Below are 72089 nucleotides of genomic sequence, written 5' to 3' on the forward strand. Positions count from 1 at the left end.
CTCGTTTACCCCTGTGGTTTGCTACAGGTATATCACACTGCACCTAAGGCAAGACAGTAATGTGACTGGCCTGTGAAGGGTGGAGTAGTTCTGCAGTTGTGGAATGGGATTTCTAGGGTCTCTTGAAGGAATATGAAGCTCTAATGAGATGACAGATATCACAGGATGTTTGATTTAGGTTGTTCAGCATTTTCTAATTATTGCCTTAGACATGAAAAGCTCATGGTGAGGTAGTAGCTGAAGACATTTTCTGCATCAGAGGCAGGTTTCATCTCACTATACTGATCTTAGAAGCTCAGCATCGAGTCAAAATTCATTTCACCAACTCTTCTTGGTAGTCCAGGGTGAGGAAGAAGCAATCACAGAAAACAGTTCCTTCCATTCGTTTTAAATTTTATTCTGGTGTGAGATGAATGATTGTTTAATCTCTTCCCCCTTTTTGTCGACTACAGGGGAAGTAAAAAAGACCACCTTAAAACATGTATCTGTCTTTCAGATGACTAAAACTATGTGAGAGGAAGACTCAAGGGCTAAATGGGTTATTACATCTCTCCTTGAAATTACCAGATTTGTTTCTACGAAGTATATACTACTTGTAGCAGCCAGTATTTACATTGCCTTTGTTGCATATCTACCACACTGGTCACGGATCTACTTCCCAGATCTCTTTCATAGTTCACACCATAAACATTCCTTGTAGCTCTAAGCTTCTGCCTACATGTCAGATTAAATTGGGGTGAAGAGGCAATTAGTGTCAGGAGATCTGAGTTCAGAATTTTATGCCATAGTGAGCTCAACTGTGGATTCAATTGTGGAAAACAGGCTAAGTGTTTTGAATGGTATTAATACCTAATTACACTTACCTAATTACATTTTAATTAGGATGAGTAGCCAAGGGTTCAGTATTCCCAATTAGGGGCTTCTGTCCGAAGGCTTTGACAGTTCTTTGGAAGGTATTGCACAGGGAAATTTCATTCTATTTTGGTTCATATAGCTCATTCCTGTCATTTTGTGTATAGATAGACTAAAAAATTACTCAATTTTAAGTGTACTGTAAATTCTGTAAGTATGGATTGCATTTATATTTCATTCCTTTCTTCACAAAATGATTTTGCTGTGGGAATGTGTCGTTGTTGGGATGGACTACCACATGTAATATTCAGCAAGAAAGTTTATTGGAAAGAATAAGGAAGCAGCAGCAGCCCTGAGCTGCAATTTACAGCCTCTTAAATACAGCTCTTTTGGTACACGTATATTACACAGATAGGTCAATTTAAACACACAAACTACAATTCTTACAGCTAATAGGTGGATTTTAGTTGGACCTTCTCAGTTCTACTTTCTCACAACATTTCTGTGCACCTGTCCCTGTTTTCCTTTGATGTTTATATTTTTCTCAGTCACTCTGTTCAAAACAGGTCCTCATTCTCATGAGACAGTGTTCCCTGTTCCCATGGGACAGCTCTCTCCTGCTGCTCCTCTGCTCTCTCAGGATGCATCAGTACGTTGTCAGGACCAGGGCCTCCATTCTCAGCCACCCTCTCCCTCCACCTCAGGGGCTCGGTCCAGCCAGGAATGTGTTCATAGACTGACATTTTACAGAATTTTTACAATGATTAGCATGAAAATAAAACACAGACTGCATTGCCTCTGCATATATTCCAGAAAGGATTGTAGTAAAGTCTATGACTTTGACCTATTCAATGTTTTCAATTTGGTGTGTTAGCCATTTTCAATCTCCTCCATTTCTAATTTTGGTACTTTGTGAGAAGGATGTAAAATACTTGGTCCATCAATATATGTAATAGTGAGAAGGTCAAAAATGCTGATGTTAGTGAACAGAAAGATAGCCTTGATGGAAATCTGGTCACCTCCAAATGTGCTTGTAGTCTAAAAAATTGTATTGTAAATTTCAATACTTATCGTCTTCCTATTTCTTTCTATTCAGATTTATTAATTTTATTTTCTTAAGAAGTTGTCTCCTTTTCTACTTTTAGTATAAATGTTTCTCATGTTAGACTGTTATTTTAAATACTAACATTAATAAGAATAAAAGTTCTGCATTCCAAAGCTATTACTTTATCTACTTCAACAGAGACCAGTAACCTCTTTTATGATACTCGAATGTTTCCCTAGTCACTGCTTAATGTATACTTATACAATGATTTCCCTGGGACTGCTTACATGCTTAGGATATAATATGTGTATGTACTGAATATTTCAGAATTATTCCTCAGTTAAAAATAATTCTAATCATATGCAAGTCAGGATTAACTTATTTCTAACTTTGTATATATACCCCAGATTGTGATGTTTCATGGGAATAAAATATAATAAATCATATTCTTCAGATAAGCAGATATGATGACTCAAAAGACACAAAGTTTACACATCTGTTGGATAAAGCACTTCCATGTTTATACAGTAACTTTCCAAAGAGGAAATGTGCTTTAATCACTCATGTTTTCATTTCTCTGCCTGATGTTCCCAGAAGCAAGTTCTTCTGGGCATCACATTAAAGCATTAAGAGATCCTAGTCAATGCTGCTGCAACATCGTTCCCAGCCATACTCTGCCTTCTTTTACTCAAATAGTGAACAAATCAAACTGTGATGCCTAAATTCTCATGAGAAAGAGAGTAGCGAGAGCCAAATCTGAGTCCAATTAGAGACCAAAGAGAAGCCACAAATACAAACATAATCTGGTTACCACCCTATAACTGTGACTTTGCAGACTTTCCTGGATACTCTGTTTTGGATTGTTCTGTCAACGTGCAGATGTACTTAATCCACGATCTTGCTATTTAAAATAAAACAAACAAAAAAAGTTCATGGGATTCTGTTAAAGAGGTATTGGTAAAGCATAATGAGAAAATACAGTACAAAGTGTGATTCAGTCAGTTATTTTGGTTGGTTACATAAACCTAAATGCTAAAAGCTTCAGACAGAATTTAAAAGTTTCCATTTGATACAGAGGGACAGAAAGAATAAACACATTGTTCTCCAGAAAACTGCATAAAAGGATCTTTAATTCTTAATATCAAGGGATTACAATGGTAAAAGCCCTTTGCACATTTGCTCCTTCTTGTTTGTTTCATTTTCTTCAGCTGCTCTCTCACATATATTTTGAAAGGATTTCTGCCAGAATATGTTTGTAATGATGTAAAGGCCATAACCTTTTCAGTACCTCTTCATAGGATGTTTGCCTTTAGTTATTTTCACGTTCAGTATCTGAAACTTCATTTTTCAGTTTTAAGAGAAGTAACTTCTGTAAATGCATGTATCCCTGGCCTACCATCATAACAGAATTTTGGCACCTCTGTTTTGACTTTATAGCAGAATCTCAATGTATTACCTAGGACAAGAAAGCTTAAGGTGACTACAGGAAAGGTAAGGTTGGCACTTTTATATTAACCGCCACTCAATAACATTCCAAGGGATCTCATGCAAATTTCTTATGCAGAAATTTGCATACCAGCCAAGCACAACACTTTCTTACATAATTTCTTGGTCTTCATACTTTTTGTATTCAATTTATGCAACATTTTATTTTGTTTTGTTTTGATGGCTATTGTTTGTGCATCTTTACGTTGACTCTTCAAAGGCTGGGTTTCTCACTTTATTTGGCACATACATTCACTCCTGCGATTCAATTAAAGTGTATATAAGAAATCTTTGTTCCGTACATACAGATTTTTCTTCTTCAGACTTCAAGGCTGTCTTGACTAGCTGCCTCATTTCCTGAGAGTCCTCTTAGCCCAGTATTATTGACACTTTCATATTATTCAATACATCTCTTCACAGATGTGTTTAATTATAAGAGCTTTAATTCTTTTTTTGCTGAACTGTTGTTTCTTCCAAATGCAAATCAAACCAGATGTGCTACTTAGAGCCCCATCTCAGATTATAGTAATTTTCTATTCTATAGATAGAATTTTCTATTCTATAGATCAGAGTGCAGAAATTCGAGGTCTTGGTGGTGCCCTCTGCACCGTAGTCTCTGGCATGAGTCAGGAAGCAAGAGGTGCATCAATAGGGGAAGGACTGAAGTAAATAAACTGTTGTGCTCAATGGTCAATCCTTTACTTTCCTAAAAAAAAAAAAATAAAAATTAAGCCTGGATTTTTAATTATTAAAAACAGCTTTCTCCTTCATCTCACAAAGGAATGGGACAGAGGAGAAAGAAAAATCAGTCACAGAACAACCAGCCCAAAAACTTCTCTGAGAAAAGGCCAACTGTTAACTCTTGATGTCAAAATGCTACTCTAGTGTGTTTTCTCCAGTGGTTTGGGACAAGGATCATGAGAGGGAGTTCCATAAAACATTATTAATATTCTACACATTTTGATATTACATTTCATTACCCCAGACCTTGTTATTTTGTGTTTACTATGGACTGAATGCTGGTTAATTACCAGCTAGGACTCATGCCCATAAAAATAAGCTGGATTTAAATTAGAAAACCTGCTATAAAGAAGAGGCATAAAAATTCTAGTCCACTATGTGCCAACCATATTCCTGATGCTTTCTCCAAATTCCTTCTCTAACTTGTGATCCTCATGGAAAGTTTTATGAATTCTGTTACAAGGGATGCTTCTAAATCCCCAGAGAGAGAGAGGACTTGTTAAATAGAGGTGTGGAAAAGAAAAACAGGTTGTGGGGAAACCGCAAAGTATTGGAAATTACAGGACTTATCACAATCTAAGTGATTTCTGGGAAAAAATTCATGGATTCTCATCTTGCTTGTTTTTATTATGAGAACATTTCAGTAGGGAAAAAATAACTGTTCTTCAATTTAAAAGAATTTGATGATAACTAGTGATGCAGTGCTCTGGCATTTAACCTGTTAATTAAAAATTACGTAATAAAAATGAAGAGGGAACTGTTTACAAATGTACTGAGTTCAGCCTGCAACATGGTTGAAAACCTCGGGAGTGGTAGGAGAAGGGTGACCTCTGTACGATTCCTAGTTTAAGAGACCTAGCCTAAGCAGTCTGGCAGGCAACCTCAAATTAAGTCATCAGACAGTCTTTCTACTTTGTACATGAACTGGTGACCTTAGGGTCATTGAATTAAAAGGAATGCAATGCTCACCCACTGTTTCCACAAAGGAAGAAAACTTGGTGGCTTTCTTCACTTCTGAATTCGGATCAGCAATTTTTACTGTGGCAGGGTGGATTTTAGACAGTGATGGTCAAATTACAAACAGCACAGTTGCTAACACCTAAGAGCTTACCAGGTTGTACTCTTGATTGCTTGCACGTTTATGAGAGCTTCCTGGGCTCAGGGACTAATAATGGTGCTTTAACAGTTTTCAAAGCCACACTCTGACTCAGCATATTTTGCCTCATTACTGCTTCCATTTCCGAGGTACTCCTCAAGTGTAACACCCTCCTTGACAAAACTGGGAATTTTAGGCTACACACACTAGTCACTACGTGCCACACTGGTACTCGAAGGAATAAAGAATTTTCCAGATAAAGAGATGACAAGGAGTCATGGTTTCCTGGGAAACATTTTGCATTAACAAGTCTGAATTTTCACCCCAGTATTTCCCAAGCCTTGCTTGAACTATTGAAAGAGTGAAAAAAGATTGATTGTATCTAACCATGGCAACAATTCTGAAACAGGGGGCATGAAAACAGTCAATCACCTCTAGGACACCAAGGTTAAATAGAGCACAGGAGGTACCTCAGTGTCTTAGGAGTACCTTCAATACCCTGGGATGCGCCTGACAGAGAGGTATTACAAAGCCATCAAACATTTTCTTCTCTCTAAGAGACGTAATTCTAACAGAATGTCTCTATTCAATTGATTTTATACTGACTCATGCCATTGAGTGCTACAAACAACACAGCCGAAACTAAGAGTTGGTACCACCTTGTAAAACATGAGATCACTTGCGTCTTCTATGTGAGCTTGTGCTTCTTCTGGTTGCAAGGTTGTCTTCTTTCCAACTATCTTCTGCTCTGGGATATTTCCAACACAGATGTCAACAGTCACATTAAACTGTGGAGTAATAGTGTTATATTTAGTATTGGGAAAACATGAAGACAGTACTGGAATAATCTCCATTTGTGATCTAAGACAAGACTTGCGTGTGTCCAATTTGAACAAAAAGCAGCCTATGCAGAACCCAACAGGAAAATGTGTTCCAGAGGCAATATATTTGCAAAAGGTTCATCTAGGATTTTAAGAAACGAATGGCTGACTGAGATCACTGTTATCTTAGAAAGTCTTAAGAAGCAGACACTGTGTAATTTGATTTTTTAGATGGAAAAATTTTAAGATAGCAAGAGAAAAGAACTAAAGTAAATGAGAACTATAAAATACAATGGAAAAGAAAAAAATGCAAGGTTGACAAAAGCTTTGAGAAACATACTGATGAAGGGAGAAAGTGAAAAGACTGAGATATTGTCTGTTAAACATCTCTTTGTAGAAAGAACAATATTATATGGAAAGAAAAGGTTGTTTGAAATCTTTAACTTCAGGTGATATTCACAAACATTCTATTTCATACCCTTTTGGGCCATGTAAATTAGATACAACAGAACTGTTTGCAGTAGAGCAACTTGTTGAAGATCAGTGGGAAAATCTTTGCTGTATTTACTATCCAGATAGAAAATGGAACTCAAATCTGAGCTTTCTGATCATGACGTTTTTCTTAAAAGCTCACAACCCTCCCCCCCAGTGTTTATTAAATAACAAATATTACAAATGATACAGAGATGTCAATGTGATGTCAAATGATACAGGATGGTGAATAGTTTTTAGCCTGGGACTGCTTTTAAAACCAGGATTTTTGATGAGAAGCTTGTCTTTGATTGTCTGGGTTGTGCCAAATGAGGTATATGTTCTTTATTCAGTGCAGTCCTATGAAATTTAATTACTAGAGGAGATAGCCAAATCTAATCTATTTATATATTTTATCAGTGCAACTGTCATACTCTTAAGTACACATAATGCCATCAGACACATGGAACTTGTAAAATGTATAGCTTTCCCCAGAAACTGCAACACAGTGGGAATTTTATTGTTGATTTGTTAGGATGCACACACCCAAAGGGACTTTTGACCTACTTCAGAACAATATATAGAAACTTCTGCTAAAAACCATCACACAAGACTGTATTAGTAAAAGATAGTTTATCAGATATTGCTGAAAAAATAACTTAAACAGTGCAATGCTCTTTTTGAATGTAAAACTATACATTCTTTTTTTATTATTTTGTTACAACAGGTATGTCTTTGTTGTAAAAGCCCAAGAATTATAACATTGGAAGAGTTAAATACATAAAAATTAGAAGCATTAATCATAGTAAGATAAAAGAGGCAGATTTCTTTTTCAATACAAGAATAATGTATTTTTCTTTTTAATAGAAGAATAATGTATTGCTCTTATGACAGGATATTCTTCCATTCTGATTTTGATTATCATAGGACTGACTTTACTCATAACTGGCAGTAACTCCAATGCTTGCAGTTCATGCTGAAATAAATATTGCATTCATCCTTTCTGAACTGAACCCAACCCAAAGTCAACACACTTATGCTTCTGTATTTACAGAACTGAGGGTCAGTTTATCTTTTCATTATACCTTTTATTTTTAAAGGTCTTAACTTGGATTTTGATTTTTGTTGTGTTTATTTTAGGCTTTCTATACCTAAAATATTAACTGCATGAAAACCACATGTGTATGCAAAATAAAATATGCATGCCAAAGAAAAATAATAATGATCAAGCTTTTAAATATATGGGTTTTCAGTGCCTGGAAGGGAAAGAACCAGACACAAACCTCCCATGAGGAACAGCCCAAAATAGATTTGGTCGAAAGGTAACAGTCTGTGGTCCCAGAGCTGATTCCTGGGAACCAGGTAATTTTGACAGAACTTCAGGAAAGTAATAGTGATTGGAAGTAAGTAAATATTAATGCTTGTTATTGTATGCATGCCCCCCCCCCACATATACAAACTGAGATACACAGATTATATCAGTCTGAGTTACAACTATGCCAAACTAGAGAATCCGAAGTCAATTTTTTTATGCACAGCACTGAAAGCACTGGAATTACCTAAGTAATAGTCTCCACTCATATACCATAATCTCCACTTATTCCCCACATACTAGCTCATTCCTTAACTCATGCCCAGATGTATCAGTACAAAGACAGATACTGCAGCTAAGCTGGCGTATAACTAGCAATCCAAACATTATAAGGCAATATCTTATTGCCAAGTTTTGAAGTACAGTGCACTGAATGCCATTTGAATGTAAAAATTGCCTTGCCACTCTTCCTGTAGAACCAACACAGAATTGCTGAATATCAGGAATGCCTGCGGAGACTTTAACAAATCAAAACGCACCTGGTCCATCCTGGCAAAGTGTGTCTAAATTTGTATTGGATACACTTCTACCCAATGGCCATCAACTTGGACCAATAATTTCTAAGGTACTAGTATAACCTTTATTTTGAATTCAGTTAATCCAACTGATATGGTTAGAGAGTTTCCATGATATGTTAGAAGATGGAGTGTGCAATCAGGCAGAGTTGTAAAAATATTACTTATGAGGTAATAATTGCAAAAGAGGTGTTTATTTTGTTATATCAATGCTCCAGTCTTCTGAATCCATGCCTACAATGTCTTAGGACAAGTTTTTCAAATTATTTTAGAAAGATGGAAATCTCCTTTTAATAGGATTATCTGCCCCTTAATATTTTTTTTTTTTAATTTCCTTGGTAATTTTTTCCTGAAAAGATGCCTACCAATGCTTCTCTATCACTCCTTTCCTCACCTGGAAACGGGAGAGAAAACACAACAAAAGGCTCGTGGGTCAAGATAAGGACAGGGAGAGATCACTCAGCAGTTACTGTAATGGGGAAAACAGACGTGACTTGGGTAAAATTAATTTAATTTATTACCATTTAATTCAGAGTAGAGTAATGGGGAATAAACCCAAATCTTAAAAACACCTTCTCCCACCTTTGTCTTCTTCCCAGGCTCAGCTTCACTCCTGATTGCTCCACCTCCTCCCCCCCCAGCAAAATGGGGAGGGGTACAGGGGATGGGAATGGGAGTTACAGTCAGTTCACCACACTTTGTCTCTGCCATTCCCTCCTCTGAAGGGGGAGGTTTCCTCACACCTTTCCCTGCTCCAGTGTGGGGTCCCTTCCACAGGAGACAGTCCTCTTTCAAGTTCTCCAACGTGAATCCTTCCCACAAAGTGCAATCGTTCAGGAACAGGCTGCTCCATTATGGATCCTCCCTGGGGTCACAAGTCCTGTCAGCAAACTTGCTGACAGGATTGGGCTCCTCTTTCCATGGTTCTGCAGGTCCTGACAGGAGTCTGCTCCAGTGCAGGTTTCTCAGAGAGTCACAGCCTCCTTTGGCCATCCACCTGCTACAGTGTGGGCTCCTTCACGGGCCGCAGGTGGATCTCTGCCCCACCGTGGATCTCCATGGGCTGCAGGGGGAGAACCTGCTCACCACAGTCTTCATCAGGGGTTGCAGGGGAATCTCAGCTCCAGCACCTGGAGCACCTTCTCCCCTTTTTTCTCCACTGACCTTGGTGTCTGCAGAGTTATTTCTCTCACATATTATCATTCTCTTCTCTGACTGTTGTGCAGTAACTCCTCCCTTCTTATCGCTGTTATCCCAGAGATGCTACCACCACTGTTGATGGGCTCAGCCTTGGCCAGTGGCAAGTCCATTTGGAGCCAGCTGGCATTGGTTCTTTTGGACGTGGGTGAAGCTTCTAGCAGCTCCTCACTGAAGCCACCCCTGCAGCCCCCCCACTACCAAACCCATGGCACACAAACCCAATAGAGCAGTGTGAAGATCTGTCTGCTGAAATGCCCGAGGAGCAGATGTCGGCCAATTTTGGTGTTGACAGCACTCGGCTGGAGATCTGTAACTATGATTAAGAGCACCTACTAAATCACTGTCATTTTGATTGTCATGCTGCTGGTGGTTGTATATGCAGGGATACACCACAGATTATTTTTAAGTTTAAAGTCTGAATTATTGTCTTGGTCAGAATAACACAAATATTTTCTAATCCTTTAATTTGCTGCCAAAAGGAATCTGGGGTCCATGTTGCCTCCCACGGGTCTTCTTTTCTTTTCTTTGTATTACACGATGGAAAGGAAGAAAAGTCAAGTGAAGCTCCAAGCTTTTGAATGAAAAGTACTGGAGGTCCAGCAAGCTAAATAGAAATGTATCAGCTGAAAAAGACCCCTCATAAAATAAGAGAATTATGTTTAGAAGGATAGAGACAGGAAATTACTTGTGAGAAATGTATACACTGAGTGATTTTTTTTTTTAAAGTATGACACCAATTTAGTGTTTAAAGCTGCTCAATGGCTGGAATACAAACTTCTTGTGAAATGTATTAAGCGTTCACTTAGCTGTTAGTAAAAAACCCTCCTAATGAAACAATGTATTAATTGCTCAGGGCCACTCAAAGTAAACACACATAAAATATTTAGATGTCTGGAGATGCTCAGCAGCTTGATAACCAACTTTTAATAAAGTCTATTCAGTGTTTTGAGTTGATCAGCAGCTAGGAAAACAACCCATGCTCAGCAGTAGAAATGCAGCAGTAATAAAATACAGAGGTGCTCAGTGGCTGCAGCAGAGTTTTTAGAGCTACACTAAAATTAGGGAGACTAAATTAAGCAATAACAGTAAAGGCACTGGTAGTTCCACAGGATTAATGGCTGGCTGGGATGAGCTGATGGCCTGTGGCTACATTTCAGGTCATTAATCCCAGACGGTCATTAGTCCTCAGGAAATGCCCAGCACTGAAGTCATTATTACTATTATAGCCAGTTTAAAAAAAACCGAAACAAAACAAAGCAAATAAACCCAACAATCCATCAGAAGCCTTATATGCATTATGGTATATGGATGTATATACTGCCTACAGATATCTTAAGAAGAGATGTCCGTGTTCATATTACCATAGATTTTGTCTAGAACAATTTTAATATCTTAGAGTCAGTAAGATCATTGGGAAATCTATCTATATTTCCATTCAGTACATGAATCAAAATCAAAGTTTTGGTGCTCTGCATCTCTTAGTTGATGCTGTCTCACATCCTTACAGACAAAAAGGAGCACCTCAGTTGGAATACTCAGTGTGGCTTCACTTGGTTTAAGCAGAAGCTGCATTTGGGAACATTCCCAGTGTCCTGTGTCCTTCACATACTGACCTACTTTCTTTTTCCTTCTTATGAATAGTAGAGTGGCAGCACTGCATACTATATATATATACTTTATGTACTTGGCATTTTTATAGAGACACGTACCCAGAAGCATAGTAAGAACTTCTGAGAGACTCTACAAAGATTGCTGGGCTTGCTGTGAAATACAGTTTCCCTTGGGATAATAGCAGCTCTTTCTGGGACAGCAATACTTCACAGTATTGTTTTAACAGGAGGAAGTTGAAAATAAAATTTAATTGAAACAGCAGGGGAAATTTAGGCAGGTAGTATATAAATACCTGCTGTAGTTTTGCCCTGATTAACTTCCCCAAGGCATTGCTCAAATCATTCTGTCTGTCCGGTCAGGAACATATCTACCTTGTCATGGGTTTAGCATTCATCTTATTTTTCTCAGTTTAGTAATTTAAGAAGTAGTAGGTAGTAGCTGCCATGCTCCACATTCCAGAACTAAAACCCATACTTGCAGCCTGCTTCTGATACATAGAGAAGAATCCTACATCTCAGGACTCGAATATAGCTTTGCAAATCACGAGGAAACACTGTGATTTTTTAAATGCTTCCACTTATACTATGGATTATCCTCTGGAATTATTTACCCTTTTCTATTAACCTGTTAGGTAGCTAAAGCAGAAATTATAGCAGTACTTGCATAAACAGCTTACAGCAACAGTAAGGCAAGATAGAAAGGGAAAAGCAGATATCCCTTTCACAGGAGGAAGAAATCTGTTTTGTATGAGTTTTGTTGTAACTGGGAACATCTGTTTTGAATTGTCCAAGATGGTCTGCAGACCAAGAAATGGAAGGGCATCTTCCAGCTCTCACAGTCAGATATTCAAAAGGCATCTGATCATGCCTATCATGTCTCCAGCTGATCAGCAGTTAAGACTTTTTTCCCCCTCTTTATCAAGGTGCACACCTTCCAGTCTAGGCTGTTATAATGACCTTTGACTCTTCAGGTTAAAATATCAAAGTAAGAAGGCCGAGGGACTGAGTATGAATTTACATGCTGACCTTTTAGGCTTCTAAGTTTGACTGTTGAGTTCTCTTGCTGTCACTACACAAGGGTCTTTGCAGATAAATTTATTTATCTGCCAGTTGCACACAACAGAGGCCTGAGAGTATTAGCACACTTCACCAGCTGACCACATAATTGTATGGACAGAAAAAAGGACTATCACGTTATTTGCATCAGAAAAAAACTCATCCTATGAGATTAAAAAATCTTTCTCACATCCCTGCAGAATTGTTACTTTCTTTGAAATGCTGTCCTTCAAATTTATCTCATTAAAATAATCTGCATTGGAATTTGAGGGCTTTTTCTTCCTTTACCTGAGGTCTTATTAAGAGGAAATAAAGTAACTAAAACATTAAAAAGAAATGATGAATAACAGGGCAGCTTTGAGCCATTTTTTTCCATTCAATCACATGCTGCTAAGTTCTTTAGTTTTTTACCTTACATAAATCTGGTATCTTTTCCTGTGGCTGTTGGGTCAGTGTGTAGAATCAAAGCTCAGACAGGAGTAGTGTTTTGTACTCCAGATTTTATTATGGTCAAAATGAAATCACATCTCATACGTAAACTCTGAATTTACGATTAGGAAGAATAAAATTTTATCATAGCAATCAAAGAATTATTATTAGTTCAGATCTGATTATTGCAGAAAAACAAAGAAAAATAAAATAAAAAAATACGACTGCACAGGGAAAGCCTCAATAGTAACAGCTAAAATTGCTATACACAGTGTCATCGAGAAAGGAACGTGGCCTTGTTGAGGAATACATTTGGTGCGGGTAGCTCGGTTTGCAAGCTGCAGATTGAGATGCAGATTGAGTTCTGGGTGGGAGCCCGAGAGAAGAGGCTGTGAACTGCCAAGCCTTTGGTTAACAAAGGGCACGAAGGCGGGCGATGCCAGCCAGGTGAGTGGACACTGAGAGACACAGCAGGAGCCCTGAACTGCCAACTTTTTGAATAACAAAAGGCATGGAGACCAGCGGCGCCAGCTGGGCGGATGGACATTGGGAGACACAGCCAGGGCGGCGGAGTTCCGACCTTGTTCGCAGGGGAGGAGAACTTCCGACCAAGGGCGGAAGGCCGAGACTTGCGCGCCCTTGGACTGGGAGCGGATAAAAGCCCAGGGGTTCCTTTGTTGCGGGCCTCTTCGGAATCCTCAGCTCGACCTGTTTTTATGTCCCTGCGCCGTGAATAAATTGGTTTATGGAACTAGACGTATGCGACTCTGCTACGGGAAACCTGCGGTCGAACCGGTAAGGAAACCTGGTCTGGCTGCGTGTGAGTGTGGGGTGTGCGGGGAGTCAAGTGGGACACCCGTGGGTCATGGGAGCTGCCCGCTGCGAGCGGCTTCAGTTCCAGTAGTTCAAGTCTTTGGCCTTGTGGGTGTGAGTGCCAGAGAGTTTCGTGAATGGTCAGACTGCGAAGTTCCCTTAACAGCCTTAAAGCTTCAACCACGCCGCTCGCTGACTTTATAAAATCTAAAATTTATTTACCGAGTGGGATGGGCATAGCGGGTTCTGGATTCTACCCTAAGATCTCTATTTTAACCGTACGCACACTTTGCAGACACACTCGCACACCTAAAGTTCCTGCCGGTCTGGTCTAGTCTCAGCCTGCAGCGTGGTCTGGAGCACGCCTGCCACCCTCTGCATCTGCTGACTGTTTCCCAGCCGTGACTGGTGGCCCGGCTTCCACAGGCTTCCTGGGAGCCACCTTGGGTTCATGTCTCTGCGTAGCATTGGGCATTTGAGGATATGTTCCCTCCATGGCACTACTTCTGAATGTTTATTGCTTTCTAGAGTAGATACCATAAGCTGCGAATAGCTTTGTTGATCATGTAGCTGCAGGCCGAACTCTTTGACTTTCTCTCTAAGACTAAATTAGTGGTCCTTACCTTGTTTGCTATAATTTTTTAGCCTCTGCCCCAACCAAACGTGTTACAAGGATTTAGATTTAGCATTAGATTTAACAGTTCAGCTCTGATAATTACCTGTGATCCTTCATTTTTACACTCCCCGTACCAGAATCATTAGAGTTAAATTCGTTCAAATACAGTCTAGACATTTCGTCAGGTGCTGCCAGGTAGTCCTTGTCGTGTGACAACACATGCTATTTCCTCTTTCCCAGTGCTATTTCCTACCTTCTACAATTCTTCTGCTGACCACCCCGGGGTTTGTACATCAGGGTGCAAGCCAATAGCATCTCGAATCCTGTTCTGGGATGACCACCGTCTTGATATTAAAGGCTTTTGCTCCTTCCTTCCATTCCTTTCCTTCCTTTCTTTTTTTTTTTTTTTTTTTTTTGCTTAGTTAGAGGCTGTTTTATATGTTTTGTAACGTGCTGTTTTATATCTTGCTTTGTCTAGATCTGTAGCTGGATAGTGCATCTGAACTTATGGTGTATTCTGTGGATGTTACAATCCTGTTCTTTGATACTCCTATAACTCATGTTGTTCAGCTCCATATCTGCATTTCTTTAACAGTCTGATGGGAGGTATTTACTTTCTTGGGATCTCCAGTACTAGCCAGTTTCTCATCTCTTACCATCCCCTGCCTACCCCCCTATATCACATCCTGTGTCCCCGCTTCTCAAGACGCCTGCTGTTGTACCAGGCTTCTTCTCTTCAGTACATTGCTTTATTAGAGTCATAAATACCTAATTCACCACAGCATAGCTACTTGATAGTAGTTGTTAGTGCTGGTTATTAGACAAATGCTCTTACAGGTAACACATGCTTTGTTAAAAGAGTTGCGGTTGTTAAAGAAAGGCTCAGACAAGTCACTACTGACAAACCTTGCTCTTAAAACTTTTCAATCTCAGTGAAAACCTGTGACTGCTTACTAGCAAAGGCAATGTCAGTACAGTATTACTGGCCTGCAGGGCTACTGCAGGAGTCCGTCATCTCCTGCAGAGAGGAAGCCCTGTTTCCTTCTCTGTCCCTCTCTTTGCTGTTCTGTAGAAGATGAGAGGGAAAGCAAGGTGAATCCATTTTTTCGCCTCCCTTTTTCATTTACAGAAAGCCATGTGTAACTAGTGCCTTATGCCAAAACCTTTGCAAACCCTTGAGCTATTGGCCTTCTGCATCTTGTAGCTGCAAAGCTGAATAATTCTGTCCTAAACTGCACACAAGATTCCAATGACACAAAACATTAACGTTAACTGCTGATGAACCTATTTCATTACTTTTAATAACATTATATCTGTGTTTGTCTGCTCAATGCAGTGATAACTTAGTGAAGGAGAATTAATTTCACATATTATCCACATAAGCAATAATGAGGGAAATTGGTTTCCTCTAGAGTTGCAGGGAGAAGTTTAATTAAATTTGGGTATGGGCCAATTGATATCGGTTTGGTCACTTGCTTTCTGCCTGACGGTGGGACTTTAGGCCTCAGTGATAGGTGCAAAACCTTGTAGATCCATGAGTGAAAATACCTATGCCTGAAGCAAGTGTTCAGGACTTTAGAATAGGGATGAAAAGGGAGTAATATGAAATGAACTACACAGAAGGCTTTTTTGTAAGGTTGTTTTATTAATTTTACAGTCTGGAAGGGCTTTGAATAGCTACCAACACATCTGTAGCTAGCAAAACACGGGATACTAATATGAGAAAAGTATTGCATAATGCAGTCTGTCATCCTTAGGATATTCTGATGTTATGCGTAATGAGAAAACCAACACACGGGCACATGGTAAAGAAAACCGCCGACTCTTTGAGTAAAGATGTTTTTTGTTGAAGGTATTCATTTAGACTAAAATGATTAGCAGCTCTGAGTACTTACTACAGGTGAAGCTTCTTTCACCACACGCCCTGTGTTCATGGGAACAGATTCAGTGGGCACTGGTTGGTCAACGGGACTAAGGCATACTGGAATAATATGTCATGGGGTTTATATTCATGGAACCAAATCTGTTTGAACACCCAGTAATTTAAATACAGGCATTACTAGTATCTCAATGAATCAACTGGTATAACTGACTTCTTTAATACATATCTGTATTACTTAAAAATTACCTTTGAATCAGTGAGTTCTGAAAAAGAAGATGAAGTGGCTAATCTGTTAATTAGATTAAATTATTAATCTATTAAATAAAATATTAAATAAATAGGGACTGGAGAAAAAACCCTGGATTTTATATTTTCACTTTAAAATGCATGAAAATCAAGCAAATGTGTAATAAAATAATTTACTGAAAGATCCAGGGGTCATCTAAAACCTTCCCAGTATTACTGGCTCTAACAGAGGTGTTTTGGACAAAGATCTTGGGGCTGCTTCTATGTTAAGAAACATAAAAGGCATTCTCACTATACATTCAACTGCATAATAAACCTTCCTGTTTCCTCTTTAAAGGAACAAGGTTTAGGCACTGATTTAAGTGGCTGCAGGATCAACTACAGATCCGTCTGTGTGACCTTTACTTTATCATGACTCACCTCCCAGTTCAGGTTAAACCCGGAATCTGCCTGGGAGTATTTTTGTTCCTCTAAGACCAAGGACAACTCGAAGTCTAAATGCTGAGTATTGCCAAGGGGCTGCTGTAGGCTCCAGGAGCCTGGCAAAGGCAGGAGTGGAGGAGTGAGCCTGTGGAGGAATGAGCAGATTTGTTAAAACTGTGTTAAGCTGTTACTGTTTATTAGTTCAATTTGCCAAAAGCGTAGTATGAATTGCTGTATCAGTTGCTTCTAAATGGCATCGTTCTGTATAGGAATGGATAAAGACAGGGTAAAGCAATGTATTTAACTTCCAATAAGCATCTAAAATGTGTCATCCCAGAGAGCTGGGACTAACACGTTCACCAATGCAGAAATGCAAGTGCTGTGCCTTCTGTGACCTTTTCCCTCTCCTTTCCCTTCCCAATATTTTTGGGGCAAGTATGAAGTCTAGAGAGACGTTCATATGAATCCTTGGCAACATATATTGGCAAGAAGGAGCTGAAATTGCTATATCGAGTCATCATATCCAACTACTGGCTGTATCATTGTCGACAGTAAATTGCTACCTTGCAAGACAGCAGGTAGCAGGGGAAGCTCCTAGCAGGGAGAGATGGATCAGTGATACAGTAGATTACACCCCACCAAAGAGGATTATGACTGAAGCCCCAAAGGAACATGGACGATTTTATAAAATTAGAACAGAGATATTAGTAGCATGGAAAGGGTTTTTTTCAGCGAAATCCTCCACTCCAATGCTAAGCACGTCAGGTGAGAGTCTGTGTTGTGCCTTTAGGAGATGCAGCACAGACCTCAAAGCCAAAAGTCAGAAGGGAAAATAATGACTTTACAGTACCTCTGTATCCTCATAATTCTAGGCTGCTCCTGCAGAGTTGTCCTGAATTTCTGCAGCTATGTGCTGCGGCCATACACCTAGCACATCCATCGTATTCCGGTCTGGATGTGTCCCTTTGTAGCCCCAGCCTGAGCAAGAGCTTGGAAGACAAATTATATAAATGTGTTACCTACAAGCAAATTCATCTTGACACAGATATATGCTGTGAAAAATATTAGTCTAAATGCTTGGAGCTGAGCAAAGCAATAAACAAATGTCTGAAAAAAAACGCAAAAGCCTTAATGATGTTTTAGAGTTGGGGTTTTTTCCTTGTTTGTTTAGTGGTTTTTTTTTCTTGTTTTCTTTGCTTCAAGATTTTTGTTGTTTGTAGAGGGTTTTTTGTTTGTTTTTTTTTTTTATATGACTGGTTTCTGTAGTCTTTAATTATTCCTATATGCAAAAACCCCTCTCAAAGTCTCGAGGTAGTTGGTATACCCATTTGCTTGATGAGTTATCCCCATGTCAGTCATGGTTCATAGCAAAACTCTAAACCTGTGAATTTTATTTAGGAAGGGTTCAAACCTGTATTGTGTCTTGTCTTCTAACTGTCTCAGATAAATGTAGTGCTATTACCTTTGCAGATTGGTTGTGGAGTGATACCTCTCTGTGCATAGGTTTTTTTTTGGTGTGTGTGTTTTTTTTTTTTTGGTTGGGTTTTTTTTTTTTTCCTTTTAATAAATAATTAAGGAAACAGTTTTCTGCCTTACAATTTTATTAAAAAATTAACATTTCAAGCGTAGCCTTCATCTTTCACATTTTCCAAGTGGCTTGACTCCCATCCCTGTAACATTTTTACTGATTAGCCTGCTGTCCTATTTAATCAATAGAGCTACAAAGCCAGCTATCTCTCACTCTATGGTTATCTTTCATTGTACAGTACATAATGCCTCTAGTCCTGCTGATAACAAAGAGCACACAGAGGGAATGTGGCACTGCATGTTTGTTATCTTCCACACAGCTAAACATACCTCTTTTTTTCTCTTGACTCTTATCAATGCAAAAAATGCTGAAAACAAATTACTCCTGATGTTAACACTACACACACCAGTTGGAGATTTTTTTGTCTGCCTTATGGCTGTGGTTTGCCAGCACTACAAAAGCCTGCCAATTTGATACATCACCTCCTCAACCTTTAAGAAGGCTATGCAAAGAGCAGCCAGCCTTGCATACATGGGGGGAAAACTCCCAATACTCAGAGAGCAGGGAGATTGAACCCAGAGCTGTTTGAGGTTGACCCCAGACCAAAAAAAAAAAAAAAAAGTAATCTAGTTCTATTCTTTTTTCATTTCCTACAAAACATGAAAACTTATATACTTTGGTCTCTCTTGGCAATGAAAAAACAGCTAAATCGAACCTTTACTTCAGTTAGAGAACAGTCTAGCAGTTTCCCTTTCTTGCAGGTCTGCTACTCACAGAGGGCAAAAGGGCCTTGCTCAGAAAAAAACCAGCAATATTTTTTAAGTTTTTCCTGACACAAAACACCCTAATGGATGTGTGTCTGGCCACTCTGGTCTTGAAAATTTTAACCAACATATGTGGAAGAATCTGACGTTCCATGGTTAAAACAGAATGATAACCACTTATTCAGATAATATTTGAGAGAGACTAGCAGTTTTTCCCTTTGTTCTCAATTGTTATGTGCTGGTCAAGCCTTAAAAAAAGTCTTAAAATGATGATTATTGTTTCCCACAGTATTTTCCTATTTGCTTTATTTCAAAAGAAAATACTAGAATGGCCCATAAAAAACTCCAGAATGTGAAAGCTCCTTAAAAAGAAAACAAAAAAATGTGTTCCTCTTTCCTGAGGGCATAAGTGTATTGGTTTATGTGTGTGCAGTATATGTATGTGACAAAATTCTTGTTAACTAAGAATGGTTTGAAGAAAGATCGCCGTGCATGTGTATAACTATATAGTATATCCACCTTTAGAAGTGTACATAAAGGTCATGTCACATTTTGCAACATGAATTTTATCACAAGCATGAAAACTTTATAAGTATATAAGAAATGCAGAAAAATAATTTTGCTTCAGCATTGTATTTGATAGCACTCAAATAATCTCTAAAGCATGGTTATGCTTGTGTTGGAATCACTTCAAAATTTGTAATTTCTTACACTGTTCTGAACTTTTAGATAAGAGATGATCCTACAGTTGTGTTTTATGTATTGCTTGATAGCATGACCTTTGATAATGTGTCTCAGCAACGGAATTCAAAGCTTTGCATGGTATTTATGATGTGTTTGTAACTCTATTACTTTTAGCTCTAGGCAAACACTACATATCTTCATTCAGATTTTTAAATAAATTTACTTCAAGCATGTTGATATAATGCTCAAGTTTGCTTTCTGCAAATATTCACCAAATGAGAAAGACTAGTATGAAAAACACAAGATAAGCAAAATTGCCTAATAATCAAGTATCTTTTTGAAGCTGGTGTTGGATTTTGTTCTGGTTTCTTCATCTTACAGTTACTTTATGTAGTCTGATTAGCTAAAAATAAAGAATAAATCATGCAGTCCAAAACCAACATAATATTACTTGATACACTTAACCAGCCAATACAGATATCTGAACACTCATAGTAAACTGAGCTTTCTCTGAAGCAAAATATTTCTTGGGAATAGTTTTGTCATATGATTGCACTTGCTAAAACTGTCAATTGAATAATTTTCATTTGATTTTTAATTAATTTAAGATTAATTAATTTTAATTGCAATTTAAACCCTAATCTACAGAACTAGGTAATTTAAATCTCAAAAAATATGTGCTATAATACAGGCAGCTCAAACGGTTCTCCAATTTTCCCAACTGGAGAACTCCAGTGTATAGTTGGTTGTAACAACGCCAGTTTTAAATCATTAAGTTTCAGTTTTTCTACACTGGATGTCTGTATTTGGGTGCTGTGAAGAAGTGTGTGTGTCTGTCCATGTCAGTGCACAAGTAAGCAAATAGGTATACATTTGTAAAAGACTGAAATTAAAGATTCATCACCAAATTAATTTTTATGAAGTATACAAACTCTGTTAAACTGTGATTTTACTAAAACATATAAGAATAAAACCAGTTGGCAGTCCATTCGTCAAAGTCCCTTTTGGAAGTTTGTATTTCAATAGGTAGATAGTGCAAACTCTGAATGCTTTCATTAGTGTGTCCCTTTCATGTCTTTCTCAACTATATACACATTAAAATATTTTTAGAAAATAAAATAGAAGAAAAAAAAGCAAAGTAAAAAAAAAGGGGATATGTTTTAAGTATTTCGGAGGTAGATTCTTAGCTGATGAAAATAGATGCACTTTTCCCCACCTCTAAATAAAAGCAACATTTTCAGCCAAGTGGCATGAGTCTGGATTTCGGTATGGTATGGTAAGTATGAGTTGTGGTGTATTCCCAGAGTTTATCATAGAGATCATCCCAAATGAGTTCCAATAAAAACTTCATAACACATATGCAGTTAAACTATGTTACAAATTTAACATAAAAAGTATTTCAGAAATGGTTCATGAGGTTTTATGATTATTTTAATTGATACTGTTATTGCACTTCCTTCTGTATTAAAGCTAAATTAACTTGCTGTTATGAGACAACTACATAAGCCTCAGAGTGATTACTGATACAGTACTGAACCTCTAAATGATCTTAAGCAACTTGTCTATAAATCACTGCGTTCCACTCTTGAGGTCTAGTATATGCCAGCATATCCAAGCTGGAAACATTTGCTAGTTCAGATGGAGAAAGCTTACCAGTTCTTTTCCCTTGATAGTAACATGCTCCTGAATTCTTGAGAATAAGGAGAACCTCAAATATCTCTTTGCTTCAGAACTGAGTATTGCCCATCTTCCTCCTTATTGCACTGTTGTTTGGAGAGGAATTTGTGCATTTTTGTGGTGAACAAAAAAACTTTCCTAGTTTTTTGTTTTTTTTTTTTTTTTTTGTGTGTGTGTGGCAGGGTGCTAAAAAATAGCAGACACTTGAGAACTGTCCAGACGTTAAGAGTGCAGGAATGAATCCTGAGAGAGACAAATTAGCAGGCAGAACACAGGTGAGGCAGTCAAAGGTGCATGATAAATGTAATTTATCACGTGGATCTGCAATTTACTACATAAATATCAACTCACCTTGTGTGAGTGTTAAACCTGTTTCCTGTATTTTCATAACAAATGTGACTAATTAATACCAGGTCTCATGAGCAAGTAATTACAGTATTTTCCCCTTAATTTTTAACCAGAAGAAAACAAAGTCAACTTACAGATTCTTAAACTAGAGGGAGATGAATTGAAGTTGAAGAAGGACTTGCTCTAGAATCTGTGCCTTCCATGTAAGTGCTCTAAAAAAAAATGAGTGGACCCATAAACAGACTTATGATGTATATTGCATGGCACTGCAATACGGGTAAGTTATGAGGCCAGTTAAGGGAATGAATCCAGATAATTCTGGATGTGAATGTGTGCATCTCTATACATGGTCGTGCATCTGTGCACGTGTGTGCACACATAAAAGCCAGAGGAGGCTTTCTGCTGCTTCCTTTGGTGAAAACTTAGGATGCTGAATTGCACATGCTGCCTCTTTGGTTGACCTGAAAAATGCCAGATTGTGGTACCTTTCTGGGAAATCAGTACCAGTATTGGTATCATCACTTCAAGTTGTATTTAAAACAAATATCTTGAAAGAAATATAGCAAAAATATATACCCTTAGGTATGTATTACTTAGAGATAAGATAAAATACGTATTGAATACCACTATGTACAAAATGTTAGATGGAGAAAAGTACCTTACTGCAATCTGGAGTTCAAATATCTAAAGGTAGCAAATATTAACTGTTACTTATAATCTTGGCAATTTCTGCTGGCTGTGACATACTGCGGTACATTGAGTTCAACCAGTACATAGACTAATTGACTCTCGTTAACAGTGCCTCACTTAGAATCATAGTATTATGAAATAGTTGTCATTGAAGGAGGCCTTTAAAGGTCATCTAGTCCAGCCTCAATGCACTCCTTGACAAGCAGCCTACCTGCTATTCAAGGAAACAGGCACTTGAAAATTAGACACTGAAAATCTGTTCTGGACTGTCTGAACAGTCCTGAAAAGAAATAGAAGAGAATCATCACCACTGAGTGCGGGAGGTGGGGCCAGGTGGACATAAGCTGTCCGATTCCTTGGGTCATGTCTGAATTGGTAGATCAAAAGCATCTCTCCAAGTGTTTTAACCTCCAAATCATTCCTGCTTTCTATGATGTGGCAGTATGATGATCGTAGCTTAGAGACAGTGTTTTTAAGTTTCCTCCAGTGTTTGAGGAGAAATTGAAGAGCCAAGTCTTCCATGTCTGAAAGTGATGTCATGGAAGAACATGAAGGCAAAACTGAAGGAAATGAAGGAAGCAAGACAGTCTTGCAAGGAGTAATGGAGGGAAAAGAAAAGGCTCTGATGGCAAAGCACAAGTGGGAAGAAAAGTGACCAGGTAGAAAATTATTAAAATAAATTAAAAAAAAGGCAAAAGAAAGAAACAAAATAACACAGAACAAAAAGGCATATTAGAATAATATGCATAGTTTGGCTTTGGGTGGACATTTGTAAAATTCCCTTTTGGGGAAGCGTGTTTATAGATGTAACAGACAATTATTTCACAGCTTCAAGAACTATTTATATTTTCCCTGCTGGCAGTAAATATTTGTGCTTCATGGCAATACAACTACTAGTTTTTTTTATATTTGTATGTGAATAGTGCTTTATTTTACAATACTACTTAATATTAATATTGCCATATCAGTTCAAGCTTGTTGTCTAATTTTCCTCCAGCTCCCCTTTTTACATTAAAATATGTTCATACACATCACCCTGGAGTGTGGCATATTAATATGTCATGCTCCCATAGCAATACCTATCTGTGGATTTCAAAAGACCTTGCAAAACTGAAAGAAGATGCATTTCTCAATCTCTTGAATATCATAAGCCATGGAAGAGAAAAAACAATCCCTTTCTTGTATCAAGAAACAAATTAGTGAAAGAATAAGCTGGGCTTGTACTCAGTCATCTCTTGGCTGCTGTTGATATTGTTTCACACAAATCTTGTGGAAATATTTTCTTTTTTTTTGGAGCTGTGCTTGCAGAATGGAAGAAGCAATCCAAACACTTAGACAAACCTCAATCACACTTTTCCCAGCATGATTTTGCTTTTCAGAGCTAGGCAAAGGAACAAAAGCATATGAAATGAATGGAAAAGACCAGACCCACACAGGGAGGACCAACTTCTTTACCTGTGAGTGGTCAGTAGTCATAAACAGACTTTAACCTATGCAGACTGCCAGTGCTACCAAAGGACATCCTTGAAATCATGAAATAACTAATGCCAGAGGTGGTAGCAAACTGGGCTTCAATAGCCATTGAAGTGCTTTATACAAAGCTGAAAACTTCAAAGGAAAGGAATTTTTTTCCAAAATATCTTTTTGCCTGGTACCTGGGTTCCTGCAGTGGGGAATGTTATACATAAATTCAAATCCCCTCAGTGTGAGAAAGGACAAAGAACTGAAATCTGCCACCTCTCCTTAAGGGCATCCTACCAGGCTTTTGGGTGAAAAGAAATGACCATCTCTGACTGAGATTTGAATGAAATACTTCAGTAACTTTTTGTGATAGAGGGTCTGTGGGGGTATAGGCCCAAGAAAAGAGGCACAGCTGCTTTCCGACAGAAGCATTTCCTATATTTTTAGAAAAACGCTCTTGCCTGCAGATGCTGTCATCTGAGAAACATGTTTGGGGCACTGGCTGGATCAGAGGTCCTGTCCAGGTGAGCATTTTCCTCATTTAGCATATCTGTAAGAAGCTACAGTTTCCAGAGGTGCTGTGAGACCACCTCCCAGCTCACTGCTAATAAGAGCTCTCACAGGAAGGTGCCGTTTTTCTTCATTTTATAGGGGCTTAGTCATAAGCCCCCAGATAACCATGAGTATCAGAACCAGGCACACTTGGCAATACACAACACACAAATGCAGAACTACTCCAGGGACCTGGAGTACATTAAGGTGAAAAATGAAGTCAGGAATAGATTTTACGTATATCCAGATTTAGGTTGCAGCTGAGTGAGAGTTTTAAGGATGACAGTTTGGAGCATAAAGGTTTAAATTCCTTCTTTTTCCTATAAATCTGGTTTCTGACTGGTTGTCTCCCCTGCTATGAATTGTATAGAATTGCCCAGACTTACGACAGAGGTTTCTGATAGCAAAGTACCAACGGCTGTTGTAATGCACCAATTCTTTTATGCCCCTAATCCTAGATGCCTAACCTTGAGCGGCAATTTTTAACAATTTTGGCACAAGATCTGAAAGATACACTGGCCCTTTCTGACACACAAGTGCTTTAAGTCTGAATTCCCAGAATATTACCAGCAAAGCTTCATTTTATGTTGTTTTTCCTTGCTGTTTAACCACTTATCCTAGACCACACAATGTTTAATTTTGTTGGTGATGAGGATTGAAGAGGAAGATGAAGAGAGGTATTTTTGGGCCGGTTAGTAAGAGGTTTACCTGTTAGTGAGACTAAGAAAAAAGTTTGAAGAAGCTTCTGCTTTAAGGGTCTAGGATCAAACTGAGAGACTTTTATGTGTTTTCAATTTATGCGTGAATATATAAAGTAACTAGGCTTGTGCCTTACTTTGACATGTTATTGCTTTCCTGGTATTTTTCATTAAGCTTGATGCCAAAAGCCCCTGAGTTGCAGATTACTGGAGGCTGGGAGAGTAACTTAGGCATAGAGCATCTCTATGTTCTTGCCCTCATCTTACACTTTTTACAAAGCACTTAGGGAATTGGGTACTCTTGGAGACAATGCTAAATTAGCCTGACCTTGTCTCTGACCAGGTACAGCTGTTCTCACGTTCCTTAAAAATGCTGACATTTAGCATTTGAAAGTCATTTTTATAAGGCAGTATTACACTATTGCATTTTATAAAACGCTAGATCAATATTAAAGTTGTTCCATGCACGATGTAATGGAAATGTCTGTTGCAGAATGTTTCACAGAAAAGCCTGCAGTCTGTAATACTGGAAAACCAGGGGGAACTACCTGTATTTTTATACTGACAGTTCATAAACTCATATAGTTTAAAAGATTGATGCCTTGGGAATAAGTCTTCAGATAATTTGGTGTGGGACACCAGAAAGCCAGAAGCAGAGTCAGTGTAGGGAGAACGAGGAAAGAAGGCTTAGGAGACTGGAAGCAAGGGAGCCTCGGTGAGAACAGTCCTCTTGCACTCCCCAGATGCTGCTGACTTGGTTTTTGTCTATATGAAGACCAGTGGCTATCAGATAAAAATAAGGAAGAAAACTCCTAACATTTTGAGGTTCTTAGTTCTCATTAATTTATAAGAAAAAAGTTTTAAAAATTTTAGAGGTTTTTTTATGTAGATGGCAATGAGCTTAAAAGTCAGAAGTACCCACTGACAACATTTGGTGAACTGTCTCTTTTTGAAACAGCTTTGCATCTTTCAATATGGAGTGCCATATATTAAGAGAATGCATATTTTAGGAATTGATGGAAATACCTTTTTTTGACTTCACCCATTGTAACAAAATTTCAGTATGTCATGCACCATGAAAAAGGTTGCCTACTTGTAGCAGTTTTTCATTAACTCACCTGGTTCCTGCCTGTACATGCACAAGCCATTCATCAGGAGGTATAGCCTATTTAATATGTCTCAGCTGTAATATCTGTATGCACAGGTTCAGTAATAATGTTCTGCATCTACCTTTATATTTATTGAAAATTTATTTTATTAGAGTCAAACCAACGCACAGAATAAAACCACCCACAGACAATTTCTTAGGTCTTCCAGACATTTATGCAGGTGTGGAACTTTATGTATTTGAAATAGCTGATGATATTTTTTCTGCCTATTCTTTTAATGAGAAATGGCCTTTAAAAAAAAATAAAGAAAATGAGCACAGAAAATCTGCAATGTTTTCAAAACTTAAATAAATACAATAGCTGAAAGAGAACATTATTTTATTTACTTGTATTGGACTTGCTTGGGAAGATTCTGGTAGGGGGGTGCTACAGGTGTGGCTTCTGTGAGAAGCTGCCAGAAGCTATCCCTATGTCCGACAGAGCCAATGCCAGCGGGCTCCAAGATGAACCTACTGCTGGCCAAGGCCGAGTCCATCAGCGATGGTGGTAGCACCTCTGGGATAACAGTTAAGAAGGGAGAGGGCAGAAAAACTACACAACAACCTGTCACAGGAGAGAGAAGTGAAAACAGTGTGAGAAAAAGCTCTGCACACACCAAGGTCAGTGAAGAAGGAGAGGGAGGAGGTGTTCCAGGTGCTGGAGCTGAGATCCCCCTGCAGCCCCTGAAGAAGACCATGGTGAGCAAGCAACCCTCCAGCCCGTGGAGATCCACAGTAGGGCAGATAACTGCCTGCAGCCCATGGAGAACTCCACACTGTAGCAGGTGTATCGCTTGGCCAAAGTAGGCTGTGACCTAGCGGGAAACCCATGTTGGAGCAGGTTTCTGGGAGAGTCTGTGACCCTGTGGAGAGAGAAGTCCATGCTGGAGCAAGTTTGCTGACAGGACTTGTGATCACCTGGGGAACCCATGCTGTAGCAACCTGTTCCTGAAGGACTGCACCCCATGAAAAGGACCCATGCTGGAGCAGTTCATAAAGAACTGCAGCCCCTTGGGAAGGACTCATGATTGGGAAGTTAGTGGAGGACTCTCTTGTGGGAGGGGTCCCGCACCGGAGCAGGGGAAGAATGGGAGTCCTTGCCCTGAGGAAGAAGGAGCAGCATAGACAAAGTGTGATGAACCCATGAAACAAGCTCATTGTCTCCCTTCAAGGTAGAGAAATCCCATCATTTGTGGTGACCTCTCTAACTGCTGCCTTCAAATTCTGTGAGCTAGCACAGAAAGAAAGATTGATTTTCCAAGTCCTGGGCAAGCTGTGCCTCACAAGACCTACTAGCTCCCTGACCAAAGCTTTCCTTTGATGGACACAATTCTACCTTACTGCTGCTTGTTTTCTCTCTCATGCAAAACTCATCTTTCCAGTCCCCTTTACCCTGCTGAGATGCAACTTACTTAAAAATTTTGTTTTCTCCTTGCTAACAGTGGGCTCTAATCATGCTCCAATTTGGCAATAGCTAAATGGGATGAGAACCAGTAGCAGGGTAGATAGAAGCGGAAGTTTTAAAGGCCTCAAAAATCCTTAAACTGAAGCCCAAACTTTTTATATTTAAGCATGGAGAGGATGAAAACCAGGTTACCTAAGGTAGCAGCAAAGATGTTGCACAGAAGCAAGTAGCTCCCAGTTACTTAGCAAAAACAGGCACAGCATGCAAATGGTCAAGCAGGAGTATGAACAGAAGGGAATGCCGCTAACAAAACAACACAGAAAGCATAACTCAAGTCTTGCAGGCAAGAAGAGAAAGCAGTAAACCTCTTGGAGTGCTTCTGTGAGACTGTTCACAGCAAGCAGCATCACATACAGCGTCGCTGCTGATGGTTCATACATACCTGCATGTCAGCAGTTGGGTTGCCTGATCCTGTGTTCCTCTGTTGCAGGGGCAAAGCATCTCTCTTATGCTGGGTCTGTGCAGCCAAAAAGCTATTTGTGCGCAAGCCTGCAACAGCATCTACGGCACAGCCTTGTGTCCAGGCCCAGACGTCTCCCAGAGCTGCGTGCCTTTTCAGATCCCTTTTGCTGGATTTGTACATAAATCTTTATTCAGCTGGAGGCTGAGGGCATTTATTCCTGGTTGTAAGAGAGCCAGAGTGGGGCTCAAATGCACTTGCTCAGATAAGTGATGCAACCAGTGATAAGTGATGCAGGGAGATAGCAGAGAAGCTATTGACAGACTCTGCAACGTCAAACATGTTCTTTAATTTTGGAAGGATGTGGGTATGAAGCCTGCTTTAATTTCACTGAATAACTTAAATATTTAAAATGGAGTCTAACTTAACGGTTTACGGAAAACAAATCTGCAGTGTTCAGATTTGGCTTTCTTATTCCTGTGTACTGTTAGCTGGAAAGACACAGAATGTATGATGGCACTCCTTGCAATGATGTCAGATGTTTGGAGATACAGTGGGAGTTAAAGAGTATCCATATTCTTTTCACTGCAAAAAAAAGGCTGGGGTCTGTAAGGCATCCTTCAAGTGTTAGGTAGGTGTGTGTGCCTGAAGCCTCAGCTCTTCTTTCTATCTATTTCTGTCTAATACAAGATGTTAGATCTCCCTGAGTCTTTGACTCTTTTATCTGTAGATCATAATTACAACAATTTACTTTCTACAGAGACGAAAATGAAGGACTTTAAAATTCCTTAAAAGGAAAAATTAATTCAGGAAGGGCTATTTTTAACATGCTAGACACAATTTTTTCCACTAGATATAATTAATCTGTAACTTTGCCCACAAAATAAATGTCCAGAATTGACACCCCTCCCACCAAAAATAGGAAGCTTCTAACAGATGGGACAACTCATGAGAGTACATGATTGGTACTTCAGATTAAATGTCTTTTTCATAAAACAGCAAGCAGCGTATCTACTTCATGACAGTCGTTACTACATCAAGGTACTCAAAGGAGAATACAATTATATTGAAAAAAATATACTTCTTCTCCTTATGAAAAGAAAGTTGTCAAAAGGAGAAAAAAAAAAAGAATTTCCCGTGAAGACAGATCCTGATGAGATGTATGATCTTTTTTGTTCTGGAGAGAGGAGGGGAGAAAGAGAATAGAAGAGAGGAAACAGAAAAAGCAGCCCCAGGATAACAAGCTTTGTGTGAAGCAGAAAATCATACCCTTTGAGGGTCATTTTCTTTGAGTTGCTGCCTCAGGGAGAGATGGGAGGCAGAGATTAAACATTGGAGGGAAAGTCCACCTTTGCTTGTAAGGCATCACTCTGCCTTGAAATGCTTTGGAAGAAGAAAGTCACTTCTTTTGGGGTGGGTGCGCAGATTCCAGTAAACAGTTTGGATCAAACTGTGCCCTTTACCTCCAGCCTACTGGCCCGCGGTGGTCGGGTGGGAGGTGCAAGTGTGATGGGATGCAGGGCAAGCATGGGATGCTGAGCATAGGGACTGTGTCACTGGGTCGGCCTGTGAGGAGCATAGTTTCTAAAAAAAATCTCTTTTTCCAGCTGTCTGGGGTGATTGTCTGTTCTGGGGGTGATTGCCAGCCCTCAGCCGTGGGTGAGAGCACAGCCTGCCCACCTGGGAGTGGTTTTTGCAAGGGAATAGAGCGTGTTCCCACTAGGTGGAGCCTGAGCCCTTTGGTTCTGCATTTGCACTCCTTCCTCCGTGCCTGCACAGAGGGGCTTTTGCCTTTGTGAGTCCAAGCAGGAGGCAGCTAAACAGAAACCTGAAGGCATTTGAAGCAGGTGGTGCAGGAAGGTCATGAGATGTTTTTGTGGTTTTCTCATTTTTTTTAATTCTACAGTTATCCCTGTTATGTATTAAGCTAGACGATGAAACCATCACATCCATCCATGTGCTTCCTAATGCAGCTGGTATGAGTATATATATGCTTTAAATCAGGTTACACTGAAATTACTGCTAGTTCCAAAAAAAAAAAAAGAAAAAAATTTAAAAAAAAAAAAAGTGGAGGCATTGGCATTATTTGCCCTGTGGAACCACTGGGCACGAGGGATACTGCTTCAAAGTGCGTACAGGGACTGAAAAAAAAGTTGGAGATTACCCCTGGGTCAAACTGCCCCGATATTGTGTAAGTGGAATTGTATATCCTTGATGTAGGATTGGAGAAAAAAAACTCAGAAAAATGCAGATGGAGGGCAACTGCATGGGCCTGCAAATGCAGGTTTAAAGAATCAGGTGTGAATAATCAGACTGCAGCTCATTCTTATGCCAAAGTTGGTAGGTCAGACCAAGCACTTTGGCTGACTCTGAATAGATTAGCTGGCAGCTGCTGAAAACCCTGCCCAACAATTTCATTTCCATGGCCTTTCTGGAAGAGGCACTTTCTTTGCTTTGCACAGGAGTTCTTCTCCCCAGTGTGTTCTGAGTCAGGAGTGACAGGACTGGCTGGACAATGATGATTGTGTAGCATAGTACCCTTTTAGGTTTCAACCTTTTCTTCTTCATAGGGTCAAAGATAAACCTCTTAGATGCTTTGAAAAGCATGACCCCTGTCTCTGGAAATAACTGAGGTGTCCAGCCTGCATCAAAGAAACCTTTCCTTCAAAAACATTGTCAAAACTGAGATTTTTTTAAAAAGCTTTTGGCTCCGATGAAAGCTGAATGATGAAATCAGTATGTATTTGATGGGAAGTGTTCCAGCCAGCTCCAATAAGGAGCACTACTCAGTATTTTAATGACAACCTTCAATAGCAAAACTCTATTTTGGCTCCTTTATGTTCCTACCACTGTACTGCCGGGGCAATCTTCCAGTCTTTAATGTATTTTTTCCTCACAGTATACCTGGAAAATGCTATTGTCCTGACTTTACAGATGAGAAATGGAAGCACAGGAAGGTGAGGCAACTTACTGAAGATTGTACAGTCAAGTTTGCAATGGAGAAAAAAAATCGTTCCCCTTGTCCTAAATCATAAGCTAGTGTTGTGAGTTGGGGTAGCTAATGTTATTTTTCTCTTTTATGACCCTGATCAGCTCTATCCAGAATTTGAGAGTATGCGTAACCTGACATATCCCCTACACAAGAAATGTAAAACAGAGATCATTTGTAGGTGAGGTCGCTGGGATGCTCTGTCAATTGGTTGGGCTGCCCTCAAAGATTTGCTATATATTTACAGAAAACTCTGTAAATATATACCTCTTTTATCCTTGTGTTTCTGTCTTCCTGCTCCCCACTTCCACTCTGTATTTTGGGGGCTCGTATACTGCAGGTGCTATCTGTAAACTCCCCCTTCACTTTTCTGTGAAGTTTTAATCAGGTAGGAAGGTCTATTCAAAAAGTATAAAAATGACAGAGACAGCCAGACAATATTTGGTTTACTAGAGAAAAAATACCACAGTTTCTTGCAGGAAGTAGAGGAAGCAGCAGAAACTATACCTAGCTAGAAAACAAAATCATATTTGCTTATATTGTTTGAAATACATGAATACGTAATTTGGTACCTTTACCTGAAATGGAAGAGCATGAGCCTTTTATAAGTGAGTGTGCTGATATTTTCCACTAGTTCTCAGTTTTAAAGCAGTGTGACAGGGTTTCAAAGGGAAAAGATAAATACAATTATCTAGTGAAAAACAGTCCATATTTCAGAAGACATGAGGATTCAGAAAGAGAACGGCAACAGGCCAAATGTGAATTGTCAGGTAAGATTTTATTCTCGAAATAAAACATAAAAATGATGCTCTGGTGTTATGTACGTTCCCATGTTCTTTGTTTATATCTCCTCTTCAATATTGTGAGCTGAATTATTGACATTTTCCAATTTCTTATTTGTTTTCCTGGCAGCAGGTGACACAGAGTGATCTGTGTACAGTTTTATAGCTTGATTTTGCTTTCACTTTCTCTGTCCTATTTTATGCTTGAGTATACATGACTGAATATGATTATTTGCATAAAGAATTCACTGAAGGGTAGTGTCTTGGTTTTGTCTCAGGAGGCAATAATTCTTCTCATCTAGGTGCAGAACTACTGGCACCTAACTGTGCTATCTCCCTTCATTTGTAAGTAGTCTCGTTCATTAAACAGTACAAAATTGCCTTTATACAAAATTCTAGGCACAGAGGAGAAGGAAGGCTCTCAGGTAGCTTTCTTCTGCATTAAACGAAGAGAACGAACAGTGGTGAGTTTTGAAGGAAGTAGAGTATTGTCCATGGTACTCACTGAAATCCTCAGATATATTTGACCTCTTCTGGTGTCCACAAGGTCATGGATCACTGTGGTCAAATCTGAGTCTGATAGGATGGGTACAATCTAACCAAGCAGTTTCTTAGGGACAGTAGTACGTAAGGGTTTAAAACCAGTCCCATCTGCGAACTGGTTTATGGTCTATGGAGATCAGTGTATCCAGATTTGACCTGGGTTAGAATCTCCTGCAGTCCCTTCCAGCTTGAATTTTTCTGTAATCCTGTGATGATCTGGTGATACTAGAGTCATAAAGGATGGAAATTTTTTGAGGACTTCCATTCTCTTCTGTCTTTTCCATTGCCTAAACAGCTGCTGGTTTTGTGCAGGCATGGGGAGTGCTTGAAGACCATGTTGTTTATTACTGATGTAAAGGAGCTATACACTGAAGTCATCCATACACTGCTGGCATCCCAGTTAATTTCTTACCATCTTTTCACGTAGGTTCAGATAAAGTTTGAATAGTTTGGAGGGAAGGGTTCAAAGGGTTTTTGAAATGGAGCTGCAACTTCTGCAAAGATGATCTTGAGACACAGAACAGCACTTTTCTTCAGCTGCAGGGAGAGACGGTATCTTTTACATGTTAGTACTATGGTCGTCCTTAGAGACATGGCTTAGAGGTGGACTTGATAGTGCCAGGTTAATGGTTGGACTCAATGACCTTAAGGATCTTTTACAACCTTAATGATTCTATGAGTCTGTTGCTTTACACAAGCAGATGCTAGTTTTGGCATATGAAATCATATGATAGGCAAGTGTTAAACACAGATTTAATTCTTGTATGTAGTTTTATTACAGGAGCTCTGTGCCTCTTCCTTTTTCTTAGACCTTGGGAGTATTTTATTTTAAGTATCTGATAGTAGTGAGGAAACCAAAACTAATTCATGGCCTAAGAACATCCTTCATCACTGCTTCTTGTCAGAGAAACAATTCTCTGCACTGTAAGCTTGTGCCAGGAATTTCCCTGCAGATCTAAGTTTACACCACCTTGGAGCATCAAAATGCTGAACTTTTGGAGAGAGAATTCTGGAGAGAGAATTTTCTGTCCAGAGAATATTGAAAGTCATCTTGAAGAGTTTTTGTGGTGTGATTTTTTTTTTTTAAATCTGTATGTATAATATAATGCAATACACACCTTTCTCCTTGCTTCTCCTTTCTCCTGAAGTTCCCTCTAAAAGGGTTTTGATGCACTTTGGTGTGTGTGCAGCAGCTATAGTGTGTGTGGCTCAACTGGGAGTAACTGTAGCCAAATAATGTTTGTAAATATTCCTGTCCATAAAGCTTACTGCCCTTTGGCACCTTATTCATGTGTCTGCACAACTTTGAGGTGTGAGATTTTATTAATGAGTATATTTGAAAACAGGAATATCGGGAAAATTAAATCACTTGTTACAGAAATGTTTGTACAGAAATACTCTCTGAGGATAATATTTTAAAATCTTTTTTCTATTTTGGTGCTGTAATGTTCACTGAACATAGGCTAAAAGTTTGGAAATCATGTCAGAGTAGGAAAATGGGATTCTTCCTTTTTTGCAGAGTGCACAGTTCTGGAGTAGAAATTGTCCTGTGTTATTCACAGGGGCAGTCACAAATCATGAGTGCTCATTCACCGGTTTGTGAATAAACCTGAGTCTAAAATGTAGTCATACATTCATTAAACAGTACAAAAATGTCACAGCACATCTATAGATAATTTACTGCTAAACTTTTCAGATAAGTAATTTGTAAAAATAAATTTGATAAGCTTTGATCTGTGTGCTAAGTACCCATCATTAAAATGTCAGTATTTTATTTTTTGTGGATTATTTTTGAATATCACCGTTAGCATTATCTAGAATCCATTGTTTAGCCAGATCAGTTATCTGTTATCACTAATCCATTGCCTAGCCAAGTGACTTCTATTCTCTGAGCCATAGGTTATTTAGCTGTGTGTTTCTCTTTGAAAAAAATCTGATAAATTGCAGTCAGGCTGTAATACTTTACTGTAAATTGTGATAGATTTTCTATCTGCAGAATGTCTTTTTAGTGAATTCTTCTATTAGAAATACTTGTGACTGTACATAAGTAGAAGTGTGGAAACTCTTTTCAAATGGCAGTTAAAATTCCAGAGGAGAATTTAAGCCTAGAAACAGTCAGATCCAAATTTTTCCTTGCTAAGTGTTCTTTAATAAAAACTGTCTGTGTTTTAAGTAAAATATGTTCATGAAATGCAAGATGTTCCAAATCACAGTATTAAATCTATAATTTAATTTTTTTATTGAAAATGTTACTTTCAGGTTCCTTAACAAAATAATGTGAAAACTATGGGGAAAAAAACCAAACCAACCAGGAAAGCCCTGTTTAAAAATTGTTTTCTCTGTGACAGAAAAATAATTTTTTTTCTATTAAGCTTATTTAAGGAGTATGGATTTATTTCGAATCCTCATTTTGCAGAGACTTGCTGCTTTTAGAGATGCCTCCTCTATAATTGGGAAGTGCTGTGTTCTTTTAGAAAGCTTTTGAAAATTGCTCAGATAATATTTCCTAGTATCTTTGCTATTTGGCACAAAGCACTTCAGGACTGCAGTTGTGAAACAGAAGAAAAGGTGGTACAGCAGGATAAGGAAACTGGTTTCTATTTTAAAAATGAAATAAATTCACAGTTTCCTACCTAAACATTTTGTTAGAATGATGCAGTGCCCCTAAAGTTATTTACCTAGAGTCTCAGGAAGTATGTAAATGTATGGCAGTTTGAAATTATCTTCATGCTTTTAAAAACCCACCATCCTTTTGCAGTTCCGTAATTCAAGATTAATGTTGAAATAATGCAGTGTGAGAGCAACATATGACTCCCTGACTGGGGCACTTGCTGCTGTATGGGGGAGGACGGGAAGGACTCTTAACTCAAGAAGACATTATTTCTGGCAGTCATCAAGTCATCTTTCATGGGGAGCAACTGAGTAATTCACAGTATCCAAGTGTCACTGCACCTGTGGTGTTCATGAGCAGGTTTGCAGAAGGAATGAAGCAAGAGGAGTGTTTCCACCATGAAGATGCAGGCAAGCAGAAGGCTCTGCCCTCTCTCATGTCACTGTCTTGATCTAATGGGACATTTTGCCTTCTCACAGAAGGATCAGGCAGCCGCATTAGTTAGAGGGACCTTGGGAACCAGGACTTCCCATGTTTTAAGTCCCCATGGTCTTTATCTGTTCCTGAAGCTCTATTCTTCCCTCCCTCCTAGCCAAAGTGCAAGGAGACAGTGTCTCTGGCCTTCTTGAGTGGGAAAGAAAGGGGCTAAAGGAACATCGATAGGTCCCTGCCAAGTTGGGGAGACATTTGGGGCCCCATGCTCTGGTTCCCAGGCAGGAGGGGAGTGAAGCACTCTCTCACACACATCACTCTTGCAGAGCGGGAAGTGAAGGACTGATGACAGGACAGTCTCTTCCTACAAGCCAAGAGGGTCGTGAACCCAACATAACTCTCACAGAAAAAGTATTATTAAAAACAAGACGGGGAAAAAGCTTCCTAGCATTTGGCCTGCAGAACAGAAAATAGCATTATTGCTGGAGCAGGAGCAAGTATGAAATCCCTGAAAATATTCATTTTAGTTTCCAGTCAAGCTTCCATGACCTAGGGCACTGTTATAATGCAACAGTGTAAATGCTGTTGAAGCCGGAAGTGTCTTTTGAACAGAATAAATTAAGTAGATAAATGCATTTGATATATTGTACAGTATATTCTTCGGACTTGCTGCACATCTTACTGAAAACCAGAGGTCCCCATGCTGCATAGCATATCTTCTGGTACAAATTTTCTGCAAATTCCAGTGTCATTTCCCAACTGTGACTGCAAATGAAATTCCACAAAATTTGAAGCACTCGAGAGAGTAGAGGAATATAATGGCACCCATTTTATGGTTTAGGAGACTGCGAAGGAACTTAATGTAGATGATTTGGAAAGTCAGAGACATCAACCTGAATAATACTGCAGGTCCCATAGTTATATTATTCTCCTTCTGTTTAAACAGCCTCAGATAAAAAGTACTTGATTGGGAAAGTTATATGGCTTAGCACGTGGCTATAAGATTATAATACTTTTCTGCTGCATGATTTTCTTAAAAGTATGTTTGATTGAAATTAAGAAAGCTGATTTATTAACTCAGCTGGAAGACTCATCGCATGAGAATGGAGATTTTACCCAGGCACCTCTATTTATTATGGTCATTTGCATGCTACCTACCCTATGGGAACCCTGCTTTTCCCTTTCTACTTGGTGAAATCCAGTGGGAAGGTAAATTGCGAAAATTATGGAGATAGCTCAAATCCATGTTCTAGGCTGTACTAGACATATATCAAAAAAGTTTTCCTTCAACTAAGAGAATTTGTTTGGAAGATATCCCTTCTAAAGCAAAGCAAAGGGAGGCAGTAGTGAGACTGGGAAAACTGTTCAGCTCTAAGATCAATGAGATCAAGTGTGTAGAAATTTATTCAGTAGGTTAGGTAAAATATTGGTGATTTCAGTGTCCCCACACCCAGAATAAAAATGGTTGGCAGTTCCTACAGAAGGAAAGAAAAATGAGATAAATTCCTGCAATGATGTTTTAGATTATCCAGGAGTTTGCAGTGTAGCTTATTGCAGTAGGTGAGTCCTGTGGAATGACTTAGTTGCTAGGTCCGGTTGTCAAGTGTCTATCTTTCACTTGGTCTCTTCATTATAGTGTCAAAATGTCTCTTATGTAGATAGGCTGAGAGGAAGAGATTACTAGCATGGGCACAGCACGGCACTGGGTAGAGCTATTTTCATCCCCAGCTGGGATCTCAGCACGCAAAGGGGCTACACTGCACCAGCTGAATGCCACAAGCAAAGCCTGCATCTGCATCATGCTGTTCCATGACGGCTATGAGGTCAACAAGCGCTGGTGAAATTTCTTAAATCATGTTGATTCCTGTAAGACAATGACAAAACTGCTGTTGACTCCAAGAGGAATGCATTCAGACCACAGGTCACGGTCACAAAAAGTCCTGTGACAGAGCTGAAACAGAAACTCTCAGATTTCTGTTATTACCTTAAATAAAAAAATCCATCTTCCCATTGTGAACTGAAGCTCCTCCCTTTCTAAAACTTTTTTTTTTATTTTATTTTTCCTGAAGTATTTAGGACAGTTTGTTCATGGTCCCAGTTTACCTGAGCAGTTTGCATACTTGCCCATAGAAAGGAAAATTTTCTGCCTCGAAGTGATTGACATAAACTGCAGTTGTAACAAGGACCTTCCAGGGAGCAGGGGAGAGTAGGAGGGGATGAGAGAGATTGTTCCCGTAGAACAACTGAGTGAAATTGTAGTTTTTATTACGCTTCATTGTTAGCCCTTACCTTTCTATGGCCTCTGCTTCCTCACTTCTATAAACTAGACCGTTATTGCCCTAAATCCTGAAATGGACCTTTTAACCAGAGCTGCTTTACTATCCAGCCTCACAGCATTCTCATTGAATCCAGTTTGTAAACATTCTGGGGCACTCAGAGGACAAATGATTATATGTTTGGAAATACATTATAGAATATTTTATTTCCTATAGCTTAATGGAAATTTAAGATAGTGTTCTAAAAAGAATTTACTTGACAGTCGCAGAAGTCTTTTCACCGCAGAGGGTAGATATGTTGAGCATCAGCCTGGAGTATACTTTGCATTGCATGATGATTTATTTGCTAAGCACTGAGGAATATAAGAGCAGGTTGCGGTGGATGTGAAACAAATGAATTCTTCATGTGAGCGTATTGGATGTGTCCGCTGGTGTGAAGCTGTGGTTTGATGTGATTGTGCCTTTACAGGGCAGGTTTGATAGTGTGCTGACTAATGACTGGCTAAAGCAGGTGTTGGTGTCAGCAGGGCTGTAGCTGTTTAGCTCAGAAAGCGTGGGGTTCCCATTTCAGAAGAGTGATTCTGGAACATGCAGAAAACGTTCTGCCTCATTAGAGGTTGAGGGGGAGAACTAAATTGTGAGGCTGCAAAGACAATAACCTCTTGTTTTCTCTAGTGAGCTGCCATCCTTTCCACGTGCTGCAGATATTTTTGCAGATGGCAATAAACTTACATTCTGGCACGCCTCTTTAACCTTCCTAACTGCATCTTGGTTGTTTAGGCATTGTACTTGACCCACGTCAGGAATTTTCTTATTAAATGACTTGTCACTAGAAAAATGCTGATTCCTTGATAGAAAGTGTTTTGTGAGAGAATGTCAATGCTGTGAGCCACTGCCAAAACGCAGAACGCTTTTAATAGAAATTCACCTTCTGGGCAGATTCCTTCTTACTTCATCTGCTGCACTGCTAAGAAAAGAAGATCCATAAAGAAAACTATTATCTTGAATGCTTATTCTTACTGCTTTGAGATACTCTTGCTAGAAGACACAGTTAGCCCAAAGAGCACCTATACAGAAAGAAGTAAATTTTTTAACCTGACATTTTAGGTTTTTTTGTAATCTATTTTGCAACAGGTAACAGTTTAATGTGTGTTAGCATAAACAATTTTCGGTGACATATAAAACACAGTAGTGAAAAACAGCATTCGTAAAGTATTAACAAAAAGTACTGCTAAAAATTAAACTCTGATTTCCCTATTTTTATATAAATGGTATGGCATCAGTGAGGCTTTTGTCCAGCTCCCTAGATCTGAGTGATTTCTGAACACCTTGTTGCAAAATCTGTCTGAGTTTATTGCTCTTCTGCCTTTCTCCGTATGAAGATTTCCTTGCTTGGTTACAATGTTGGAATGCCTAAGAGTTTGGCAGCTCTCTCCAGTAAGGACATTTGTTTTTTACATTCTTCTGAGTGAGAGCCTGAGCTACTTTATTTACTCTTCAAAGACTCTAAATATTCTGAACCTGAACATTTTGGCTGTCGTTCACAGCTGAAATTAATGTATGGTCAAACATACGTGTTTAACCTCTAGAGCCGTGCCATAATTTGTATCTATTGGACTGTATTAAGCAACTGCCTTTAAACTTGGAATTGCACTGTAATTAATTTGGTGTTTCTTAAAAGCTCCTTTTGTTACAGTGCTGTCAAGACTCTATGTGTCTTTGTTTTTTGTTTTTTTTTAATGTTTCTACCTGAAACAAATGCCTGTCCCATGCTAAGAATATTTGCTTTAGCTGTCACATGAAGCCAAACTTACAGGGCCCCGGCTGCTCTGGAAAAAAACAACAATAATTCAGCTAGGGACTGAGCATCCCCTGAAACATGAGAGCTCAGATGTCTTCTGTTATCAGCTTATCAAGCTCAGAGGAATCTGTTGTCCTCACTAATTTATCCAGGTTTATATTGCAGAAGTGTACTTGCAGTGACAAAGTTAACCCCTCCTGAAGGTTTCCTGCTCATTTCTAATGTACCTGTATAGAAAAGAAGCATTAGAATTTATGTTTTCCGTGCTTTTCTTTAATAAAAGCTTTACAGAGGACACTTATCAGTGGTTATAACAGCTTGTTATGATACAGTTCCTTTTATTTTGGAAACATTTACATTAGGTGGAGGCGTTAATGTACTTGAAAAAAAAGGTACATGGTAATAGTGAGTGACAGGAAAGTGGTACAGCCTCTAAGAGAGCTTGTCTAGAGCAGTTCAAGCAAATCTCAGTATAGACTGTTTTGCCTTTCTACACTTTGCTTGTTCTTCCCTCAGCCTGTTTCTGTTCCCATTCCCCCTCCTTCACACCTTCACTGACAATTGCCTGACAACAATTTGATTCAAAGACCTGAAGGGTTAGAAAACTCTTTGCAGTCTTGGCAGGTGTACTTTCATGGCTTAGTGCCCATGAGGTGGCTGAGAACCAGAGCAGGCACAGGGGCAGGAACATGTGGTAGAAGGAGGGATAAAGCAGGAAAGGTGTTAGGGGACAAATTCTTTATGACGCAGCAGAGATGAGATCTCAGGAAGAAGCCTTTGGATTTAAACAAAGACAAGGAAAGTCTGTTTACTTTCACTCCCTGAAATGCTCACATTATCTATTAATTGAGCAGACTTGTAGACGCTGTGGTAAATCTCTTTATGACTTTGTTTTGCCCCATCTCTCATTGTATTTGTGATAAAGAAATGCCTGCTTATCTGTTTGATGAAAAGCATCTCCCTGTGTTTCCTGGACCTTTAATCCTGGCTATGAATGGAAGGTTTGTCCCTCCTTCCCCAAACCCTATATATACCAAAAAGTTGTAACCATTAAATGATTCAGTTTTATACACGCAAACTATATCCATGCCATGATTAAACAAATGGTTCTTGTGAACAGGGATGTGAAGCCTGGACTGGAATAAAGGCAAGGACAAAGGCTCCTGCTCCAGTAACGAGTTGCTATTGAACGGAACGGAAAGCGTGCTAAAATAGTACCTCTCCACTGCACGGAAAGGTAAGCATAAGGGCAGATTTAAAAGCCTGGAGGCCAAAAAGAGAGCCTTCAGATCGAAACAAAAACTGCTTTAAGCACCCAGGGGCCAAACTAAGAACCCCGAAACAAAACGCCTGGCAAATAGCTGCCCACATCAAAAAGACTGCTTAGGAAATGGGATCTAAAATGTCCTCAGAACAAAACACAGTTTACAAACAGATAAAATGCCTGCTTAAACAACATGGGCTCAAAATAGAAGACCCTTCTTTGCAAAATTTACTCCTGTGGGCACTGCAGAATCATCCCGGGTTGAATGTTACTAATGTCTTTGATGACGCGGAATGGGATCTCATTGGTGTCAGGCTATCGGACTCTGCGACAAAGGGAGACAAACAGGCTACCGACCTTCTCGGAACCTGGAGGGCAGTCTTTCAGGCTTTAAAATCCCACACAGCTAAAAAGTCTGAATCTGTCGTTACCGGTGACTCCAGCCACCCACCAGAGAGTGCGGCAGGGGAGGAGCTTGCCCCACCCCCCATACCGCCGGTACATGCTGCGAGGGAGGGGGAGTGCCAAAATAGCGGCGGCTCCTCTGCACCCCGCTCACTGAACAACTCTAAAGTCCCTACCGCCCGGGGCCCTAATGAAAATTCAAGGGATTTCAATCCCTTTGACTCTAAAAAGGAGGTCAGTTCATATCTTCCTGACCCTCCTGATAGATGGGCACAAGTGAGGCAGGAGGCTGCTGCAGCAGGAGACATAGAAATGCTGAAATATCTTCCTCATCCACCCCGCTGGGAAAATATTCCGTACCAAGTCCTGAAAGAATTGCGAAAGTCAGTCACTGATCATGGCTTAACTGTTCCGTTTACAATGGGGCGGTTAGAGATTGTGTTTGATTCCTTTACTTTAATCCCACTTGATTGCGAAGCAATTGCAAGAATGATTCTCACTGCACTGCAATTTAGTATTTTTAAAACTGAGTGGGAATATTTGGCCCAGAGAGCTGCTGCAGAAAATGCAACCAGTCTAAACAATGTAAATAATCTAACAGCACAACCTATAATTAGTATGGAAATGCTTCTGGGGACAGGACCCTTTGCCACTCCGACAGCGCAAGCCCAACTGCCAATTCATGTTCTGAACGAAGCTAAAAGGCTAGCTTTTCGAGCTCTTCGCGAAGTTCCAGAGGTTGCGACGGCTCGTCAGTCTTTTGTTACTATTCTTCAGGGACCGCGAGAAACATTTATGGAATTCACTGATCGTTTAAAAGATGCAATTGACAAACAAGTAGGGAATAGTACGGCACGAGAGATTTTGTTCGAACACTTTGCAATAAAGAATGCTAATATAGATTGCCAAAAAATATTACGAGCCTTACAGAACCCCACAATTTCGGAAATGCTTCGAGCCTGTCAAAATGTGGGTTCATATTCTCATGAAATGACTGCTTTAGCCGAAGCATTATCTGCTTTAAGAGGACCTTCTTCGTCTCAGCTATGCTATGGCTGTGGTCAGCCTGGACATTCTAGAAAGCAGTGTCCGAACAAAAAACCTACCAGACAGCCTGGTTTATGCCTGCGCTGCCGCAAAGGTTTTCATTATACTCAAAAGTGCCACTCAAAATTTACCCGGGAAGGTAAACCGCTTCCTTCACAGGGAAGGGGTAAAGAGCAGTCGGGAAACTTTTAAGGTGAGCACATCGGGACCCCATGCGATGACAGCAAGTGCTCCCGAGTTTCAGCCCAGCCACTCATACTAACCAGCACCTTACGAGCACCCACCTCAGGCAGCGCTGGGGTGGATCTGGCCTTCACAACAACAGCAAAACTACATGATAATAACGTACATGTAGTTCCAACAGGGGTCCAAGGTCCACCGGGAAATAACTGTAGTGCATTATTAATCGGCTGCTCATCAGCAACTCATCTTGGTATTTTTGTGCTACCGGGAATCATCGACTCTGATTATATGGGAAAGATTGAGATGATGATGAGGACTCCTATGCCTCCCTGCCGTATTGAAAAAGCCACCATTATTGCTCAGTTAATTCTCATTCACACCTACCCCCCTGGATGCAGTAACTGAATAAGAGGAGACCAAGGCTTTGGTTCAATGGGAAATAACTTAGTGCCCGTAGATGCTTTTATCTCTTGGGCACAGCCTCTGTCTGCTCAGCGCCCAACTTTAAGCTGTCAGTTGTACAATACTGTGGAAAAGGGTATGGTCCATATTAATGGTTTAGCAGACACTGGAGCTGATGTGACTTTTATTTCTGCCCGTGTGTAGCCCCCCTCTTGGACACTCATTGAGCCAGACAAAACTGTGAGGGGAGTCATAGGTCTAACCATACCAAAGCGGAGTCTGCACCTGATTTTAATTACTGGTCCTGAAGGTCGCTCGGTGACACTGTCCATATGTTTTAAATATACCCCTCACTTTGTGGGGCCGAGATGCCTTAGGACAATGGGGAATTGGACTCAGCACAAATTTATCATGATGGCCACTGAGCTGCAGCTAGTCCCCACTCTCACTTGGCGAACAGAAGAGCCTGTCTGGGTGGATCAGTGGCCACTTCCAGAGGACAAGCTGCGTCAACTTCAACTACTTGTTAAGGAACAGCTCGACTGAGGGCATATATGCCCTATGACCAGTCCCTGGAATTCCCCTGTTTTTGTAATTCAGAAAAAGAATGGCAAGTAGCATGTACTGCGTGATTTAAGATGCATTAACAATGTTATTGAACCCATGGGAGCTTTGCAACCAGATCTTTCCTCTCCCATCTGTGTTACCCCAAGATTGGCCACTAATTATCATCGATTTGAAAGACTGTTTTTTAACAATTCCTTTACATTCCAATGATGCAAAGCGATTTGCCTTTTCTGTGCCAACTTTAAATGCCAGTGAACCTTATGCTCGTTATCACTGGAAAGTGTTGCCTCAGTGATTAAAAACAGTCCAACCATTTGCTAGTTATATGTAGTTACAGCACTATTGCCTGTGCACCAACAATATCCAGAAGCCTACATTTACCACTATATGGATGATACTTTGATCTGTGCAGCTAAAACAGAATTGACACAACTAGTGCTGAAAGCCATAATTGCAGCAGTCACTGCCTATGGTCTAAAAATAGCACCAGAGAAAATCCAGCAAGATGCTCCTTGGCATCATTTAGGGTGGATAATAACACAAACATCAATTCAACCACAACATGTTTCTCTAGAAACATCTGTACAAACTCTTAATGACCTGCAAATATTACTGGGAGTTATTAATTGGCTCAGACTAGTGTTATGCATTACTACAGTTAAATGCACACGTTGCTTACCGTCTTAAAGGAATGCCCAGACTTAACTTCTCCTCGACAATTACTGCCCGAAGCAACCACTTCCGTGCATGCTGTGGAACAAGAACTGAACTCTTGTCAAGGCAATCGTCGCCTTTTAGATGAACCAGCAGTGTTAGTTGTCCTAACGGGACCTGCTCAGCCTTTTAGACTTTTGGGTCAACTGTTAAAAAAGAATTCTGATTTTTGCTTGTGGGAATGGTTCTTTCTAGCACATCAATTTCCAGAAGCTGTAATGACTCAAGCAGAAATGATTTCACGAATTCTCCGGAAAGGACGACTTTAATGTTGGGAACTTTGGGGGTGTGATCTACACACAATATACTTGCCTTTAACAACAGAAAGCTTGAAATGACTAGAAAAAACCAGTTTGGATTTCCAGACTGCCATAATCAATTATAATGGGCAACTGAGTATTCACTTACCTGCTTGTGCTTTTTTACAGCAACTAAACCACTTGCCATTGAAGCTGAAGTCTCATTGGTCCCCAGTCCCCTTATCAGATGCACAAACTGTGTTTACTGATGGCTCTGGATGCACTGGAAGAGCTGTAGTGGTATGGCAAAAGGATGGTGTATGGCAAAATGATATACACCAATTTAGTTGGGTCACCACAACTTGTGGAATTTTCCGCAGTTGTCCGTGCCCTAAAATTGTTTCAGGGCCCTCTTAATATAGCTTCAGATTCTCAGTATGTGGTTGGCATTGTCTAATGCATTAAACATTCCTATCAGAAAGAAATAAATAACAAACCACTGTTTGCATTGTTTCAAAGGCTAATGTTTGTGGTTAGTAACAAGACAGTCTCTGTTTTTTACAGCGTGTGTGTTCTCACATCGCATTGCCCGGACCAATGACAGAAGGCAACCGGTGTGCTGACGCGGTTGCACGACCTGTAATAGTGCCCCAATTGTTTGAACAGGCTAAATTGTCACACAACTTTTTCCACCAGAATGCAAAGTTCGAAAAACCAGTTTGGCCTTACACTTGACCAAGCCCTTTTTATCATTTCATCCTGCCCAGATTGTCAACAAATCACCCCCTTAACTCCAGAAGGAGTTAAACCCCGAGAGCTAGAACCACTTCAAGTGTGGCAAACCGATGTTACCCATGTACCATCTTTTGGCAGACTAAAATGGGTACATGTCTCTATTGACATCTTCTCTGTATTTTTAGTTGCCGCAGCTCATTCTGGTGAAAAGAGTCGTATATTCAATGCCATTTTCTTACAGCCTTTGCTCATATGGGTGTTCCCAAACAGGTTAAAACTGATAATGGACCCTCCTATGTATCTGCCTGTACCCGTGAGTTCTTTGCCCAGTGGGGCATTGGAACATGTTCCAGGAATCCCACACTCTCCTACTGGACAAGCAGTACTTGAACGTGTGCATTGTATGCTCAAAGAAATGCTGCAAAAACAAATTAGGGGGAGTGTGGGGTTGACTCCTCAAGAATGTTTAAATAAAGCGTTATATGTACTTAATTTTTAAAATTGTTTAGTTGGGGACTCTGCCCCAGCTCAATGCCATTTTGTTCCAGCACACAACCCGATGGAAGGTAAAGCTGAAGTGTTGTTTAAAGACCTGAGCACAGGACATTGGCCAGGTCCTCACCCATTGATAACCTGGGGAAAAGTTACGCTTGTGTTTCCAGAGTCAGAGGACATACCGTTTTGAGCGGCCGTATCTTACACCATCTTCCTAGTGACAGGAATGCCTCCTGACTGGACCATCCCCAACCAATGGAACGTCTGGGTGACCCTCGCCAATGTGATTGGAACTGACACGTTATGCCTGCCTGTAGCTACTCTATCAGATCCATTTTGTACGTGCTTGGTAGGCCTTCCACTCTCCAAGGATCAATGGATGGCCTTTTTAAATACATATTTGTCTCATTGTTCTTACCTTGACACTTACGATACACCCCTGGCAGAATGCACAAATACGAAAGGGCAAAGAGGGAAACAGCCAAAGGGAGAGTATAAAGATCATTTTCCTACCCTCCCTTTAGAACCTCAAGGGATAGATATAATGGGGCAGCTTAACATTTTTACCCTACTGACCTGTATTCAGAAAATCCACTGGCAGTTGATGTGTCAGGAGCTTATCAAAATGACAGCTTTTGGCGTAAACTACCCAGCCCAACTATCATTAAATATGAGCCACATCCAGTTGGCTTGCCCGATGGACTGTTTTTGATTTGTGGACAATGAGTCTGGAGAGGCATCCCTGGTAAGGCAGAGGGTGGGCCTTGTATGTTTGGAAAGCTAACACTGTTTAACCCCAGATAGTTACCCTCAGATAGACCCTTACGCAGCAAAAGCAAACGATTTGTGAACCAATATGCTTCAGACTGTAATTCTAATGTCTACTTTTGTGGCCCAGCAAAGAGAGTTTTTGCCAGCCTCATATCAGGCATAGGGACTGCACACTCTTTAACTTCTTTAGATGGACTTGCCTGTTTGCTTGCAAAAGAAACTAATGCTACTAGTTCAGCTATTGGTGCCTTATTAACCGATGTAGACTCAGTAAGAAAAACAACCTTGCAAAATAGAGCAGCTGTTGATTTTTTGTTATTAGCTCATGGACATGGATGTAAAGAATTTGAAGGACTTTGTTGTATGAATGTCAACGATAATTCTTAATCAATATATCAAAACATTGATAAGTTGAAACTTTCAGCTCAACTTAAAGAAGATGATGAAGAAGAGTTAAGATAGTTTCAATAGTTTCTTGATATGTTTCTTGATAGTTAAGATAGTTTCAATAGTTTCTTGATATGTTTAGTGTAGGACCTTGGTTAAAGAAAGCATTTATAGTAACATTATTGGGACTGTTTGTATTCCTTTGTATTATGCTTTGTATTCCCTGTTTGTTATCCTGTATACAACGTATGATTAAAGTTTTATACAAGTTTCAATTTTGCAACTTGAAAACAAAAAAGGGGAATTGTTGGGGAACAAATTCTTTATGACACAGCAGAGATAAGAAGTGATCTCAGCAAGAAAGCATGGGATTTAAACAAAGATAAAGAAAGTTTGTTTACATTCACTCCCTGAAATTCTTGCATTATCTATTAATTAGGCAGACTTGTAGATGCTGTGGTAAATCTCTTTATGACTTTGTTTTGCCCCATCTCTCATTGTATTTGTGATAAAGAAATGCCTGCTTATCTGTTTGATAAAAAGCATCTCCCCGTGTTTCTTGGACTTTTAATCCTGGCTATGAATGGAAAGTTTGTCCCTCCTTCCCAAAACCCTATATATACACCAAAAAATTGTAACCATTAAATGATTCAGTTTTATACACACAAACTGTGTCTGTGCAATAATTAAACTGTTACAGAAGGGTTTACCTACAGAGGTTTATGACAATTTGTGTGGGCCACTTGCCTGTGCACTAATAGTCAGGTTTAGGACAACCAGACCTCCCTCTATCAGGTTTCCCAGGAGACTCTGTGATCCCTTTGCCATCCACTGAGGTTTGATGGCTGTACACTGCATAACCAACAAACTCAGGAAAGATAACAGTGGTGCCTGGCACCAGTTCAGCTAATTCGTATCAACCCCCACAAACTGCTGACTCTTCAAAGATATCTGGGAAAGATGGTTATCAAGATGAACCTTTAGGAACCCTACTTTCAGCACTGTGTAATCTTTCAGCACCACAACTATGTTTGTGCTTGGTAACTAAAAAGGATCATGGTGCAGACCCAAAGACTATCACATAGTTTCCCAAACTGTTCAATTTCTTGCACATTCTTGTCACAGTTTTGTCCTGACCAGCTGGTATTCTCCTAGAAAACACCTGGTCACAGTTCAAGGTCAGCATAGGCTACATACCAGCTATACAGTGGCATTCCCAGAGAGTGATGAGGACAAGCCTGATGTGTTTCTGAGGGTTAGCTGCACCAGGCCAGTCATTCTCATGACCGCACGAGGGAACGTGGCCAGTTTTAATTGTGGGTGCATCCCTTCTTTCCTGAGGAGGAGAAATCAATGTGCCCATGAAGACACCTTGGTTGTCACAGATAAATGGAGCTCACTGTTCCTGAGCAATGCTGGTTGATGTCTCTGCTGGTGTGCATTGCTGTTGGCTCTGCAGCAATGAACAGGAGTTATGGCACGTGGCACATTGCCCTCCTCCGCCTCTGTGATGGGTGAGATGCCTTGCTGACAGCACTTTCTCCTGCCATAATTTTAAATGGCTTTTCTTTATTCCGCTCCTGTATGTTTAATATAAAGTCATATATTTTTCATGGTGATGATTGGCACATGACTAAACAGGTTAGATCTCTGTACTAGAAATCTCCAACCGTTTCCAATTGCTTAATACTATGACAAGACAACACAAACCCTTTTCTGTCTATAAGCCTGTTTATGCCATTAAAATTAATACAGCTGGTCTTGGGAGACTGCATAAATATAAATACTGAAAAGTATGACTATTTTATAGGTTAATTTTAATTAAAAAGAACTTTATAGTAGTTTTTCATGTCATTCTAATTTTTGTATGTTTTTGGGCAGAGTCGATTGAAAAAAGAAAACACTGTTTTTGGTTTTTTTTTTGCAAAGGAGTTTCCTTTAAATGTTTCTGGTAGAAAATTACTGGACTTGATTTTTTCTCCAGCTCTCATCTGTACTTGTTACAATTTTGACTTGGAATTCAATATATATTACTCCATGCTATTCTCCATTGCTTTGCTACAAAATTCCTTTAGAGGAAAAAGCATTATTTTTAATTGGTTAATTTATCAGTGCTAGTGGAAGAAAATTTAACAAAGGAGCTTGTGGACTCACATCTCAATATTGTGTACTTTCCTTACCTTTGATTCTGAAGTATCGAGTGATCCTACATGGCATGTATAGAACTGTGCAAGTTCTAGAACGTGTACAGCAGAAAGAGACAAAGAAGCTGTTCTTGTTCTGTAGGAATGCAGCCCAGACTCTGTCACCTGCTCTCTGTCTGAATATGCAAATGCATTTTGCTATCTAAGAAATCTTTTTTCTTTTTATTGGTATCACTTTTGAAGTGAAACAGTGCAGAGTAGCTAAAATCACCAGAATGATCTAAAGGTGCCCATGGCCAAGTCCCACAGTGCTTTGTGCACTCAATTATTTGTGTTTCTGTAATTTTTTACCAGAAACACCTGAAGGAAGTTCTTTGCAAAAATATCGAAAAGCATTGTTTCCTATTTTGAATCAACTTTATCCAGCAAATATACAAAATTTGGAAGGACATGCAAAACTACTTTTTTTTTTTTTTTTTTTTTTCAAAAAATTAAAATTTACCTATAAATTAGTCTTTCTTCTCAGTACTTTTATTTAGGCAGCCTTGCAAGTCTTGTTCAGTTCTTGTAGGACATCGGATCCTGATTCTCAAAAATTGCCTTCTGAAAGTCTGAGGGCCGGAATGGAGGACCATGTCCCTTTCCCTGTACTTCATTTGATGCTGATCATGTGAGAATGGGCCTTAGCACCCTGTTATTTGGATCCTTTTCTATGTCCCCCACATCTAACAGGTTTTTTTTCTCCAGTGGTCCCTGGCATCAGTTCAACTAATTTGTATCAACCCTACAAGCTGCTGACTCTTGAAAGATATCTGGGAAAGATGGTTATCAAGAAGGGCCTTCAGGAACCCTGCTTTCAGCACTGTGTAATCTTTCAGCACCACAACTATGTTTATGCTTGGTAACTAAAAAGGATCATGGTGCAGACCCAAAGACTATCACATAGTTTTCCAAACTGTTTATTTCCTGCACATTCTTGTCACAGTTTTCTCCTGGCCAGCTGGTATTCTCCTAGAAAACACCTGGTCATAGTTCAAGGTGTGGCCCAGAAAGCACACTCTTGTGTGTCCATGGACTACGTAGGCACCTTCTTTTGCCCCCTTCTTTCTGGGCTGCTGTAGATTTAAGCAATATGTAGTCACTGCAGTAAGGTTCACAGTAAAAGGCTGATGTGAGAGATTTCTGGAAAGAACTCAGATGTGTAAGCACTTGTGTGTGCTTCTGGATATGAAAGGGTAGAGGCTGCTGCTTTGTGGTGGGTGATGGGGAAGGGAATGTAGACATTCAGATGAGGAATCAACCAGTTCGGTAGTTGATTCAGGGTTTCAATTACGCTTGATCATACAGGATGAGGCAGAAACACGTGGGCTGAATTTTTTTTTGCCTGTTGAATTCATAAAGCCACAGATGCCCTGTTCTATGGAAAAGTGCTGTAACTGTGTAGTAGAGGCTGATGTGAAGGTAAAAGCATGCTTTGAAACATTCTGGGGTGATTCTGGGAGTTAAATTCTCACACAGTATAGCAGGTTTTCCTTTTGCCCTTGGAGACAAATACATAAAAAAGGACCACAAGGGATTCTTTTCTGTTCCCTGTAACAAAATAATGTGTCTATAAGAATCTGATCTCTTCAAGGAGATCTAATACCATTAACTTTATGGTTTTAAACATTTTGAAAAAAGCTTCTGGCTCCAGTATGTTTCCCTTTTACAAATAACAAAAAATGGACTGTATGATATACAGGCAGTTTGGTCCTCTGTCTGCTCCCATTTGGGGACCCACCAAACAAGAATTTATTCTCTGATTCCTTCAGTTTTCATTTCTGTGGAACATGGATATCTATTCTAGTAGGCATTAACAAATATTATTTTTCTCTGCTAGACGTAGTTCAGTCCTTTGACTTTTTATTGTCAAGTATTTTTTCTCTAGTAGTGGGAGCTTTATTTTTCTTGGAAAAATGCCTCAAATAAATGTGGCTATTGTGTCTTATTTGATGTTTTCCAGCCCTTCTAGTAACAACTGTGAATGGTATGCCATTGCTGCCATCCTAATGGGCATCAACAGATTAGACTTAACATGAGGTTAGGAAATTTTGGATTAAAAAAGACTTTTTTACAGGTTTATTTTTTTAGTTGGAGATGGCACAAAAAAGGTTCTCACTCTGCGCTGTTTGCAGCAAATGAATCCACGGGAGACAGACTTTGTCCAGGAAGAACTCTCTTGTAACTGTATTACTCTATTTCTATATACAGACTCTACAGACCCCAGGTCCGAGCTCTCCAGCCAGGCAATAGTTTCCTTATCTCTCCACATACCACACACCCATGTGACTGCTTCCAACCACAAAGAACAACCATGCTTCAAGCAGCTTTCCAGCTTGACCTTGTGATTCTTTTCACACACACGCTAATGTTAGCTCTGGTTCGCTCAGGACCACAATATTTTTGCTTTAGTATTTTCTTCTTTTATCATCCAGGTGGCTGGTGTTGTCTGTCCAGCTGCTCCTACAAGAGGTGGCTGATTAAAGAACAGCATCAGAAAAGAATACTTTAGGTTAATGAATTCTGGATGATATTGAATAACTGTACATTTCTATTGTTCCTATTATTTAAAGATCAGAACATAGTTTTTTTCCTGTTTGCATTGCCACAATAACAGAAACAACACAGAAGCAGATTAGCAACCATAGGACCGCTTTTCTATTACAGAGTTTTGGGATACTGAGTTTGCAATGTCATAGAAGCCCATAGGTGGTTAAGACCATGGGGTTACAAGCGGCCAAGTGTTTGATTTTGATTTTACTTTTTACAATTTATAGATGTAAATAAGAAAAGTGCCTCTCTACTAACGCAGATTTCTTGCAGAGGCAGTGCTGTACTTTAAAAAAAAAATGCTCCCATGTAATCCATAAGAAGATGATAAATACTAGCATCTCTCCTCTGTGAACGATAAAGATGATCATATTTACAATATAATTTAAATTTTAGGAAAACAGGACTTCCAAGAGGACTCGACATTGCCCCAAACTCACAGAAACCAGTACGATTTTTAGTGATGATGTCAATCAAATAAACTAAAGGTGAAAGCTGAGTGCTTTAGATATTTCATACATTTTTGTGTGTAGCAGTTCTATTAATTAAATGTATGGATGCTTCTTTAACACCTCACACATCCTTTTAAAAAGATTGAGAGGATCAGAAAATAAAATTTAACCTATAAACTAAATTGGAAGCAATAAATTAAATGAAGACCAACAGCTGAAAAGAAAGGGAAACCAGGTAAGAGTGACAAGGTACTCAAAGATCAGCAGGATAAATTCTCCCATTCCTTTTATGAGTAGTGGTTGTGGTGTGAGATTGTTCTTCCTTCCACAGAAGTCCCGTGAATGTTCACCAATTATTTCATGAGGAATGGGGAGCATTTGCACATAGAGTTATGTCTAGCATGAACTCAGTCACAAAACCTGGATGTGAAACATCTTGTTAGATCACTGAATCTGTGTACCTCCAGAGGCAGGGCTCTTCTCTTTGGCCAGGTCTGCCCTATAGCATCTCGGAGCAGGATTGGACCCCTGCGTACATAATTCCTTGGTTTTTATGAGAGAGAAAAACACAGCTGACAGGCTAAAGGAAAGCAGTGGTGATTGCCAACATATTTTCCTATCTTGGTTACAGAGATGGCAGAAATAGAGTGCATGTAAGTGTGTAGAGCTTTTTAGGACATTTCTGAGTTACTTTTAGTCAAATAAGCTAAAAATCTGCCTGTTTTCTGAATAGAAACTGCCCTGCTGGAAACCAGATTCTGCATTTGATTTCCTTTATTGTTTTATCTGCTAGCCTTAATTTCTGTGTGATTATGTGTGACAGCACTGATTCTAAGGAGAAAAGAGTATATAACAAGGACAATGAATACTCAAAGGCAGTCTCCCTTTATAAAAAGAAAAAGTGAAAATCTGGAGTTGTATAAAGTCTGCGGTTTCTTCTACTTGTGATGTGAAGCCTGTAACCTTTTCTCATCAGGAGAACAATTCTTGAGAAACTTCATCTAAGTGAAGTGTGATTTATCAAAGAAAGTATATATTTCAGAAGTGAATTGCCCTCTAAAAAAGCTCCTTGGGGACTCCAGAATAGTGTCATTTCACAGGGCACCTCCATACCTTCCATGTTCCTCTTAAAGCTTTCACTGATCTCAGATAAATCAGTTTTCCCCTTCTCTTGTGTAGTCTCCAACAATGTCTTAATTTGTAAAACTACTGATGTGACAATGCATGTACCTCTCGTATATATTAACTGTTCTTATTGACTGCTCTCCCAGTAGCCCAGGTGCATGTAGCTTATAACATTTATTTACAGTGGGATTTCCTTTTTTTTTTTTTAAATTGTTTTGACTAATTCCTTGTACGTGATCACTTTTTAGCGGTAGAACAATGTGACAATATACACATTCTTTTTTCTTAATCATAGTTGTTGTCTTCTCTTCCTTTTTTTTTTTTTTTCTGGAGCACTTTTAATTCAGCTGAATTTGCTTTTTCCCCATTTGTTGCTTGATAGACTGCTTTCAGTGTGCTGACTGTAAAAATTCTTTTGGAAAGCTGCCTGGTTTCTCTCTAGAGCCTGATGTAAAGTCTTCAAAGTAAAAGAGCTGTTTTTTCATTTATTTATTTATAAGTAGTGTCTTCAAGAGTTGGGTCTTTTATTACATAGACCCTGAAATTCTAGTTCAAATCTTCTAAAGATGCAGACTCATTACATCATTTATTCAGTAGAAACAGAATTTTCAAATTAGTTCTAGAGGGATCATCTGCTAGAGAGTGCACAAATGAGCAGAGCTGTAGTCTGTTAGTACTTATCATCACTGGTCTTATTGATTGATTACTGATTTTATATTTCGTGAAGAAATGCACGATACTCTGGAAAGGTGAGGATGGTCTGTGGATTATTTGTCATCCACAAAGGTTGGAAAAGTGGAAAAGTACTCTGGTGCAAGTGTAGGAAATACTCCTGATTAATTATCATTTATCTACAATCAAACTCAGCAAATATATCTCCTGAAAGTCTTCAGATGTTTGATCTGAAACTCATTACAGTTAATAAAAGCTTTTCCTGATAGCTACAAAAAGGACTGAAATTTGAAGTTATGTTAGTTTGAGGTAGAATGAAGTCTTAATTTTGGTTCACATCTCCAAAATGCAGCTGATGAGGGTTTGCAAGGTCATCCGTAGTTATCAGGTGTTAAGTTTTTTCATATAGAAGTCTTAGAATTGTCTGTCAATGTGAATAAGTACTGCCCTGATGTCTCTGAGACAGGGAAAAAAAGGATTCAGTTTGTGTTGCTGATAGTTCAGCAACTGCATTAGAACATGATCAGTAGTCAGAAATAAAATGTTGATCCCCTCACTCCTAGTTATATCCAGATTAAATGACCAAGGCTTGTGTGATGTTTATTACCTTCTTCCTTTTTTTTTTGTAGACTCCAAAGTACCTGATATTACAAATACAGTCTGGTTTAAAAGATTAAACCAAATAATTTTAGCTTTAAGTTACTGATATTTTCTTCATTTGCATCTGCACTATAATGAAAGGACTTTATGGTATCAGAATAGATTGCCATAATGGAGATGTTTACATCTTTTAAAGCAACCCTGTAAATGTTTTAGAATTGCTGGGAAAAATGAAATACACAGATAGCATATAGGCCTAATACAGTGGCTGTAAAAATCAGCGGGCTTGCTGGCAACTCACTTTTGATCAGAGAGCAAGCTCTGCCTGAGAAAACTATAAAACCAAATAAGCAAAATGTTTGGAAATGCTTCTGAGAATTGCAAGGAAGAAACAGAAAATGTAGTATATTGAAAGTGAAGCTAGAAGCAGTGCAAGCTTATTCTTTTTATTTGTGAAGACAGGTTGAAAAATAAGTAACTTCCAAGGATAGATAGTGCAGTTCTGAGCCTCAAATAAGCCTTGTCAGTGAACTGTTTTCTGAATTATTTTTTTTTTAAAAGGAGATGATTTGTTGAAAGTTAAAAAAAACCAAAACAACAACCAACTGTCAAATCCAAATGTTATATCAACAGAAAAGCATTTAAAAAATCAAAATATCACATTTCCATTAGGGAGTTTTGCAGGGTATCTGGCTTCCCATTTTTTTTGCCATTCAAAATACGACCAAATTGGAGCAAATGTAAACAAGCAAACTCAAATGGAAGAATTTGAAGTAGTTGAAAGAAAAATTCTTTTTGGGCCCTAATTCCCATTTTTACTCATAAACATACATGCAGTTTTGAGTTTTCAGACTAAGTTTGACAAAAAAATTTACATTGCCTTGAAGATTCTGAGAAGTGAAAAAAAGAAAAGTTTTCAGTCCTGCTTAAACCAACGCTGTGTGGGCCATTTTTGTACTAACATATATTACCTTTATCCTAGCTGATAAAATGAAACTGTTCCATTTCTTTTATTTATACTGTGATATTTATCCAAAAAGGTGATAAAGATAAGGTTATAAAGCTTGAATAGAAGTACGTGTTTTACACTAAGCATTATTAAGTCCCCAATGCTATCTTTATTTATTGTAATGACTGAGAGAGAATGAAAGATTTTACAATTATTTTGACCATGACACTTAATTGAAATGAGAATGGGTAAATTTTCTGTAAGAGTAAAACAGATGGTGGTACTATAATATAGTTGCAATTTAGTCTGTGTTAATTCCTCTTTATAAGCCTGAATCTCCACCTCATTACCTAACATTAATGAATTCATGCCACACAAGATTCAACTAAGGGAAACAATAAAGAAATAAATGCACAAACTAAAATAGCAATGAAATTATCATCTGAAGAAAAAACTTAACATGATTCACCATGTCAGTAAAGGTACAGGAATAATTGGTTATATGGATCACTGCTCCTGCTGTGATGTATCAGAAATCACTGGATCAGTCTCATACACACACATATCTGGAGGGAGTGTGACTGGGAGAACAATTGCTTTCCTGCAAAAAAAACCCCTTGAGAACATTTGTCTCCATCCACTGGCAGTTTCATAAGTAATGTCATGTCTTCAAAACACATGGATTAAAATATTTCATTTTAGACAACATTCAGCTGTTCAGTTACTGTATCAAATCTATGCAATCCTGCTAATTTTAGCAATGCAGGCCATAGTTATGGTGGACACTAAACCCTAGAAATGTAAATACAAAAAGAGAGTGAGAAACACAATAAGTGGGTGGGACTCATCTTGGAGACGACTGTCTCTTCTTTTAGTTTTACTGATGATATTAGTCTTCTGATTCAGGCATCAGGCTACTTACGGAAGTTAGAAGGATAAATCCAGACTTGGCCTTCTTAACTTGGGTGCTAAATGTGAAGGCTGTAATTATGAACTGACATCCCAAGCCCACTGGAATGTGTATGGGTTTGCATGTGGGGAATAGGATGCTTTACCTCCTAAAGAAAACTGGAGTGGAGAATGACCCTTCAAGTGTCGTTCATCAATGCACGGTATTGATAAATTTTCCTTCCCTCACCAGAGCCATTACCTTCTACCTTACAGGGCACACTCAGAACCACTGGGCTGACAGAGGCCTCTTTGGTCTTCTAAAGTTATAAGGTTTGCATTGAGAATGCTTGACGGTAATTTGCTCTTACAAATCTCAGCTCTGCTGGAAACTGGAGTTTAAAAGATGGTTCCACGTGCCTGCAAATAGAAAAAGAAATAGCTCAGAACAAGGAGAAGGGGTTAGTTTTCACCAGAAGTCAGGGCAAGATGCTCACTCCATTTCACAACTCTCCCATGAACTGGAGGAAACAGTTTTTATTTACAAGTAATGTGAGAAAGAAGGCTGAGTGCTTTTTTACAATAGCCATTGAGTCAAAGCAGCAGAATGCAGTCAAATCATCTGCATTCATGAATTTTCTGAAAGACCAGTAATGACTGATTAGTAACTTATGTGGCGCTTGTGTGGGTCTGTGTTAGGTTTTTCTTACCATAGGTGTAAAACAGCATTAAAATAATTAGCTGAGGCTGTGATTTAAACTTTAGTTACACTCTTCTCTTCCTATGTCCCAATAGGAACCCCATTCTAGTGAGTGTGAGATGTAAAAATATCAATCAGCTAAACACAATTTAATTTTAACAGTATTCCTTCCAGGGTCCATAAATATTTGTAGATTAAAAGGTCATGGAAGCGTTGTTTAAGATGTAAATTACACATATACTGGCTATTTTAACATAAATTTAAAAATAGCTCTAATAGTATCATGATGACAGGTAGGAAGAAGCCTAAAGAATTTTTTGAGTCTTCTTCCTTTGTACTTTGTTTTATTTTGTGTAAAAGGCTGTAATGCAAGTACTGTGTGCTATCTAAGTGAGAGTAAAGACTGGCAGTAAAAGCTATTGCTGTATTTAAAACCTGGCAATTAGTTCAACAAGTGATTTTGTTTTATTTTTAACAACCACATGATAAACAAGGGAGCAGTGAAAGGTTCATGAGATAGAAGGTATGATCTAAAGTGAATCATTACTCAAGGCTGTCAAAATTTTATCTAGTATATTTCTCTTTTGCTGCTATTTTTTATGTTCTAATTCAGAAATAAAGGGGATTTCTCTCTCCACCCCCTTGCCAAACTAGAGTAGAACATACAGATTGTTATGTTGCACTGTTTAACAGCTGCACAGAAAACCCAAGAGGTGATTTTTATGGTATATCATTCATTTTAATGTAGAAAGCATCTTTATAGCAGTAAAGTCACCCCCTTTCCTTCCCCATTTGCTCAGGTCTGTGCCAGTTACTTTATATGAAAGTTGGGATGCATTTTAAGTTCGTTGCTGTCATGCACAGATACCTGAGGTACTACAGTAGTTCCATGATCTTAAGGTGGGCACACTAACATGCCTTATACCAATCTGGTTTTAGCGAGGAATGATGCCTTTTAGTTCCATGATCATAACTTTTCTGATTTACATTCAGCTCTTGTACATACTTTCTGCAGAAGCACTACATAATTTAGTGTAGGGAAGAAAACACTAGACTAGGTATACTGTAAAAATCTGGCATGAGTTGTTTTTTCTCTGCCTAGAAGAGGATAGGGAGGCAAAGTGGATAAGATAGGAACATGCTTATGTCTTGCCATTCATTTGATTTTTCTCATCATGAATATGTTCTTTCCTTATGACCCCTGCAAAATGGTATTATCATGAGATGGTGAGTGAACAGACCTCTCTAAAAATACAACACTTTAACAAATTGTTTAGCAATGACTGCATGCAGCCATCAGGAAAAAATACTGACAAGGATGACAGAATTTCAATACAGAATGTGAAAGTATTAAAATAATCTGAGGATTGACTGAAAAAGAAAAGCCTGATTAAATTTTCTTGATAGCTTCTGAGGCAGAAAAGAAACCAGACGTCTCTGCGTCTATATTTACTACTGGAACCTCTGTTCATTCTTCTTGGCTACTGTAATAGAGGGGGGGTATTTTCTGCTCTTGGGAACTGAGAGGCTCAGCCTGAAAGATATTGTCACTGCTCAGCCATTGAGTCTAAATTTCTGTTTTTAAGAGAGTATTTTCAACCTTTTCCCAAAACTAAAAATAAACCTGCCAGGTATTTCCCCCCTCTTTGCAGGGATTAGAAGCACTGAAATACCATGAAAGAGGTAGTTTTTAATGTTCTAAAATTTTGGCCTAACAGTGTTAAAGGAGATCAAGGGATGTCTAAACCTGATTCCTAGAAGAAAAATAAGCGGAAGCATTCAGATAAACATTTGCGTTATATTTTTATTTTAATTTGAACAAGCTTTTTAAGGTTCACTCATCACTGTTTTCCATCAAACATAGTTTAACATCCATCTCAAATTTTTCTGGTAATATATGATGTTTTTTTCTTCCACTTTTAAGGTTTCACCAAATATTTTACACTAGCGAAAACTGAATGAACAGAGGATGGATGAGACAGTAAATCTTACATTTCAGCTTTAAAAGATTTTTACTGAAGGTGATGGTAAAGAAAATGGGAAAGACAGAAAATTATCTAGATAACTACTAGAGTATCTGCTAAAGCATCTTGTTTTCTATGGAATAAAACTTAAGTAAAAATCTAAGCCACATAAGGTAGGACTCCATTCTCCTCCCATTAGTCACGTACACTGTTGATTACTAATTTGAGGCTGATGCTCTGCATCTAGTGCATATTAGGTATCTACTTGTAATTTTTACCAGTCTCTAAGTAAAAGCCGTTATTAAACTTGTGTGAGACTATTCCTAGTCTAAACTAGTAACAGCACAAGACTGAACAAGTTTATTGTACTCTTTACCTGATAAAAAGAGCTTGCAGTGACTAGCTAAGACATAGGCGAGACACCACTGTAAACATCGGCATTTGATGACATTAATCTTTCTTGTGATACCTATTTGCCATGGACCTGTTGCAAACTTCAGATCTCTCAGGACTCTGCCATTTTATTATCACTATAGCGGAAACTAAACCCACAGCTGTGTTAGCATTTTTGGCATTATGGCTATACCGGTTAGGGGATATGATGTTTAGTGACATTTTTATACTGACAAAACCAGCAACTATATTCAGAGCTTCAACTTCTGTGCATGTAATCAGTAGAAAATGCATGGGCAAAATATCACTTTAGCTGATAAGAGATGCATCTCTGCTTGGGGGAATTTCCAATTCATTGAGAGGCCTTTTTTGGTGGAGACAAGAGCTAAGAGAGGGAGATGATAATGCTTTCTGTAAAAGGCAGTTTGTCATGATTGTTCTGTTCCGGAGTTGACCATCTTAAAATATTCTGTCTAATGTTGTTTGATTCCTCTGTGCTGAAAGAAAACAGAACAAAACAAGAGATATTGACAGGTCTGGGAAGCAATGTGAATGAAATGCACAAGGAAGAATATCCTTCTGGAAAAGTTTTTTAGAAAAGTATTTAATTTATTAACTGCTTCTTAAAAGAAAGCATGTAGGACTGAAAAAAAAAGTGAAATAGCACTGTGCCTCTGGGAAAAAAAAACCAGAAAGCTTTCTGATTGGCTCTTCTAAAGCTAAATTAGTCTCATGTTTTTGAATGTTGCTATAATTTAATTATGGTACAATTGAATTCATGGGGTGGCAGGATTTTAGATTTTTAAAATGTAGAAATCCATGAAAGCCTGAAGAAAGTGGATAGAGTCAGCTTTGATCTCTTCAGCTCCTATTTGGATTACCATAAGATGATGCTAAATGTGCTGGGACTCCTCTAAGACAAAGGGCAGTTGTACAGAGCTTTTTGTACAAAGCCACTCTCTTTACTCTACAAAACAAATGGCTGCATAAAACCTACCTGTTGGATATGATCTCCAATGCTGAAATTGTTCCTTTAGCTGTGTGTACAGTGCTTGCTGGCTTGAGCCAACCCTGTGCCAGGGAACATGTTCAAATGGTATAACCATTTGGGTGCCAGTATCCAGCATGGAGCTCATTACTTTTTACCACCAGTCATTTTTCAGATATATATTACTATCATGAGAAGGATTTGACATGAAGGGTCGTTTCTGGACTTGGAGATCTTGCAGACAGCAATAATGATAACTCTTTCATACTTTTACAGACAGTAACATTTTAACAGCTAAGGAAAGTTATATGCCTAAATGGATAATATACATGGGATCTTTCTGATAGTCCCAAGTGTGCAGAATTTAAGGCTTTTTTTCTTCAAAACATTGGATGTGAGAGAAGCTAGGGTTAATTGGATGTAGACCCTAGAGTGCACTATGCAGTCACACAACAGTGTGACACAGAAGAAGGTTAGCTAAACTAAAAGTGTCAAAGCAATTGCAGGTGAATGGTATGTGATCAGCACTTTGCCAACAAGCTAAGGCAATGTTATGCCTTTTGGGCAAGATGCCATGGAAATTTTAGCAGTTAAAATGATCTGAATTTTCAGTTTCATGTCTCACAAACAAACAGAACCAAGTAACTTTCATACATATGAAACAGCAATTATATTTCTCTACTGATACCATAATGTCTTCTTGTCTTTTGTCCTACAACATCCCTGTGTTTTCTCTGGAAACCTGAATGATTCTTTCTCTATATAACTTCTGAGTTTTGGATGATATTATAATGGGATTTCTTTGCTTTGGCAATATCTTCTGGCAAATAAGCTTGTGTATAAGCTTTAGGGACAATATATTGGGGTGCTGGTCATATGATTTATTTAGGTGAAAACATCTTATGGTTGTAGATTAAATACAGCTTGTGAAAATCAGAGGTTGTTTTGGATATCTCTGTGAATGTCTGACATTTGAACACTGAGGAAAAACATATAGAGGCAGAAAACTAGGACATAGATACTGGCATATAAACTGTAGAGACTCCTTAAGACACAGGGGAAATGAAAGAGGTGATGAACTGTGGTGAGTTGACTTTGGCTGGATGCTAGGTGCCCACCAAGCCACTATATCACTCCCCTTCCCAGACAGACAGGGGAGAGAGGATAAGATGGAAAATGACTCTTAGTTGAGATAAGGCAGTTCGACAAAGCAAAAACGAAAGTTTTCACACACACAAGCAAAGAGGAAAAAAATTGTTTATTCTCTTCTTGCCGTTAGCAAACAGTGTTTGGCTTCTTCCCGGGAAGCAGGGCTTCAGCACACCTAGCAGTTATTCTGGAAGGCAAACATTTTAAATAACAAATGCACACGCCCCCCCTCCTTTCCTTAGCTTTTATATCTGAGTTGACATCATATGGTATGGAATATCCCTTTGGTTAGTTTGGGTCATTTGGCCTGCTTGTGTCCCCTCCCAGGATCCTGCCCACTTCCCCCTGCTGCTCGCCCCTCAATGGTGGTGGAGGGCAGGGAATGTTGAGAGACAGTGCTGGGGCTGTGCCAGTGTTGCTCAGCAGTGCCCAAACCACTGGTGTGTTATCAGCACCTTTCTAGCTACCAGTGCAAAGCACAGCACTGTGAGGGCTGCTATGGGAAAATGAGCTCAATCTCAGCCAGACACAATACATGAACAAAGAGGTTTCATACTAAAAAATGGGTAAGAAGAGAGGAAGGGGAATTGCTTAAAATGACCATCCAAAGTCAAAATGGAAGATACGAGGTGGAAGGAAGCCGTTGTTCAAATGACAAGCCATGTTTTAGAGGAGAAAAATCAGTGCCAATGTTGGAGAATGTGGAAAAGTGCTAGGAAAGGAGAAAGATGAGAAATCAAAGTCAAGGATAGTACAGATGCACACATTTTTTATGCTACTAAATAGAGACAGAGCTTCAGACTTCTCTGTGTGCATCACACCTGTCAAATATGCATGAAAATGCTAAACAACAGGACAATTAATTCCCTCACTGGGGTTTGAGAGAGTATGGACGAGCTTCTTGGAAATATGGGAATAGATGTGAATAACACTATATTCAGCACGTACACACTCCAAAGCACAAGCTCCTGCTCAAAATCTTCCCTTTCCCAAGAAACTAAGGGCAGGTGTGAATCTGCATTTGACTCCCCTTACAACAATATCTATCAGGGAGAGGTCAATGACATGTGTAAGTACCTGCTGGCCACTTATTCCTCCATCCAAAGAGGTTGTTCTTTTCCTATAAACTCACAGCTCGGAGGGGTACAGTTGATTGGCTTTCCTTCTGTTCAGTTCCTCTTCTTTGATTTACAGCAGTCTCCCACACTCTTTTCATAGGTCCTTCTCTGACTTCACTGATAAGGGATTTGTCTGTGTCCAATTAGCAAGGCTAGTGTATCAGGCTGGAACTAGATAATTAAAAGAATGAAAAGAGACAGAGTGACCTTGGTTCACAAACCTCCATGGGCAATTTAAAAAACTTTAAAGATTTCAAGGAAATGTATTAATGTTACTATTTTATATCTTGTTCATCAGAAACAGGGCAGTTGTTCTTATATAACTTCAAGGTCTGTCTAAAATCAAGAAAAAGGTGAATTTCTTTAATTTCTTTTTTCGTTTTTTTTTTTTTTTTTTTTTTTTTTTTTTTTTTTAACTGTACATTTGATAATTAAACATTTCTAGGACAAAAATGCACTTTTCAAGTTTCCAAATGAGGCGATGACTTTATTGTATTTTATTTAAAAGCATATTTGTTTTGAAGGGAGAGTATGAGTGGCATCATTCTTATTGTAAATCCATAGCAGCAGAAACCACACAAAGCAGGAAAGGCCATTCTTTGTTTTATCTTACCCGCTCTCACATATTTTGTTTAGAAGGAGCAAGGGAGAGATATACTAGCTGGTTAAAGCTCATATTTGCTCTTCCATGTATGCAATTAAATAACGGCATATTAGTGCTTTTAGCAAAGAACAAGGATCTGGTTATACAAGGTGCCAAAAAGAAATGGGGGAAATGTAACTTATAGGCTGGAAATTCATCTTAGTTAACTGTAACCACCTAAATGAGAGAGATGTGGTTCAGTTATTTAGGCTTCAGTGTAGCTGAAAGAGGGAGATGGCAGAGCTATTCAGAGCTGTCTTATCTGAGGGCTTATAAAGAGATGCTGGATAAAGAGTCTCTAGAGGTGCCCTTCTGTCTGCCTGGCTGTTTGTCCCTCTTGATTATAACCATAGCCCAGATGGCTAGCTTAGACTAGATGCTTAATTTTTATTTAGCTGTCTAAAGTTAGGGAAGATAAAATCCACTACAAAACTAGGCTGCTGGTATACCACTGTGTTTACACACAAGTTTAAAGAGATATTTTGATTAGTGGAGTGTTGGTAAATTGTCTTATAGCCAAGAGTTTGAGCTTTTATGACTAATTTAAAAGAAGTAAACACATAGGTAAGAAGAGTAATCTGTTGTTATCAGATGTGTAGGTCAACAGATGCCAAATAAGGAAGGAAAATACTTCTTACTGTAGATGCATCCTTGGCTTTTAGGTGCCTTGAGTTTCCACTGGTATTGGATTATTTAGTCTCTGCTTGTGTGTCAGTTTGATTCCAGGTATCATGTTGTGCTATATTTGCTGGGCCAATTTATTTTTCTTTCCTTTGTATATGCATCTCTCCTGTGTGGATGTGAATTTTCATGTCTGTGTGTGTGTTCACAGGATGAAGTCTACTCAAAAAATTAAATCTAGTTGTATGTCCTGAGAACAGAGATGTGCCTCTTCTCAAAAATAAAAAACCCCAGACAACAAAACACTGAAAGACCAATGTCTGTGTCTTTACTCATTTACAAGGTTCATTATATGAAGGTGTTCCCATCTCAGCTGCAGAGGAATGGAGTATATCCACTTTCAGATAAAGCACTCAACTCCCCAAATTAAATATTTTTATCCTCCTAATTCCCTATAAAGGACCCTGCAAAGAGGTAAGGTGCTAAAATGTGATTCCAAAAATCAGCTTTAAAATATTCCTGGCTCTATTTCAATGTCCCCATGTGTATATATACAGAGAGGTTGAGGCCAAAAGATTTTTCAAATAGCTTTTCTCAAAATATTCCAACAGACAACCCTGTCATCATTAAAATGGCAAGTTTCAGTGCTCAGAAATAAGGACCATTTTCAGTTATGCGTCTCATTTCTGGGGTTTTGTTTTCTCCATGTCTGATGTGCTTTTTCACATTTGTTTACTTCCAAGGCGTATTGCAAAGCTTGGACAGCAGGGTTTTGTTATGGTGTGCAGGCACAGTGTGCATCCCAGATTTTTAGTACCAAGCATTACTCTACTACTAGACGAAAGTAACAGCTGATTTCTTACAAACGATGAAGTATCAACATTTTACTGGTAGGCACTGTTTAAGGCTCCACTTAAAACATAATGACAGACATAAAAGTGTGCCCTTAAAACCATTGCTGCTCCTTATTGTTCCTTACAGCTTTCAAATTTTCTTCCCTCTAGGTTAGCACTTTTACTGTTACCCTTTCTCTGTGCAGTTTTTGCTGGTTTTGAAATAAACCTTCCTATTTACAGTCTGTCTATTATTGGCACTAAGTTTTTAAACCCCTTCACATTAAGTCATTTCAATGTCTTGACAATTTATTAGCCAGGAATTAACTCTTTGTTCACACATTTGCTACCTTATGCTATAGTCCCCAGAGACTGTCTTCATAGATCTTGTTGTTCCATGATGCTAATTGGTACCAGTGGAGGATACCTAAATGCCAAGCTATTTTTAGTTGATCTACAGCTATTTCACTAATGAACTTGTACCATGAGCAGAATAAAGCTAGAGCTCCGGCAGAAATGTATGTATTTGGATTTCTCACAAGTGCTTCTTTGAATTGGCAAAAGGGTACACTTACTCACAAAATGCACGAACAAATTTCATCTTGGCCAATCAACATCTGTTATAGAGATAAATGTGAGCCAAAATTTCCTGTTTTAACACTGAGCATTTGGCCCAGAAAGGATGATTATTTAAACTTTTCATGGCTAGGTCCCAAATACAGTCTCAGAGGCAGCTAACCCAGCTACCAGAAAGGTAGGCCATATTCCATATCCTGCTGGCAGGATACTTTTAAAGACTTGGTTTACTTTTACTGCTTTCAGTTCTTTGACATTTTTAAATCTGAATTCTCATTTGCAGTATAGTAGCACTTTGAAGGGTTAATAAAATGAATTGTGGCTATTACAAATTCTATTTAAGTGAATAAGCAAGTAGTCAGATTCGTTGTTGACATTTGACTATAACTCTTTGTAGAAGCTATGCATATGAAAAGTTTGATAAAAAATTCTGACAAAAAGTAGGGTTTGAATGAATAAAAAATTTTCAGGGGAGATATCGATTTCAACAATCATGTTAAAAATATTAACATTTCAGAAAAAAAACTTAAAGGTGATAAAATGTCTTTTTCAATGCTCTTCCTTTTGTAACAATTTTAAAACTTTTCACTTTCACGACAAAGGCATTTTCTGGGGATACAGATTCAGTGTTCTGAGTCTGTCCCCTGTAAACTTTTTCATTTCCTGAGTGTCTCATATTGGAACAATAGGTTGGATGCTGAGCTGCTTTTTCTTGAACAAACCAAGAAAGAAAAACATTTCCTTTGGGAGACACCGCACTGCCTGCAGTTCTCTGTCCTGCAAACAGTATTAAATTATCTTTGAAAGTTATCAGTAATATTCTGCTGAATATCAAGGGGTGTCACTGTTGAGCAGTAAAAGACCCCCTTTGCTGAGTAAATTGCCCTTGTGAGGTTTAATTTTAGCTTTTTTCTTGCAGCTGTGGAAAGTAGTCTCCAATCCAAAGCCTATTAAGGCTGAAACTACGACTTACTGCAGAGAGCACCCATAGAACTCAGTAAGCAAATTACCCTTTCTACAGCGGTCAAGGGTTAAAAAATATCTGAGGTCTTGCTCTATTCTAACTTCAACATGGAGATTTTCTAATTGAGCCAAACATACACATATGTATGTTTGTCTGTTTTAGGGAAAGGATGGTTTAAAGGAGTACACAAAGGAAATAGGCATAATCCAACCTAAGGGATGCTAGAAGCCCTGGCCAGGCTATGGGTTAAATCCTGGACATCATGTCATTTTGGTGTAATTTTGCCTTTACAGACAAATTTCCTTTCTATCCCTGGAATCTTAGCTAATGCTACCCAGGCATTGTATATTTTGAGATGTCACTTCTCATTTTTAAGGACAAGGGAATTTCTCCCATATTCATAATTTTGCTAACCCTTAGGTCCTACGAGATCTGTTTTTCATTCATGTTTTATCATCTTAAATTTTCTACACAGAAGCAGATGACAGGAGAAAATGGAATTTGACTCATCAAGTGTATTGTTTCCTCATTCCCTGACTTGAACAAAGAGAAATCTCTGCCCTTAGGTTTCACACAGGAAAAATTCACCAGAACAGGAACCCTGGAATCTCAGGGCCAAAACCATTTTCAAATGCAGATGGAATAGTCAGTGTCACAATCCTCAACCAGCCTGAACGGCTTTGACTACTGGCATCTTGCTGCAAATTCCAATGTAGTTGCTGAAGGCTTGCACTTCTCTTTGTTTGCTTTAGTCTTAATGTTTTTAAAGCTTTCATGTTACAGATAGCATCTCTTTCATCTGCATTGTGTAAATATAAAGTTAAATTCAAATCCATGTTCATTTCTGAAGGGTTTCATTGAAGACTCTCTTAACTTGAAGTTATTCTATACCAAGTAGCACATGTAGAAGCCTTAACAGGATAAAGTCATTATTATTAATTTATTAAAATCAGCTTCTGAGTGTTCCATTCTTATTCCCTTTACATTGACATGAAAACAAAACAAAGTATGTTTGTGTGAAAGTATATTGATGTAAGAAAATTTTATCTTGATGGAGTATCTTCAAAGGGAAGGAAATCTTCCTCATGGGGAAAAAAAAATAAGCTTTTTGCCTTTTAATACAGTTATGAGGAAGGACAGAGGTCAAAAGTTTTTCCTTATTTGTATACAGTTATGAAACCACAAGACTCTCACTAAAATTGAAGCTTAGAGCAGAAAGTCTCTGATGAAAGTATAGTTTGCTTTCAAATGTTTGTTCTCTTTTTGACATGGTACTTTGTGTCCAACTGAAGAGCTAAATAAGCCTAGAAATACTCAAAAACCTTTCAGCCACAGATAAAGGCATACATATCTCCCCATGAGGAAAAGTTTAGTCCTATTGATCCAGTAAGGTCTGTTCAAACCATAAGATGAATACACTTGGAGCTAAAAGGTAACTGTGACAGAATGTTTTGACCCCTTCATGGCATCGTGACTGCTGGTATGGCAGGGGATTTCATGGCACACTGACCCTGGAAAAACACTGGCAGAGGGAGCAGGAGGGAAACAGCCATTGTTTCATGGCATTGTTGCCCCATTTTATGAAGGGGGATGAGGTCAGACTATTTCCGTAAAATGTTTCCATTGTGATTTAGTTTTAATGAGTTTCAGCCTTTAGACTTTTTGTTCTTATAAGAGGCAAATGGGAGGGGATTTTTAGGATGATTTTCTCTCATCTACCCCACTTATTAAAAATATCTCTCTTCTCTCTGTTGAGAGATGCCTTATGAACTCAACCCCAGGAGTGTGAAGGGACTCCCTAGACACCTCTACCACCAGTTTTGTGTTAGAACTTCACAGTGAGTTACTTGGATGGCCTTTATGCAAGCTCCACTGTCTGTGTGAATTTGGTTCCTTGGTCCTCTTTTGGGAAGCAAGGCATTCAGCTACAACTTCAACAGGAGTTTCTCTTTTGAGTGTGTAGGTTGATGTGGCTGGCCTGCTTCTCAACACAGGCAGCCCCAGCTCTCTGTCCTGCAAGCCCAGAGAGGCCGACTTCTTTAACCAACTCCTCTGAGATGTCTCTCTGGGGCTGGGGCCATATGGGTTTTCCTTGCAGCACAGGAAGAGAGCTTGTTTAGAGTTTGTTTAGGTTTCCTTGAGAAATGGAGGCCTTCTCACACTGCAAAACTTGTAAACTACAGCAGAGACAGACAAAGCTTTTAATACAAACTTATTAAAACCACTAATTAGATCCCAGAACCATTTCCCATCCCATTACATGTATCTCTAGATACGTCTCCTAGAACGCTTTCATCAACGCTGCCTCCATACAATCCTAAACATCCACTGGTCAGATTATGTGACCAATACATCTGTTCTAGAACAAACAGCAGTCACAAGTATTGAGGCCATGTTGCTGAGAACACAGCTGCGTTGGGCAGGGCACGTCTCCAGGATGAAGGACCACCGCCTCCCTAAGATCTTGCTTTATGGTGAACTTGCCACCAGCTGCCACAAGAGAGGAGCCCCAAAGAGAAGATACAAGGGCTCCCTGAAACAACATCTCAGCCTTGGCCATATTGTTCAACATAACTGGTCTACTCTGGCCTCCAATCAGGAGGCCTGGAGACACACCATCTATAACGCAGCTGATGCCTTTGAGAAAGCATGCAGGATCACTCTTGAGGAGAAAAGACAACACAGAAAGAATCGTGTCTTGCAGAATATACCACCTAAGGAGTCTTTCTGCTGTGCCTTTTGCAATCGGATATGTCTATCTCATATTGGCCTCATTAGCCACCAGCGTGCTTGTAACAAATGTGGATAGAGCCTTCCTAAATCTTCGTTTGCGAAGCCTGGCCATGATGATGACATGTATCTCTGCTTAGCTCTGATTTTTCAAGTGATCCAGGACCCTGAGAAACTTAGGGGGACACATCACAGAAGAGACTGCCTGCCTGTGGTCCATTTTTATCAATAGACTAGGGTTAATGCACTGGTCCTGCTTCTCTCTCTGGAGTCTGCATTTATAATAAATGAAGCATCATTAGCATATTCTCAAGAATGTTTGAGAGTATTTAAGTTTCATTTTGCATGAAGCAACTGCTCCTCTGAAATCACTGATGTAAAACAAATTGTTTTACCATGCAGGAGTTGAAGAAAGGGGAGACTGAAAAATAAAAAATCATGTAAGTACATATTAAATATAGAATTCCTGAGCACAGCTCATGTTGAAATGGTCTCAGTTAAAACCAGACTAAACTGGTGGGTATGGGTTTAAATATTTAATTTGAGAAACCCATTTCTGAAAAATCTTTTCTTGGGGTCATCTTAATATTATTGACAAAAAAGGCCTTAGGAGATCCTGCATGTGAAAACAGGTTAAGCAACAAGTAGAATTAAAACGTGGCTGTATTCCAGTGTATGGATTAATGTCTGTATTTCAGTGTTCCGGTCTCCAGATGCTCCAGGGGAAGTTGGAAACTAAAGAGTGTGGAGGGAAAAAACACAAAAGTGGTCTGCAAGGAAAGGCCTGAAGACTTCAATCAGTTGGACTTATTAAAAAGGTGTCAGGCAATTTAGAGTGTTTACTGATGACTTAGAAATATGTGAAAACAAACAAACAAACCCAAACCAAACCAACACAAGAAAACCCCAAAACCCCACAAAACCCCCAAAAACCTGAGATCAAAAGGGTGTGCCATAGGAGGAGGCTTAATATATGAAAGCTGAAGCCAAATATGCAAAGGAAAAAAATCTAAGTGTATTCATAACATTGATATTAAACAATACAATGTGCTGCTGAAGGAAATATTAGGTTCTCCATGGTCTTGTCCCAAGAATGAATGTCTTTCCAGAAAGAGTCTTTCAGTCAAACACAAGTCAGTAAGGGCAAAAACAAGGGTAGCTGGTTTAAATTTAGCAACCTGTGATCTACAAGATAACCCATTGTTTTTTAGCTCTTATGTATAAGCAAAATTACAATAAATGGTGAAGCATGAATTTCAGAGATATTCTATTTATTTCAGTAGGCCTTCCTGAAAATAAAAATAAGCTTTATACTATAATTACAGGACCTTATTTAATAATTATCAGTGGTGCTATGAAAAAATGGCGTGGATCTTAAAATATTCTTAAAAAAGAGAGAATCCTGCAATTAATTAAAATTTGATGTTAGTGCCTGAATTTACAAAGATGTTATAGAAGGCTCCTGCTACTCTCAGAAGAGTGCGAACTTCTGAAAGGTTTCTGAACGTAGACCAGGGGTATGGAGACACCTATGCGATTTTGAAAATCTCAAGTGTAACATTATACAAATATTCTCTCTTACAGACTATTTTGAAGTAATGCATATCAGAAGTCTTTTGGTGGTGTCCCTTTTTCTGACTCCCATGAGTCATTACCCAAGAAATTCGTGTCACTGAAAGTACTATATGGATACTGCATAATTTAAAAAGCCAAGCAGGAAATACAGAAGTGTCATGGGTTTACTTGTGCTAGAAAACCAAATGGGAATTTTCTTTCTCCTGCTGAAAGGTGGGGGAGGGATGTTGAATGGGGAGGACAGTTTTCTGCCTTGAGTGATTGACCTGCACAAAGGAGCTGGCTGGCAGAACTACATTCCAGGCTGATAGCCCTCTCTAAGGCTGGGGGGGGGGGGGGGTGAGGAGTTTTTCTCCCCTCTTCTCCTTGGATAGGAGCACTTCACTTTTTGCCTTAAAGGAGGCAAGGTGTGTCTGTGTTGGAAAAGCTCTGAGGCCGATTTGCTCTCAACCTGGTCATCTGGCTGCTCTCCAGCCTCGGCTTGCCTGTGCAGTGCGCTGCTCTGTCTCCAGCCCGAATCTGCTCAGATTTCATCGGAGAGTTTGTGCTCATTGCCAAAAAAGGGGAGTCCTGACCACAGCCAGCCATAGATGGCGTGAGTTTAGTGGGAAAGGAACCGCCCTTCTTTCCCCTTTTCCCTTTCCCCTCCTCGGTGTGGGGGGGGGAATCTCCATTTTCAGCTCCTCCTGCGATCCGGGACCTCACACAATGACCACCAGAGCCCAACAGGGCCCCCTGCCGACCAACACCGAGCACTGCAGGCTCTGCTCCTCCAGCGATCCAAGAGTGCTCCCTGCCAACCGTGATTAGAATCACGCTAGAGGATAGAGAAGTATCAAACTGTTTCCTTTTTGAAGGGGACTTTTGGGTACAGGATTACTGTTTAGTTGTTTTCGTGTTGCTGATTTTGCCAATATACATATATCCTTTAATAAAGGGTTGTTATTTCTTCCTTTTTCCATACTTCCTCAATTGGAACCTCTTAATTTTGGATTTACAATTGCTGAGAGAGAAGAGTTTGATCTACCTCATAACTCATCCTTTTTAGCAAAACACTTCAGTCTCCTTAAACTGAGACAAGTAGTTCCTAGAGGACTCTCATTGCTCCATTGCAGGAAAGGGGGGATGGCTCTGGATGTACAGCCACGCAGACCCGGTGACCCAGAGATAGTGAAGTTGCATTGCATTGGCACCCTTTCTTTCACTGCTAGGCAAAGGATACCTATGTTCTCTGCGTAAACATATCATGAGGGTCAGGAAGCAAACATTTGGCTACTACTGCTCTAATTTCTCACAAATTCTTTTCACTAAGCAAAGGAATAAATATACTTCTAAATATTTTCTAAAAAAATACTTCTAAAGTATGAACATAGCTTTTAACAGTTAGTCTGGGGTTCAGTATGGCCATATGTAATGCTGATAGTGTCAAGATACAAGATACTTAGATATTGTGTCTATTACAGGTTGTAAAATGGGGGTGATACCTTACATATCCTTGGAAATTATTCTCTTTCATCAAAATAGCACATGAACATCAGCCTAACATAGTAGTAAGAAAACTCTTTATCTAAGAATGAAAAAGAAATGATTGCTTGAGAATATAACTCATGTCTTAGCGTTGATGCTGGAATGGGCATATAAAAAAGTTTTTCTTCCTTGAGTGAAGAAAAATTGGACTTATATCTG

The 72089-nt window shown here is 39.1% G+C and overlaps 1 protein-coding gene across 1 annotated transcript; it reads left to right on the forward strand.

The window, feature by feature from the left end:
- Positions 1–13327: 13327 nt before the first annotated feature.
- On the forward strand, positions 13328–47389 carry LOC113999855 (endogenous retrovirus group K member 8 Gag polyprotein-like). The gene is made up of 2 exons (XM_027743652.2): positions 13328–13488; positions 40642–47389. Exon 2 carries the CDS (start codon positions 40912–40914, stop codon positions 42427–42429), a length of 1518 nt encoding a protein of 505 aa, XP_027599453.2. The 5' UTR covers positions 13328–13488; positions 40642–40911; the 3' UTR covers positions 42430–47389.
- Positions 47390–72089: the final 24700 nt, after the last annotated feature.

This window comes from Pipra filicauda, unplaced genomic scaffold (genome assembly GCF_003945595.2).
Source record: "Pipra filicauda isolate LSUMZ 115617 unplaced genomic scaffold, ASM394559v2 scaffold60_size3304689_pilon, whole genome shotgun sequence".
NCBI classification, from domain to species: domain Eukaryota; kingdom Metazoa; phylum Chordata; class Aves; order Passeriformes; family Pipridae; genus Pipra; species Pipra filicauda.

Coding starts and splice junctions, on each gene's coding strand:
- LOC113999855 (XM_027743652.2), top strand. CDS start 40,912: ATGGGATCTAAAATGTCCTCAGAACAAAACACAGTTTACAAACAGATA.